The sequence below is a fragment of the Stegodyphus dumicola genome, chromosome X1 (assembly GCF_044657685.1).
Source record: "Stegodyphus dumicola isolate Sdum_Otavi_A_Nest chromosome X1, ASM4465768v1".
Classification (NCBI taxonomy): Eukaryota; Metazoa; Arthropoda; class Arachnida; order Araneae; family Eresidae; genus Stegodyphus; species Stegodyphus dumicola.
The window spans coordinates 198340265-198412353 of NC_140780.1; the positions used below are offsets into that span (position 1 = coordinate 198340265).

General features: G+C 32.4%; 1 protein-coding gene across 1 annotated transcript; it reads right to left on the bottom strand.

Moving 5' to 3' along the window:
- Positions 1-22235: 22235 nt before the first annotated feature.
- LOC118191840 (homeobox protein Hox-B9a-like) lies at positions 22236-48403 on the bottom strand. Its single transcript, XM_035362693.2, has 3 exons — positions 47950-48403; positions 46747-47519; positions 22236-25877 (listed from the first exon to the last, which is right to left on the bottom strand). The coding sequence occupies exons 1-3, from the start codon at positions 47961-47963 to the stop codon at positions 25549-25551; spliced, it is 1116 nt and encodes a 371-aa protein (XP_035218584.1). The 5' UTR covers positions 47964-48403; the 3' UTR covers positions 22236-25548.
- Positions 48404-72089: the final 23686 nt, after the last annotated feature.

The following is a 72089-nucleotide window of genomic DNA, read 5'->3' on the forward strand; positions in this document are numbered from 1 at the left end:
TTTCAAAAATTGTTCTAATATTTTTCTTAAAGTAAGTATTGTTTGTTTGCAGTTTCATTGTAAGAGATGTTACCTAAATCACATTTGTTTAAATTTTCATTCTTCTCGCTTAAAAAAGCCCCTACATCTTTACAGCAAGATGATACGGAAACAAAAAATTAACTCTTATTGAAGTAAAAAATATACTCTTATATTCTAGTGCCTCTGTACTAGAGTTTTGAAGTAAAGATTGGAAGAATTCCATTAATTCATTATGGAGTGAAGCATAAAAATAAAAGACAGTAGATCTCCATAGAGAAATATAAAAAGATAGTATATATACGAAAGATTCTTAACTTGCTTCTTTAAAAGCTATATATAATTTTGAAAGTAAATTAGCAAATCGCTTATCGTAAATTTATGCTTGAATCTCTAGCTTTTGAAGCCTCTTTTTTTAAATTGTGTGTAACATTTTCATAAAATTTCTAAAAAAATTACCTTAAAAAGGATTTTTTGCTGAAGAATTGCCACAGATATTCTTGTACCGCAAAATATTTCCATTTTCCCTCTTAATATAAATTGCTTGAAAGAAACATTTTTCACTGAGGAATTCGCTTTAAAATATACTCTTACGCCATACGATTTAAGTATAAATACTGTTCAGTATCTACTAAGGGTGAGATAGCAGGACTTTCTTGAAGTAAAAACAGAACTTTTGTTTGTTTGTTTTTTTCGATTACAATCCACTTTAGGATTAAGGTATATTGGAATCTACAGTTAATTGATACAATATATTTGAGAAAAGAAAACCCACCAGAGTTCTCCAACGTAAGTAAACCTGATTTCTTCTTTATTTACTAACTCAAAGGTGAATAGGCTTTAACTGTGTCGTTGCTGTTTGCTGTAGCAGCAGCAAAAACCAAATTTTGTATGGGAATAAAACAGTTTTTAAAAAAAGAATCTATTGGACATAGCTTTATGTGTGCAAATTTTTAAACGAAGTAAAATTTTGTCATTCCTCTTTTTGGGTTTTACTAGCTTAGGGAAAGGAGAACATAAGCTCTAAAATCTGTCATTTTCAATTTTCCCTGGCAATTTATTGCTATGCTTTGCCTTCCGCAACAACGGAATAAGTACTATTTTAATATTAATTAATTATATTTCTTAAATAAATTTTCAGTAAACTGAACGAACATTGTAATATTTCCTAAGCGCTACCATGTTCGTTCATACTTTTCCATTTTCTGTCTGCTTTATCTCTGTATCATTAAAGGCAGCAAATCCAATAGATATTTTCAATGGGTGAGATCCCTAAATGAAGGCTTTTTGCGAGAAACTGGGTCATATTTTAATTGCGCATGGATAAAGCCATGAAAACATCCTCGAAACTATCTTATTCCACTACTATTTAAAACCAAACTAAACACAACCGTTTTCAGGGATCTTATCAACTCGGGTAATGGGGGCCAGACAAACACTTTGGTGGAATAAAGAAATAGTAGTATTCGTTTTTAGAGTAGGGCGTGTAATTCAGAGCCCTAAGAAGTATACAGAAAATCTATGAATACTAACCTGCTGCATAAATTTAATGGCAAGGTAAATGAAACAGCATCATACTTTACATGTATAATAATTCTTTCTCTAGCACTCTTTTACAAAATTTTAAAAAGTTAAACTTGGTAAAATTAAAAAATTTTCTTATGTAAAGACGTTCCGGAATTTGTTTTGCTCTGTGAAGTTTTTCCCAAGGAATAAATGTTTTTTAATTTGATATCTGAAAAAGCCATTTTCCTTTTAGTATAGCATATATCAATCTTGAATATTTTACTTAAAAAATTAAGGAAGAATTGTACTTATTAATTTCTTAAGAACTGAAAATTAATTTACTTTAATGACCTAACTTCATCGAAAGTAAGCACATAATATATATTTGAAACTGTTCCATCACTTTGAGAGTAATAAAATTGTAGTGTTACTTTTGCAACTGAAAACTAATGTTAGTCCTGTAAATCCTACTAGATAAGACAGCGAATTATCGCTACGGCTTAAACAGTCTCAAATTACTGAAGAAGGTTCAAAATAGCTTTTTTATTTTAATATAATTTGACCCTAAAAGGCACAACTTGTGCAACAGACACAACCACCAGTCGTGATTATTTAAATTAAGCAATAACAAGCAATCAAATTCATACACTAATAACCTAGTCTAAGACTACATATGCAGTAGAATAGGAAATAACCTGGCTCAAAGTACGTTATCTGCGCACAAGTTTAAAACATCGACTAGCGAGAATGCCGGAATGCTACATTTAAACAGGGTTGACGTAAATTACTAACAGCAGAAGCCGTTGCCAGAAATTCTCTCTCAAAAAGATTCAAAATTCTCAGCTTAAATACACACAAAGCTACTTTGCATTTTGATGAGGAATACGGAAAGAAGTTACAGCAAAGATAAAAATCATAATAACTAATTAATTAACATAAGATCTGCTACGAAGTTTTTTTTTTTTTTTTTTGTTCTAAATCTTTTGCATGGGGGCCTAAAGTCCAAAAAAAATTATAATTTTCCCAGTATATTTCAAATGAAATTCATACAAGACATGTTCATCGTACCGTATATACCCGCGTATAAGTCGAGATATTTTGGACAAAAAAAAGACTTCAAAGTGGGGGGGGGGGTCGACTTATACGCGGGGCCATAAAAAATTAAAAGAATCGAAAGTTCAAAAATCTCTTTATATAATACAGTTGTTTTCTTCCCGCACTCAAATTGGACGACTTATCAAATAAGTCACTTACTTGATGTAATTTCATGACTTAAATTATGTGACGAACTAATCACAGAGTTTCATACTTTAACTAGAGTAAGTTTAAAATCATTTAAAAATGTTGTATTAGCAACGAACTAGACGGCACGGAAGATGATGCTGTTTTTGAAAGTGAAAATGACGACGATTATTGTAACAATACAGAGTTCAAGACTGAAAATATGTATGATGACGAGCCAATGACGACAGAAGAGTTCTATGAAATGTTTGGCGAATCTGACCATGCATCGGACGTTGAAGGATTTTGATTTTGTTTATTTACCAAGGTATTTTTTATCGTACATTTACTTTTTTTTCAGATGATTTTGAATAAATGTAGTACTCAAAAAAAAATTTCGAAGTTTCTCGATCGATTTTGGAAGTGGGCGGTCGACTTATACGCGGGTTTCTTATTTTCTACGAATTTTTTATATCGAAGTGGAGGGGTCGACTTATACGCGGTATCGACTTATTACGCGGGTATATACGGTAGTTTATTTTTATTAGAAAACCTTACTATAATATTTTGCAGCTACTAGTGCAGAATGCAGTGTGCAAATTTTTTCTGCGTTCTGTCACAGAAGTTATGCATACTCATACTTTATTTTAAAGGTACAAAACTATAAAAAATTCGTATTTCTAATCTTTAGTTTAGTAATTAAAATCGAAAAAAAATAGCAGCCATGAACCGTAACCAGAGGAGGCGTAAATTGCTGCAGTCATACATAGCACAACCGGTTTCGGATTGTTGAGCCATACCCTGGACTTGAAAATTTATGATTTCCTTTTGAGATATTCCTGAAGTACGTGTGACTGCTCCAATTTATGAGTCTTCTGTCTACAGTTTGTAGTCTTCAGTGCAACATCTTGTTAACCAGCTTCAATACTAGTACGTTTTAGATGTCTGAGAACAGGTAACGCAATGACCTATTCACAATGAATATAAAAAAGGAAATTATTGTTGAGATACTGTGCTATCTTTTATATAGTAAAGTCCAAACTCTAATTTCCTACACCACATCGCAGTTAAACTCATCTCATTTAAAAACCAAACATGAATGTAAAATTTTCAATTAGAGCATCTATAACTTGCGACTTGAGTCAATCTAAGTATTCGAATAGATGAAACATCAGACTTCGCTGAAATAGGATTTAGACCCAAGTAATAGATTGGTTGCTTAATCAGTTGCGTACCGTAAGGCATACGAGGACTACCTAACGAGGAATATCTTCGAAGAAGTGTATTACATGCTAATTTTTTGTGATATTTACATTTAACAGTAAGTGACTACAGTCTCAGTTATTAATTAGATACGATTTAGAACTTAGATCATTATTTTTTATTAAAAAAATTATTCTTTCGATGCATTTTTATCACTGGCTTGTTTACTCGAAACTGTTTCATAAGGAATCCCTAAATAAAATAAAGAATGTAAGTGGCATTTAGAGAGAAAACCCAGAAAATCCAATGTAGAGAATCCACAGGCCGGAAAAAAAACCGAGACCAGTTGCTAGAGTTCTGTTTTCGATGCCATAGTTCTCTGTTTTCGAACAGGTTACACGTTTTTATTTGGAATGTCGAAGGACTTGTGTAATATTCCCAAGAGCCATGATTTTCACACTGTAGCTAGTTTCTTGAATGCCTGCTTAGTGTAATAATCAGGATGTACACACAGTTTACTCACAGTAGATGTTTTAGGTCATAATTAAATACTAAAACGTTTATATTAGCTCTAAAAACTGTTGTTCAGTTATAAAATGTATGAACACTGGTAGTTCGGTCCGCGGCTCGAATCCCAGCAAACTGGCCAGCTGCATGGGCACTTTCATGTTTTTTCCCATATGTAACGTTTCCCTTAGAAAGCCCTCCACGGAGTTATGCCTGCCCTTAGGGAGATAGCCCTCGAGTGCTTGACCGTAATCAAATAAATCAAACGGATCCTAGATGAAATGTTACGAAAAGATATCAACGAAAGTTACGGAGGGATGAGAAATTGGATGACAAACAATTAAGACAGAGGAAAAAATAATATTCTTTTAAGCTGAAACGCATAATTTATTTGGGTAATTGTTAAAACTACATTCCAATTTTTATCAAATGTTAGGAACCTGGGGATTCTTTGAGTGCTTGCTTTTGCATCACTCTGATCATAGGGCTTTTGCATCACTCTGATCTTCGAAATATTTCATGGCCAATTTTTTCTTCCCCTCCACATTCGTTAGACCTTCATCTGACCTCTGTAATTACATGCAAGAGAGAAAAATATTTAGTTTTCCAAAGTTTGTGAACATCGTAAGAAATTCAGCCAAAGCAATCAAAAATTGCAAAATCAGCAGAAATCAAAGCTCCTGAAGTCTATTAAAATCGTGTAGGAAAAGTGTATACTGTAAACATACGACAATATAGAAAATATGACGTTCCTAAAATTGTGCGAAGTTGTTTAACTTGTACTGTGTCATGTTAATGAAATTTATAGTGTTGTATAATAGTAGCAGCAATTTAATTTGAGGTAAATTAGTAAAAAAGCGTATCTGCAATTTTCCTGGTGTTGTGAATCCTTATACGAGACAAATAGAGCAAATCATTAAAGTATCAGTAATGCAGAGATGGAATATATTTAAAAGCATCAAGCATTTCCCTTTCCTTCAAAACTTACCTTTTACACAGCATGTAATGTTTTTGTTCTGCTAGACTTTAAAGAAACCTGTATCGTTTGAGTTTAAGAAGTTTATCTAATGAAATTACTCAAGTTGAAAGCTGGTAATGCTAGTAGTAGTAGTAGTGCGCTATGAAGACAGCTCCTGACCATGGGTACGAACCAAATAGGGTTTTTAGAAATCTCTACAGAATATATCTACTAGCTCTCCAACCCTGAGTAGGGGTGGATCGGCAGTTCAGACCATATTTATACAAAAGCATATTATTGCAATTCCTGGAAATGCAAGAGAATTTCTAATGAAAAAAATTAAATTACTGCATTAACACAATACAATTAACAGTACATATATATATATATATATATGTCCATAAACAAGAATATTTAACTATGTGCTTGAATCGTATCCATTTGCAAATGAATTTGATTTTTTGCTCAAGAGAGCTAGTTATCTTTAATTTTGAAAATGTACAATAAAGTCTATGGAATAACAATGACCGGAAAACTGAGAGTTGCACTTGTTACTTTCAACCGCTATGGAACACTTTTCACCGACTTCATTAAATTGTTTACAGCGCATTAATTAAATGTTATTGAAGTGTCCTGAGTTCAGATTGCTTGAAATTATAGAAGTGCAACTAAGAAAAATGCCCTGAACTTGTGACTTAGTCTTCATAGTTATTTCATTATTGGTGCTCTTAAGATCTGTTCTGAGCTCATACAGCAACTTTCTGAATCTTGTCTAGCACTTTCCAGTTACCAATCCTATTCGATGCCCATACTGGCCAGGCACAGCGCGCTAACATTTTTAAGTGCCAGGCTTTTGTTTTAGAGCATTCAGTAAAGTAGTGGGCAATATTTTCTTCTCTACCACATTCACATATTTCTGTCTTTGTGAATCCAGACCTTCACAAGCACGTTTCAAAGATCCATGAGCATTGAAAAACTGTATTGTACTAGTTTTTTGGGACTTCAGTCCAGCATCTATTTTTAGAAACATATTATATGACCTACGTCCAACCTGAGCTGTAGACGAACGTTCCTGCCACTATTAGATTAGTTCCTTATACGTACGATACTTTATGTGTGACACGGGAAGCTGTGTGGGTTGTATTATTTGTGATGCATCATTTGCTGCCTGCTTTACTACTGTGTCTGTCATGTCATTGCCGAGTATACCTATAATGTGCTTGGACCCATCGAAAACAAGGTCTACTAGCTAAGTGTATTCAAGAGAATCTTTTGAATCTGGTGTACTAATGGGCTGTGACTGTGCTGCGCTGCAATGGCTGCTAAGCTGCATACTAAGCTGACTATAATAGTGAGCAACGGTGAGAAACGTCTGACGTATTTTAATGCTTCTTAATTGCTATCAGCTTCCCTGGAAAACGGAAAAACGGAGTTTTATAAATTCTACCTTCTTTTCCATGTGTGAGTCAATTGTTGTTTTTGTAGATGTCAGAAGCTTCCTGACCCCACTTCAGTCTTTAAGCCATCTGGATAAATGTACATTTTGCCTTTTTGATGTGTCTTCGCAGTTATTTTAATGCTGTTAATTAAGTTGAAGGTGTACAAATTGTAGAATTTATCAGATATAACAGATTCATAATAAGACTGATGACCCACAGATTGGTTGACTGTTTCAATCTGGTAACTTTTGCTATCGCATCCTCTCTTTCTACTACGAGGTCTAGAGGAAGAATTCCAGAGCGCCGCTGTCAGGGTTGTGCATCAGGCACGACAAAACAATAAATGTTACAGTCTTTGAATAGATAGAAGATTTGTTTCCTCATATTTCCTAATATTTCATTTCCCCAGTTCGCCGAGCTGTTGAGTATTATTCTCACCGTGATTGTACGGTATTACTGTTTAAGCAGATGTGATGGCGTTCCCCCTCTGAAGGATACTGTGCGTTTTATTATATTTGTAAGATAACTTTATGCGGTACCTAAGGCCTTTAACTTGAGGTATCCATGAACAGGCGTTTGTCAAGGATTATGCCAAGATATTTAAATTGTTGAGCTCATTTTACTGATGTTCCAAGGAGCTTTATACTGGCGTTACAACGTAATTCCCTAATTCGACTCTTCAACAAAGCTTGCGTCTTTGTGCTGATATTTATAACTTGTCTTATCTTGCCCGCTCCGAAAAGATGCCCAGACAGTACTGTGCTTTTCTTTTGAAGGTCATTCCTATCCTCCACCATCAGCTCAAAATCGTCAGTATATGAGATTAGTTCTGCATAAGGCACATTATTAAAGTATTAAAACGCAGACTTTGCAACTATGTTCCACAGGGTTGGACCAAGGTACCATCCCTGTAGACAGCCTCTTGTAATTCTTTTGACTGCAATGTCTCCATCTGTTGCTATCTGCACATTTATGTCGGATGGGCGGTAGGAACGAATGACAGTAGTGAAAGTTGTTGGGTATTTCGTTTTAACCATGGTGCTATCATTTGAAAGGCATTTTCTTTGTCGTGCACATTGAATACCTTTCAGGTAACATTATGTATTTTGAGGGGGTGCTATAGATAGTGGTGGACGTGGTGCTATACTAATTAACCGTTTGATAAGGGAATAGTGCCCACGTCCTCCGTTCTCTCTCTCTCTCCTTATGGTCTGACTTCGTGGTGCAATTGGAAGCACGTCCTGGTCATAATAAGGAGGTATGGTAAAACAGATTCAGCACTAAGTTCAGGATGATTCTATGAGTACAATATCTATCATTTTGTATGATTGTTATCAAGCTTAGCTTCTGATGCTTTATTAAGTTACATAAAACAGATTCTTGCATTTACCTTCATTGGCGGAGATATTAATAAATATTGCAAGGAGATATTATTAAGCATTAAGTTTTATTTATTTATTAGCTATAAATTTAATAGTAAATGCTGTTTTTCTCAGTAGAGGACCCTTAATTAAAGAAACAAGAAAATTTTCTTTTCTAATTTCTGTCTAAATTTTGTGAAAGTTTCGTCAAAGGGTTTAATAATAGGCGCTGAAAACTGAAAATCAGTAAGCTCAGTCTCGAATAACTCTGTAAATTTTGAATAACTCTGTAAATTTAAAATAAGTGAAGCGTGTAATTTGTTGTGCTTAATTTATCAAATCAGAATGAACATTTTATAAATTGGACTTAAAATCTGTTAGAATACAAGGAACGTTAGATAATATTAACCAAATATTTCCAATTGCAGCATGAAATCGTTTTTATAAAATTTTCTCCCATATGTGATGTAATTTGAAATTACCCTGTAATCACCTCTTTTAAACGTCCTATATATTAAATTCTGGACTTGCAGTCTAGTCCTATTTTTCATAGAGAGATGGACTTTCTAGCGTGAAAAGCATTTCTGTCTCTGCTGCAGTCTGTGCAATAACCTTAATCTTGTTTTCCGTTTGCTAACAGGATTTTAATCTCAGAGTTTTTGAAGGACAAGTAATACATCGAAGCAGCAAGGAAAAAAAACTTCTCTCTTATTTTGTTAGCTCAGATGTTTTACAACATATTCATTTTATTGAGACTACGTATATTATCTTTAGTTTTATCTCTCTTGTTCTTTTATTACCTGCCATGGGTTTTTTGCATGATGCACATGACTTAAATGTATTAGCGCATTTTTGTTTTCGCATTTTTAAAGTTTTTTTGAAGACTATTATATGGATTATTTGATGCTTAAAATATTGTAAATATAATATATATTGTAATATTTTTAAATACTGTGGTTGAAACAAAACTCTCAATAACATTAAATACTTAAATTTTTTAATTTTTCTTTCATTAGATGCTGATGAGTGCCCTTTGCCCTAGTCGCATATGTAAATTACTTTTATATTTTTAAAATTTCAGCCAGTAATGTGTATAAATTTATGCTCTTATTTAGCATACACTGATTCTTAGAAAGAGGGTTTCTTGTTGTATTAAAACACATTCTACTTTAGATATTTAAATGATCATAGTTTTAAGTAATTGGTTTCGTTAATTTTAGATGACTTTCTTTTAACAAGCTATGAAGCAATCATTTGAAGGCAGCTTTATGAATATTTTCCATAGTAGAAAGACAGTGACTTATTGCTCCTGAAATCCATGAGAAGATGCTGCTTGTCAGTTATTCTCAGATTTCTTAACTTAAATTTTAAGACCTTTCCAAGAAACATTAAATTCTGGCAAGATAATTCGTCTCCTCCTAAATTTCTTTCTTTGTTAAATTAGAAGGATCAGAATCAGCTTAGATAAAATTTTTCTGTCCAATCAAAAGCCTCAATTTAATATTTTTGATTTGTTATCGTACACTTATGGTGAAATAAATTATTCAGAATTTTGTAACATATTAATTTCTAATTTAGATAATTTATAAGTTCAGTGACAAACAAAACTCTTCGAAATTTAGCTTACATCTTATGCAATTGATACTATAAGGCATATAATATAAAATCAGTTATTTAACTTTGTAACGAATTATCACATTTCGTCGAGTATGCTCTCGTGATGTAACTGGGAACATATCCGGTTAGCAATTGGAAGCTCTGTGTTTCGGATTCCTGCTATAGTATAAAGGATTTCTCAAGTCTTCCAACGTTGAAAAAATAACATTTCTACACTGACCCCTGAATAAAATGTTGTAGGAGATTTTTGATGACCACCTGAATTTGGCCGACTGCATTTCATTCCTCGTTCACCAGTCACCTTTTGATGTAAAATATAACGAATTATCGCCTTGCTATGTGTGTGTTCTCATGGTGTAACTGGTTGCTTGCACGGAGGAAATCGATAATTCCTCATAATTTCAAGCGTTATTCTAACATTCAAAAATTATCTGATTCTCAAAAAACCATAAACTTCCTAAGGACGCTTTATTTTTAGAACAAATCTGCTATGTCAATAACTATCAAAGATTTCTCGTTCAGTGGAACGAATATTATAAAGCACGAACTCTCTGTGAACATTTATTTGTTCATTGAAACTACTGGGAAAACTCCACACTCTGTATTACTGTCAAATCGTAGTACCACTGTTACTACGGTTGCTGTTATTACTGATAAATCACTATCATAGTTTCTATAATCACTGCTAACTATAATGCAATTCTAAAACTGCACTACTACTGCTAATATGCCACAAAAAAATGGCTCAAATTCTCTATGTCAAGCAGTCATCTCCCTATCAAATTATAAATCAATGTTAAAACTCCTGAAACATGTCTCAGGAGGGATGTATTTATTAATGTAACTTACTGAAATTCAAATAATGCCTGATGAAGGATATCTCGGCCACCGAAGGAGTAGTTAGTATGCCAAGGTTACATCAAATTCGTCTGCGAAGTTGTGTTGGTGCCCTACATACTTGTTTCTGTCCTGTCTTATTCTCAAGTAAATATGCATTTTGAAACAGTATAAATTTGTCGTTAAATCAACTGAAATGTCTTTCATTAAAACCTGGAAATAAATGTACTTCAGAACAACGTATCAAACCGATATTACGTCATGTTTTGGAATTATTAATTAGTTATTCCTTTTTGTGTTAAATAATATCTTCAGTACATACGTTTTTATGCAAATGCTTGCAGTACACTTTTTATAAAAATTATAATGTACTTATATTAAGTATAATATTTTCCTTTAAAAAGTCTAAATAATGTGTGTACTTGCAAAATTTCCCGTTAAAGCGTTTTATAATTATAACAATTTCTTATGGTTAGATTGTGCTAAACATTTGACATTACTGAAGTTACAATGCTTAATGAAATCAACTTAGTAATGTTTCTAATATCGCGGAACATTTGTATTTTCAGAAAATACGATTAAACGAAAGCGCTCTGAGAATTATAATGTATGTCTTTGAAACATCCGAAACAGTAGCATAGATTCCTGAAGAAAGTGCATATGAACATTTAGCGAATAAATGATACATTTTACACTATCAGCAATTCAACTAATCTGAAGCTGTCTGACATGTTCTGAGTTCTCTTGCTAATGAGCCGATTTAGGTATCGCAAATTTCTAATAGAATTTAGTTATCAGAAGCCACAGAGAACCACAAAATGTAGCGGAAACTCAGACCAGCTGGTTACGTTTTATCTATTGTATACCAGTCTCTCCCTACCCTGCTTACCTGTCTCAGTATGAGAATTTCACTCGTAAATTTCGCTGCCGAATGGAGCGACCCTGCTAGGCTGACAGTACTAATAGCCTGTATCGCAGTGGGGCTACATCTGCCCCAGACTTATCTCAAACAACACTTTCTAGGTATATCTTTCTCAGCAGAGGTCACTACTTATTTATAAGTATTTGAGGGTTTTGGTCTCTATTTTTCTTGCTACTGTTCTCAGCTAAAGTGCAGCATTTTCTTGCTGAGGAAGCCTACCTGTTGTGCTCCCTTTTCTAATGTAGATTTTATCCGGCCCTTAGAAATGGTAAAGATTTCATCAATAAAAACATCCTATTTTTAAAATTTTTACGGTTGTTTTAAATAATTTGCTGAGACCTCTGCATTTAACAATTAACTTTTTAATTTTTTAAAAATAAATATTAAGGATAATTGCAAAATTTTAGTTCATGTATGAGAGAATTTGAAGAGCTTTTTTTTTTTCAATTAGAACTGCTGCGAAAATCCTATTTTGAATAAAGAAAACCGAAATTATAAAGACTCAAGTATGTTACTTTTGAAAATAGCTTTTATCTGAAAAATTCTGCAAGAATGCTTTTGAAAATCCATAAATGTTTAATGAATGTTGATTATTCAATATGTGAAAACTTTTTTTTTTCCTTTTTTTTTCAAATCTCTGAGTCACAGAAAAAGATTTAAAAATTTATTTTTGAACTTTATATTCAGTGTAACATATCTCGTCCTCTAACAATCCTTATCCTTAAATTTATTGTAATGTATCCTTTTAATGTCTCATGTTCATATTATATGTAATTATTATAAGAGGCTGATTATAAGAGATGAAAAAAATGTCTTCAGGATTCACAACATTTTCTATGATTTATGAATTTTGTATACCAACAATTAGCTTGTGAAATGTGAAATGTTTGGAAAATCATTAAGAAGTTAAATCTTTGAATTTAACCTCTGTTTAACAGTTTTTATATTTAATTGTTTATTAATGGTGTATTGATTCTTTACACATTTTGTGTGCACTTCGGTGAGTTATTTAAAATTTTGTTATTTCACCTGCATCCAAACCTAGGAGGATGCTGTTTGAAATAAGTCTGTAGCTCTGTCTGCAAAGTATATTTTCAGTAATGTCACATTCATAAAAGTTAAGCATGTCAACAAAGGCCTAATATAATCTCCCCAGTTGATTCCAAATAAATTTTCTCGATTTTACACTTCAGCTCATTTAATATGAAAGTTGTACTGTGCATCGTCTCGAAACTGATAAAATGAGACAGGTATGATTGTTCTGATATTATTGTGCGGACAGGCATCGTACCGATTAGCTTTCTCAAGCTACACTTGCAACGAACGAGGATTATGACTAGTGAACGATTTTGCAGCAAAATTCTTCAGCATTCGATTTTTCCTTCTGGAGCAGGAGAAGAATTAGTTTTCGTTGAAGATAATTCAACACGTATTGCAAATACTTCTGGATACTATTTACTAGGTGTCGACATATCAGCCAGTTAGCAGACTATCCAATCCTCATCTGAGACGAAGGCTTATGGAGTGGAGTGAAAAGACCCATACATACTCGAAATCTTTTTTCAAAAAAACTGACAGGACGTTCTCTACACTTTCGAGTAAGAGTGACTAGCTTACTTTAACTCAGGAACTCGTGGATTGTTTACTGCTAAGCTTGCTAAGAAGCAAGAGCAGCATCGTATATAGAAGTAGATATAATTTTATGCTGACATATTTCTTCTCCTGATTTTTTTATATAAGAACGTACATCCATCCTCCAATTATGACCTTTCAAAACTTGTACCTTTTACAAGAAGATTTATCAAAAATTTATTTCTACACAATCTAGTGCATTCAATAACCTCTTGATATGGCTAGTGTTATAGAAAGCTTTTTATATACAGATAAAAATGTACATCTTTAAGTTTCGGAGATAATCACATTGTATTTAATATCTTTAATTAAATAGTCACATTACCCTTTAAGTCTTTCTTTTTGCTTGCGTGTAAGGCCAACCTGTGGTCTACTAAAATTGTCAAATACTTGTCGTTCTGCCGACGATTGAACAGATTTGGTGCAAGAGATTTCCATCCTAAAGACCAGATTCTCTCAGAAAGTCCTACTCAAAGACCTTATATCCCTTTGTCTAAAGAAATAATAATAAAGCTACGAGAAATTTTTTAATGAAAACGTGAGCACAAATAAAACATTATCTATAAATAAATGTAAATTTGAGGAAATCTCGCCTTATAAAGTTTCCTCGAGATTTGGCATTTTGTCTTGATGACAGTAAGTGAAAATAGTCCACTAACTTAGCATGAATAGAAAGAAAGGCTCTTGAAATTAAGCTTCTGGGCCAAACTTGACAATCTTCCTGGACCAGATCAATGTGTCTTTGCGCACCACTCGTTATACTGTATGTTGTTCTAATTAAGAATCTGAAATGAGGAGCATGCGTCTAGACTTAGATAATATTCTGTTTCGCTCCTTTCATGCATATAGATTTCTTGCTCCGTCTCGATAAAAGGTAATGTAAGGCATGCTCTATTATTTTTATTGTTTTGTACGAAAGCAAGGAGTGAGGGATAAACGAAGGCTGAGTAATCTTTTCTAATAAAAGACATTTTGTTATCAGTTTTTCCCACTCGGTTTACACTGCTATTATATCTTCAGATATATTTATTATTAACAAAATATTATTAAATAAGATTTAAGTATTATTATATCTAAAAAATTAGATTGAAAATTTCCTAATAAATAAAGTAACCTTTCATGAAAAGTTGTTTCAAATCATACTTCGGCTGAAAAGAAAATTCGGAAATAAAAATTATAGTTATTTAATTCGAGTAATTTGCCTCATTGTAGTGTGAATTTTTCCAAGCTTGCCAAAGTTTTAAATTATTTTGATGCATGTGAAATAAATAAGTTATCTACAATTACAAGTAACACCTTTGCCAAGAATTTAATTTGAATTAGTTTAATTCAGTTTGGTCAGCTCAGTTTTCTAAGGGGAAAAAATAATTATAATTTGAAGAAATTTCTGATACTTACCAAAGTTAGCCAGAAGTCATAAAAACTTTATGAGTTTCTAAAGCTTCAACCCAGAAACAACTAACGTTAGACTGCGATTTGCAGAAAGAGTTTCAAATTAGTTAGTTAAATGGCAGCTGGTCGAATATAAATGTTTAACTAATTTTGTCTAAGTGGCGGAATTTAAACAGAGGATTTTCTGGTCTATTGGTATCAAGGAAAGCAGATTTCATTAAGAAATTGAAAGTTCTCTCTGGAGAAAAGTATGCTTTGCGAGCAAGTGAAAGAAGAGTTGAGTTCTCTAAAGTTAACATTAAAGTATTCAACTTAATTTCTAGAGTCATGTCTGATATACAGTAGAAACGCGGGACGTGACTAATTTTTAGAGGCATCTAATTTGCTTACATATTTAAAAGTATTAATCTTGTCACCATTATTTCTTGTGTAATACTTCTAAAGTATATAGGTAACAAAACTGAACATGACAGTATCCATTAAAATATCTTGATTCATTTTTCCGTTATATTAATAAACTAATACTAAAATTTGTCGTTCTGCAACCTGTGTGATATCGTTAGAAACATGATCCTTCCAACATAAGAAAATTATGGAATAATTCAATTTTAACTAACATTAATTTCATATTTGTAAACAAATAATTTCTTTTTGCACATATTTTTCTCATAAGAAATTTATTCTTATATTTATCTTCAGTTGGCTGTTTCTTTCTATTTAATTAATTTTATTTCATCTCTGCTTAAGAATATTTTATTAGCTTTCTTAATCTTCATTTTTTTTTTTTTTTTTTTTTTTTTGAAACGCGTTTTATTGATCAGAAACATTTATCGAGTACAACTTATATAGAATTTAGTTATTACTTTCTCCTATCTTGAATTAAGCCGCATTTTGGGGGACAGGGCTTAGGTTAAGTTTTCTGTTTTCTTTAATGTTCATTTCATTATTCATTTAGATATATGTGTTATAAAAATATCCTTCAAACATATAGTACACATTTCTGAGTTAAAATAGCAAATGCATTCCTTTATTTAGGAAATCCCCTTCTATTATAAAAGCTATCCGGCTTTTAAATATTAAAAGCTTTTAATATTTATTTTGAAGGACACGTTTCTTCACTTATTTTTCTATGCATTATAGATTTTTGCGGCAGAAGTTTTGAATAAATATAAATTCCATTTCCGAATATAAAATACTGGCGAAAACCTTACAATTATAGGATAAAAATCCAAGTGAGAGATTCGTAAGCAATTGCATTATGTAATATGCTCTTGTTTCTACTAGTGATTTATCTCATAATTCAACTCAATTTCGCTTTTAAAATAAGGAACCTTCACTTCAGTGTTCAGGCAAAAATTAAATAAATGAAAAGAAAAGAGAACAATAGAACTAAAAACTCGTATCTCTTTTTCTAAGATGGATGTCTGTAGAAGAGGTTATGAGAAACAGCAAAATGCTTTTTAGTTGCCGGAGATGTAACTAAGTATTTCTGTTGTCTTTGATTGTCATTTAATGTTATTTATCTAGTTGCTGATCTTAAGAAAATATACAGAAATCTTTCTTAGTCACTTCAAATATGACCATAATATTTCATATATAAATTTCTACTGCAGTTTCAAATGATTATTGATACTCTTATTGGTACACTTCAGCAGCAGCGAATCAGCCTATCTAAAAGAATAAGTTAAAAAAAGTGGTTTATAAGTTAACTGTGCAACAAATTTAAGCCAAGACTAAATATTCTCTTTGCGGCTTTCTTTTTTCCCCTTCCTTTACTCTTCTTCACTCTAACATTGAAAGGTATTTCAGAAACAGCCCCAAAAAAGGTATCAGTGCTCTTTAAATTAATTTAAATCATTAATTATTAAATATTTTCAAATTCTTATCATTAGGCTACATCCCCTGAATTGAGTATTAAATCAAATTTCTATGCTTAAAGCCAAAATTAAAATACCACGTTTTCTTAATTTTGCCTCCGATTTGAGAGGTAACAAGAAGGTAATCTTGGTAATAAGAGGGCATTTTTTTTTTTACTTAACGCTGTTCATCTGCATTTCAGAAACACGCGATCATTAAATGCATGTATTAATACCGTCTAAGAGAACAAGAAAAAAAATTCCTGGAAATTAAAATATCAAACTTTCTTGAACTATATCCTCTATAAATAGCGACAAGAACATGAAAACTTTTTATCAGTTTGTAGAGACATTAGCTTATTTTTTAGCAAAAGACATGAAAAGTGTGCAGTGTCCTCGCCGGGACCTCTCGAATGCGTATTACAAACTGCGCGCCTTCTATGCTACCGTTAATCCACGAAGGCATGCAGAAAGGAAGGAGAAAATGCTTTAAGTGCCCCGTTTTTAAGGGCGTCTGAGGATTAGGTGGTCCAGTCGCCAGATCCTGGTGGTGAAGAATCATCATCCACCACCTTTTAGTTCGGGCTCCCCTGTAGAGAAATTAGTTTATTTTTTAAGCAAGAGACTTGAAAATGTGCAATGGCTTCGCCAGGACTCGAACATGGCCCCTTCAAATACTCGCCGAGTGTGCTACCGTTACACCACGAAGGCATGCAGAAAAGAGAGAGAAAATACCTTAGAAGTTATTGCAATCATATAACACTGAATGAAATCTGGCTAAAAAATAAAAAAAGAAAGATGTAGCGATTAAAGCCATTTCTATTTCTTTATTCTAAACCATTTAACTTGAAATCAATAATAATAAAATAATGCAAGCTTAAGGTTGCATGAAAGCATTCTTTTGTTGTAAATGTTACATAGTCGTTAATTCTATAGCGTCGTTCATAAGATTAAATCATAGGAATCAGAAAGAAAGAACTCTCTAGGTTCTTCCTTATCCTTCTGTTTAGGTTTCAGTAAGTTAGTACATAATTCAGTAAGTATCTACATAATGACTATGTGCTATGTTTGCCTTTTCAGTTAGTGCTCAAAACTGCAATTTTGAGCACATTATGTATTAATGTATATGATATTCTTCTTTTAACTTGCTTTAATTTTATTTTTTGACATTAAGACGAAAAAAACGTAATATTTGTAGTTATAACAGTATTTTACTCCATGTTGGTTTTATCGCTTGTTACGCTAATTTTTATTCTTAAAACTTTTGCTTGGCTCTCACGTTTATTACAAGTCAATATGCCATTGGCCTCAGTTCCAGCATACTTTAGAATTTTATATAAGCTAGAAGGAATAGCTGAAGACAAAGCAAAGAAACAATGTTTGATGAGAAGCTAGAAATGTATCAGTTAAAATAAGAGTTCAGACATGAGAAGCAGCTAACGTATTTCATGAAAAGCTATGGACGAAAACTAGTAAATTTTCTTAAGGTGTATTTCACATTAAGATTCAGAGTTAGTTGCAGCTCAGATCTGAGAAATTCAGTATCGCAAAGTTTTCGGCATTTGGCCTTGGGGATATTTCATATAGATCAATAACATAAAGAGAGATTTTTCTGAATATTTTTAAATATTTTGAAAATTGCGGAGAGGAATTCTTATGTTGCAGAGCTGAACTTAAAATTTAAACATGTAGGGGAAAAAATATCATTTCTACTTTCATTAGTGAATATGTAATGTTTAACTTAATCAACACATTATTTCATAAGTTCATTTTTCCCATACTGCAACTATTTCATGTACATTATATTACTATGTAAATGAAGTTAGGTTTAACTAACAGCCATAATCTAATTTTAAGGAAGAGGATCAACAACCTCAGGCCGACGCGGTCTATTACTTTCCGCCTTTACCGCTCTTGTTACAAGCTCGTAAGTGTTTCTTTGGTTTATACTTAAGTTGTAAGCGAGAAGTAGAGAAGACTTAAAATTAGACTTGTAATTATTTCAAATTACTGCTGTCTGTATACCCAGCAAGAAACGGAAAATAATTTTTTTAATTGATTTACTTTTGTAACTTCCAACTTCAAGTTCAAATAAATCCTTTAGCAGTTTTACATTGCTATACTTACTTGGCGTCTAGTATTGAAAGATAAAGATGAGAATTGGTTCGATAATCTAAAATATTAGACTAGCGTTTAGAGTAAGCCGTGTTAATTTTAACCATACAAAATAATATAGATTGCTTAGCAACTGAAAGGAAAATTTAAAAAATAAATCCGTTTTCTGTAGTATTAATTATCAGGCTGTCTCAGTTTCCGAAGGAGACATTGGCAAGCTTTAAAAATTGTATAATTTGTTATAATAATATCTCTGTCGTTATCAGAAATGGGAGTACATGAATGTTAAATTATAGAAATTTTAAAAATTAATAATTTCGTAACTCATTTTTTTATTCGTTTTCTCTTGTGCAACTGTAAAAAAAAAAAACAAACAAACAAACAAAAAAACAAGAATACCCTAATTAAATTAATTAAAATTTTAATTTAAAAGTTGTAGAGTCATTAGGATATTTTTTGGAGGCCGGAGAGATGAAAAATTAACAACTCCTTCGCCGGGAATCGAACCACGGACCTCTGGAATACCGGGCCAGCGTGCAGAACCACTACACCACGAAGGACGCTTGGAAAGCGGGAGAAATACCTTATAAAGTCTCTTGATGTAATTCTGAACGTTTCCAATCAATATCCTGAACTGTAATATAAGCAGGACATAACAATACATGACTGAACCCACGGCACTCCAGTACTTTTCTAATCATCAGGAGATATAATCCTGATGTGCTACCTGTTGAAACCACAGACAGTTATATACGAAATAAGTAAAATCTTCTGGACAATTTAGACACGTCCTATGGCTAATAGGTTGTCAGCTTTTCAAAATGTATGCTTATTGTCCAAATGTCCAAAGGACACCTTCTCTGTTATAGAATCACAGGTCGATAGTTTGTATAAAATCTCCAGAGCATACTGACAGTTTACTAGCCAACTGGGCTAGAAGACCAACACAGATGAAGGACCCTCATGTAATGCATAATTTCAATTAAGGTTCGTGTTTCTTATTTTAAGAGGGAATTTTTGTATTCTCATTGCATTATTCAATACTTACTATGCTACAAGAACTATTGAATCTCACTACTTCATTATAGTATCCTGATTCTTTTTTGTGTTTTTGATCAAACTGTAGCGTGATTATCTTGTTACGTGTTATGATTGGCTTAAAATCCCTTTCCGTTACAAATGCATTTAACAGCGGTATATCTAGCTGAGTTTATCAGCAAGCTTATTTTAAGGCCAGACTTTCTAATCATCCCACGCTGGCTTGAACCGGAACCGAAAGAAAAAGAGATATGCATATGTCTTCCAATTATGTATGCAATAATTGTATGATTCACTTTCGATGTTGAAAAAACGAAATTCACATATTTAAATAATGTTTAAATTTGTTCCAAATATTTATACATATTATCTTCATCGACCTTTTGAATATCATATATAAGAATATAAGTAAATTTATGTTATTATTTAATGCAATCTTTGAAATATAAGAGTATCTCTAATTAAAAGCATAGTGTTTCCTTATCTGAATTCAGCAGGCTTCTAACATATAAGGATTCTTTTAATGTATATACGTGCATTTATTTAATTGGTTGCACTTTAACCAGTTTACTTCCGGCCTTATCCAGCCACCTATGTTGGAAGGAATGCAAAATTACATAATTTGAGATCAGATCATTAATCTGTACATGACAGCTTATTGGTAACGAACTCAACTTTTCTAATCACGTGAAAAGAAGTAAAAATCTGTGTCATTTTTCGTCATATTGGTCTTGAGGGATGTTCAGTATAAAACCTTATCCAGAAACTAAAAAACTATTAATACTTTTTAGCACTAGCTCATGCTTGCATAGGTAATCTGCTGGAATGTACAATTATGCAGATAATCTGTTGATATTTCATTTGTTCTTTAAATAGAAATTTTCACGAAAGGTTTGTTAAATGTGTTATGCTTAGCATCTGAAGTACATTTAGATTATTTACAAAATTCAGAAAGTTAAATCTAGATTATTAACGAAATAGTGTTGCACGGGAATGAAATAGACTGAAGTTAAGTTTAGATCCACGTATGAATTTTTTTAAAAATGTTTTTCAGAGTAATACGTAAGATTAGTAATATTTACACTAGTACATAAAAAGATATTTGAGCATTTGATATTGCCGCCTAAATATCTAAATAGTAGTGAGGTCCATATTTAGTCTCATTTTTCAAAGAAGTTTCAGATTTGGAAACTGTTTAAAACACTTTTTAAATACCCCATTTTGCTCGAAATAATGTCACTGGAAAGTAATAGGAAAGTATACATAGTAAGTGGTAGTTATAACTTTTTGAATTCTCTCCTAGACTGACTCAACTCATTTTTAGACATAATTACTCAACCACATATTTTCAGAAATAATTTTCTACTCACTTCCATCTACAGCATCTATAATTACTTTATGCTTCTTTCAGTAATTTGAAATATTATCTTAACATAAACGTAAAGAAAAAAAAAATCCTCCGAAACTTTAAAACAAACCTGCATTTAAGAAATATATTAAATAGAAGATCCCTGAGTTTCACACCTAGAAAGAAATAACTAAAAATAAAGAAGTAAAAACATTATATTCGTCCTTTGTTCTGTTCCTTGAGTTTAACCGCTTAAGGATTCTCTTACTTAAATTGAAGATTTAAGAGTTAGTTTCATTGGTGCTGTCCGTGTGAAACGTTAATCTTGCGGTATATAGTAGTAAATAAGTTATCCTCATACAGCAAAAATAATTTTTTAAAAAGAGAAGAAGAAACAGATACGTACAAAAGAAGAAAGAAAAAAATTGGGGTTATAAGAAAAGTGATTGTTTTGTTTCCTTCATTTTTCTTCCATTGCGTTAAAAAGCCAGCATGAGGAAAATATTACTGACCATGCATTTTAATTAATTTACTTTGTTTTATCACCTAAACTTTGGATTTTGACTAGAAATCATGAACTATTATGCATTAAATACATTTTACTGAAATGTCTACCTTTTCTGTATATACTCAATCAAATTACAATAGTTTGTTGCCAATAAAATCATCTCTGTAACTCTAATGGTTTTTATCACTGTATAATTTGCAAGTGGAGTCAGAGTTAAGGACAGCATCCACCAACAATGAGTGTTCAAATACAAAATTATAAAAATGAAGGTATTCAGTGGACCCTTCATTTAAATCTCATTTAAAAAGCGCCTTTAACATAATATTCTTTTTTTTTTAATTCTTCAATAAAACTGGTAGACAATTGAATATTCTTCTAAAAGTAAATATCTTCCTTTTATAACCGAAAAATGTTCTTTATGAAGTGCTTCCTTTATGAAGAAAATGCTACATCATTCAAAGTATTGAAACTTGTATTTGTTTTCCCTATTTGGTAGATTCAGTTGTATAAATAAAGATGAAAGCCGAATATGTTATTTTAACTAATTATAAAAATGATTCTTTCATCTGAGATAATGAAATAATTTTTTATTAAAGCATTATCTCGAAAAATTAATGCAGTGAAACTAATATGATATAAGAGAGTTTTTACTAAAAACATCAAATTCCAAGGCATTATGAACAGTCTGTAAATTTTAATTTACTTTCTTATTTGTAAACTAATGTGTAGATGTATATAAAGGTAACAAATATCACGCTTTATTCACAGATCAACTTTTATTTCCTTACTTCACAACACAGAAATATCACATTTAATTCGTGATATAAGTATTTACATTTATATGGATGTTTATACAAAAAATGAAAATTTCAGCTTTTAATGTAACCAACTCAGCTTAAAATATTTTATCATTTGCTGAAAACTCCTTCACAGCTTCTAAAAATGTCTGTTATATGTACTAAACAAGATAATTTTCATTGCACGATATATCAAAGAATATAGCAATTTTTGAAGCACTCGATAACAACAGTAGAAATATTTTTACATAATAATTAAAAATTGAAAGTATAAATCTCATTATAGGATTATGTAAAATAATTTTTATCAAAAAGGCATTCCGTTTACTTCTCACATAAACCATAGATTGCACAATAGACTGCAAGCAGTTCTGAATGATAAGAAAGCTTTTTGAGAAAATATGAAAATTATTTAAAGTCAGGTTCTCTTTGTAGAATACACAGAATTCTAAATGCTTCTTTCCAACATGCCAATATTAAACTATTGTTTGATTTTCTAAATACCCTTATATAGCTATATAACACAAAATTGTACGTTTCAGGTAGTTATTACCCGTTTATGGCCTAAAACATAAATCAAGGAATTAAATTAATTACATTTCTTTGTAATGAAGGTAAAATTTACCAAGTGTACACAAGTTCTCAGTCAAAAAATAAAAGTTAGCCTATAGCCTATATGCAGCACTAAAATGCACAAGAATGCGTAATCATTAGAGAAATATTGAAACCGAAAAAAAAAATTCTAATGTTTTCCATATTATTATCATTCAAAACTGTTGCAGAAAACAAAGTACGATTGCCAGCAGCCCAGAGTGTAAATTTTATACACTTATACATATAAACAAAACAAAGCGTATAGTTATATACACATACATACATAACGTATATATATGTGCGTATAATAATATATACATAAATATGTACAACATATGTTTATGTATATGCACATATAATATGTTATATATGTGTGTGTATATATATATAGCAAAATAATGAGAAATATTTCTTATTTCTCTGGAGTTATAACATTTGTTTAGTCATAATTTTTTGCAGCTAATTACAATTTTTCAGAACTTTCAATTCAATTAAATTTCCTTAATCTATCTGTAATTTTACAAATGCATTTTAACAAATAATTTTTTATCATTCTTATAATTTTAAAAATACTATGGAAAATCTTTACCCATAAAATCAAATTTTCTAATTAATGACGTAATTAAATAATAACACATTTATTCTGCATTGTACGTTAGCTAAAACATTGCTTCAAAATTCCTAATTAAATATATTATGGATATTGAAATTCCACCTTAAAAGCGTATTATTATAATTGCAATGAAACTTTTCACAGCGACCGCTTCCCATAGAGTACCTCTCAGAAAGTGATAAATGCTTCCGAGACCGTAAATTAGCATCAGTAGTGAACATCGCCGATAGACATGATCTCCAAGGCAATCACCTCCCCAGAGGATTAAAATCATCAGAAACCAGATATTCTTAGGGAAGTTTCACTGCATTTGAAAGCTCTCACCAAGAATTTTAACTGTTCTTTTTCACACAAAATTTTCTTATTGCATGTATTTGCAAAGGTATAGAAAGAGTTCCTGTCCCGAAAATAATTTAGTATTCAGTTAGTGATTTAATAATCTATTTTTTAAACAGGGAAGAAAGCTTCTCTTTTCTTACATTCCTTACTTTATACTCTAATTTATAATAGTTTATGATTTATACCTGAACTATGTAAAAAACGAAATAACAAATAACTGTATTTTTGTGCTTTACTTTAAAATGGTGCTTTTCAAACTAAGACGACGATGGAAATAGCCTTATTCCTTTATAATGACAATTTTAAGTTATTAGATTATGACGAATTTACACTGAATTAAGTACTAAAAATGGGCTCTTACTTTATGATAAGCCAGCAGACATGATTTACTTTTGTACCTTGAATTATTACTAATAATTCATACTGTTTAAGAACGGAATATGAAATACCATTTTGCAACTTAAATTTAAAAAATTTCACTTTTTCAGTATTAGCTGCATTACTTCATTAATCTTCTCTTAAACTTCTTCTCACAGCTAAAGAAACTTTAATAATCAATATAATCTTATTAATTATATCATATTTATCAAATGTGTTTTATATTTTATTTATACTTTATCCAAATTTTTATTTTCCTCTACCTAAATGTAGATTAATAAAGACAGTCTTCTTAAGTGTACATTACCTCATTCATTCTTTGCGTTTAGTATTTTATGTAGAACCTATAAATTTGGTGATTCTTAAAGCAAAGCAAGTACAAATTCTATTCAAGGCTTACAGATTTTAAAATCTAAATGGCACTAGAAAAATAGGATATTCAATATTTCTCACATTTGCGAATGCTTCGTGTAACATAAAACTAATTCCTACTTACAGCAGCTGTCTTAAGCAAAAATCATGCTTCTGTGATAAAAAGTATGCTGTAAGTAAGAGCATTATTCTTTTGAGGCGCTTTGACAACTCAGCATTTACCATGAAAACTTAATTTTGAACTTCATGGCCAAAACTGAAACTTTTGTAACTTCACAGATAAAAGTAAAAAAAAAAAAAAAAAAGTCGTAATTTAATGCAACACGAAGGCTTGAAAACAAATAAATAATATTATCGTCCATTCGAATTGACGAGTCGAAAATAGCGATTATTTTCAACACATATTTTTTATACAATTAATGTTATTTCATTTATACACCAAAGATGAAAATTCTAAATGTTCTCTTCCATCACTTCTCTATTCCCTGAAGAAATGTAAATTCTGAAACTATAAATTTCATTCCCAGAGTTTATTTCATGGACATGTATGGCATTCAATAGTAACACATTTATTCACAATATCCTCAATTTCAAATTGTAAACGCTAATCACCTCCGTTTCGTCTTTTAGTATTAATCATAAAATGATTATGATGGCAGTTCCGAATGATAATTGGAAAGATTGCGATCCCATTAGTGTCTACCTGGACAAAGTAACTTCTAGAGTATTATTTTCCTGAATTAGTCCTAACTTAACAATAATTTTAAGTATAATAAATAAGATGGTTGAAGAAATAAAATGCAAAATAGGCGATGTATGAAATAAAATATTTAACTTAATAAATTAAATTAATTTTTTTACCAGTTTCTTAAGGAAAGAGGTTCCTTTGCCCAGAAGTTCATAGGAAAGCAATTTCCTCTGTACTATTTAATTGCACCGCAGAAGTTTTTTTATTACATACTGCTTTCAGGTGCGCATTAAGCGCTAAGTTTGGCTGCAGCATTATGCTGTTGACTATTACTGCTGCTGTTGGCTGTATTTGTGTTATTTTGGTTATTTTCTGCATTCCGCTGACTTGTCTTTTTACTTTTCATTCTCCTATTCTGGAACCAAATTTTGACTTGGCGTTCAGTGAGGTTCAAATTTCGAGCCAACTCCCACCTTTTTTGCTTCGAAACGTAGGCGTTGAAGAGGAACTCTTTTTCTAATTCAAGTGTCTGAAACTTTGAATATGGCTTCCGTTTCTTTCGCACAGTTACGGTTCCTGTCCATTCCAAAGGATTAGTTGTGGTCATCGGCTCACCTCCTAAGAAAGAAGAAAAAGAATATTTATAAATCTTCTTTTATATTTTGTAGTCTGTTTAAGCAAATTAATTTAGACAGTTTTTAAATGTGAATGAAATGCATTTAAAATGTATGAGTACACATACTCTGATTTATAATCCTATGAAAATTTACAACAAAAATCGTATAAATTACTGCACTGATCGTAATACGACATGACTTCACATATGAGACAGTAATGAAATTTGAAGGAATTTTATATCGAAACAAATCTTGCATATAAAATCACCTTACAGATCATGCATGAGATAAAGATATGTTCTTGTTGAAGGATGAGTAATAAATTATTTAAACATATATCATCATATTTTTGTTGTTCATATAACAAAGAGAAATTGCATAAGAAAAAACTGTAGGTAAACTTTAGATAGCTTTCATTTCATTTCATTTATTAGTCCCTATGTGCTCATAAATTTCATCTATAAAGTCACTTAAAATCAGGTAAATCGTTTTGAATCACCCTGTATATTTTAAATATTAGTTTTGCATAACAGACGCATACTTTTATTAGAAAGTAATCATAAAGGAAGAAATGTCGTCTTATATTCGACCTAATATAGTAATTTAATTTACAATTTGCAGACTCTTCAGACTCCGTACCATTAAATTTGGGTGTTAATTTGAAAGCGATAAACAGAAGAATGGCTAACCTTGCAACCCTGAGAACAGCCGTCGCTGTCACTTTTGTTTGATTCGGGCAAACAATTTTAAAACCCCACACCCCAGTTTTTTATTTTATTTATTATTATTTTTTTACATTTGCATAATTTGAAAGCAGTTAATTTACCAATGCCGTAATTGTAATTCGAGCTTCCCTTGAAATTTTTTTATCTAATGGAGCTTTCTAAATGATATGTTGCTGCAAGATAAAATACTGTAAAAGTGTTCGAACAAACGATTACCTTAATATTGCTTTCACGATAATTTCATAAACAGCCTGGACAGTTTAACAACAGCCTGGACAACCTTGTTTTTTATTGTGAAATTTAATTATTTCGAGAGTTTTCTTTTCATTAAGATCTACTAAAACATGCAAATTTAGGGTCATGATAACATTAATGTCTTTCTCCTTCTTAAATGATACACTACTAATGTAAGTACTGGCAGTTTCTTTCTTATACACATCTTCGATGTCAATAATGTCCTATCAGATTTTCAAATTCTCCGGAATTTTTCTTTAAACGGTATTCACATTTTCTGCTAGATTTGCTTTATACAATTTAGCAATTCTTTTGTATTTACGCTTTGAAAAAATTTATCATCCATCATATCATGTCCTAGATCTAGGTTATTCTGTAAATCCTACTCTATGTGTTCCTTTTATTTTCGTTCTCTATGTTTAGGGTTACTTTCTTCAAAGATAGCAAAAGCAATTTTAATATATGCATTTTATTCCTTAATCAGCGCTGATTCGAAATTTTTAATTGAATTTTTATTCCTAATTTGAAATGATAAAAATAGTCATTGGATATTACGTTCTACGAAGAAATAATGGCATAGCTCGACAAGTTTCGTAATAGTACATTGCAAACACAACACTCAACAAAATATCAGCAGAATTGAACCATTTACAGTAAAAATGACGGAAAAGTAATTTAGACTAATATCCTCAAAAAGAGTTTCAAATAAAAAAAGAGTAAAATGAAATAAAAAGATGAATTCAGCGTTACGTTTGAGATACGCAGCCATTAAAAAATATCGCCAGCTTTTGGAATTGGGCATGATATCGAAATCACCCCACTATATGATCTAGTTAAAATTGACTATAGAATTCTTTCACATTAATACAGAATATAACAAGTTTGACTGTGCACGTTTGGTATAAATTGATTGAAAAGTCACTTAAAATTGTTGAAATCCAAAAAAAAAAAAAAAAGAAATTCGAAAGACACAAAGGCAAAAATGTGCTTCGATAGCAAAATGACATCAGTACATTCTAGTCTTAAGCGACTGAGTTTAGAAAACGTGAATTAAAACGTATTTCACGGCTGCAAGCATGACAAAAAGAAAACGTGGGCACTTCTAAGAATGCTCAGTAGAAGTAAATGAACAAGCTGTGCTTGAGAATGTAGCAAGAGTACAATCAGAGGGAAACATTCTTTTTTCTTTAAACTGAGCAAATAAAAATATTTAAGACCTAACAAGTAGGCCCCCGATTCTCTAACGAATCGAATAAGCGAACTTGTGAAATTAGCTACGGTATGAATTGCATGTGAATGAGAATGAAGGAGTTAAAAAGTAGCGAATAAATCCAACTTTAAACGTGTATTTACATTTTGAGACTTGGAGATAAGTAAACGAAAATTAAACGATAGTGATAAATTATTTAATCGTTTTTTTACAGCCTAATTCAAACTTTGCGCAACAAAGAGCTGTAAAGCTAATTAATTAACCGCCTAAACGGGAAAGTGGTTAGTGACTCTGGCTACCGTACTGAAGGGCTCGGGTTCGAATCCCGAAGAAGGCATGTATGTAATTTTTCCGTCTCTTCACTGACAGGCAATAGTGGCCCTTCTAATAGGTGCCTCTCATAATGAAGAGACCACTGCTTCCGGCCTTAGTAGCATAGGCCGATTCCTATGAGATGCCTTAGAGTTCAACATTAGAAGAAAAATTTAACAAAACAATTCAATTCATGAAATTAATCAAAACTCTGTATACTATGTTTTGTGTAAAAGCATTGCTAAACATTAATAAACTTTGATCAACTGAGAGCGCCTACGAAACATACATTTTTTTTTCCTCTTCGAATTTTTGAATGTAAGATATGGGAAATAGGTTTATGTAGATTTCGATTGAAAAAATATTTGATAACAGAAATGGATCTTAATCAATTAGCATACATTTAGAGTAAAATGCTAGCCAGATATTCCTTAACTGTTAGATAGATATAATATTGTTTAATAATCAATAATAATGCATTGAAATAAAAATTACCTAATGAACTTAAATTTGGATAATTGTTTTAAAATCAGTGTCGAGAGGATAAAATAAACGTCATTTATGAAACCAATGTTCAATTTGTTTCTTAATTTCGATCTGGAAACCGATCTATGAAAAATAATGAATCTATACCGAATTTTTATATTTTTATATAAATTTTGGTGCAACAAAGCTCTCAAATGCCTTTGCTTCTAATTACTCTCATATGTGCTTAAATCCAATTTTCATGAGACGAAAAGAATTTAATCTATTATTGGACGTTTTCTGTAATTATTCTCCTCCGTACTTCCTTCAGAATTAGGAATGTGATGAAGCACTCGAGAACTATTTTCCTATGGGGGGAGATGCCCTCTTGCAAAATTTTCATTTTCCCATTTCTGTAACAATTTATCTTTTTTGCAACAATGGCACTCGCCTAAGCAGTATGAAGCCTCTTAAATAGTGTGAAATAACATGTCTTTAAAAAGTTTATTTTCAAGCAAAATAATTTAATTTCTTCTGCTTAAACAAAATGTCTTAACGGATGAAAAATGACAGTGTGATTTAAATAACAGGGTATTTTGTTAAAGAAATCTTAACGAATGATTAATTTAAACTAAATAAATTAATTTTATTTTTCATATTAGCCATGCATGGAAAAGAAAAAAATAAAACTTATTAATTCATGTAAAAGAAGTGAGAGTAGAGCTTCTGCTGAGTGAAGAGTAAGTTACCAATATATTTGGAAAATAATTGAAATTCTGCCCTTAACTCATAAAACAGGATAATTCTATTTCCGTGATATTTGAAGATTAATAATACCTACACACTATAACGTTTTACTGATTTCAGTTGTGTAATTTATATTTATTTTTAGATCATAAGACAATTTTAAAGAATCCATCTTTCTTTCACTTGCTACTTGTCAGCAACAACACAATGTTCTCTGTGACAGAATATGCTTCAAAAAATTAATAATAATTTCTAATCGATCCTTTGGGAAGTGATGTGTAACTAGAATACTCAAGTTTAATTTACAGACAGCCCCTCAGAAAGCAATCCACTGCCGTAATGGGCAGTGAGGAGCTCTCTTTTGCCACTTCCTGCAATCCAGAAGAAACTGTTTATGATTTAAGACCGAAGGGGCTTTTGGAAATCGCCTCCAAATTGAAATCAGAAGTCACTAATAGCAGCAGTACATAATGTTGATCGCTACAGCTAACGCGATTAGTCTAATTACTGAACCTATGAACGGGCATGAATCGTTATTAGATACTTTCCACAAATGTGAGACCGAGGCTGAAGCCATAAGAAGAGGGAAATCGTGCCTTTTTAGTTAATAATTTCCTACTTTAACAAATTTGCGTGTTGTTACACGCGCTGGCAATAAAGATTTGTAACAATTTTCTCTCTAAATGAAAAAATGTTTCAAAAATGAAACTTCCAATAATTTTTTTTTTCTTTTATTGAGCAAACAATCATGAAATAATCTTATAATCGAGCACACAATTTTAAATTTGCATATTGTAACAGGGCACTCTTTCTTTCGAATTAACTTAAAACCAAAAATATACATGATTTAGACATCTTTATATTGTAATAAACTCGTAAAAGTCGCGATATTTAAAAATTGTAATAAAGCATAAAATGGAAAGAAAAACAATCTGTGATAACTGTAATTTTATGGATTTATATATAAATAACTGCTTAAGAAAAACGAAAAAATTCTGGGTCATATTTTTCTTTTAAATGAAATGAAATTATTGATCATTCCTATCAGTTTATTATTTATCGATATAACTGGAGTTAAGCTAATCAATCCTAAATTAACAGCCAAAAAGCAACGTTGAAATATAATCTTCAAGTTCGATGATATTAAAAAGCTTCAGACGGATTAAATAATTGCAACAGGAAAGTTTAGCTTGTTTTTTTTGGGGGGGGGGAGGAACTCCATACTTCTAAATAGCTGATGTGGATGGCAATAAATACTTTCCAAGAAATAATAAATTAAATTACTTTTCTTTGTCGTATTGTTGGATTACTCGAGTACAATTGGTCAAATTCTGTCAAATGAATAATATACAATCTTTAAAAAGTTAAAGTTACTCCGTGTTTATGTATGTGTGCATTACACACCTTATTTATCCTATTTTACAGCAAAACTTACTTTCTGGGAGCAAAATGGGCTTTTTCTCGAAAGTCTTAACTTACGAATAGTTCATAGTTATTGTTAGCTTTCTACTCAAATAAGTCACAGGCACACACACACACACACACAAAAAAAAAAAAAAAAAAAAAAAAAAAAGACAAGATGTGAGCCAAAAATTAAACTGAATTGCTAATGTACTCCTTCTAATTTGTTCAGGAAATGAAATTTCTGAAGTAATTTCTAATATATTTCTTGAAAAATTAAAAATATAACAAAAAGATTCTTAAGATGTTTGAAACTTCCCGTTATTATTTTCTATTGGACTTTCCAGAAAACTTGGAGCCATATATAATTTTTAGATATTAAAGTATTCTATATTAAAGTTTTATACTTTCGTCACTGCCTGAGCTCATCATAGTTGTTTAAAAAATAGATTCCCATATTTTCTTCTTACTTTTCAATAATTTAAAAAAATTCTGGATCAGAAGTTTTTCTGGATAACAACTATAATTCAGAGACCTAGAAAATCTTTTAAAAGATTTTTGCTTTATAAATTAAACATATTACTGTTAGAGTCCCCAGAACATATGATTAATTTTACATTCAAAGCTGTAAATATGCTTTTTACTCCATGTCCAATTTATTTTCTAGTCTATCTTAATCATTTTAAATAATTATTTAGATATATTGATATTTGTCATCAAGACAAATAGCTCAGCAAATTTTTTAAAGGAAACTAAAATGAAATCTTTAAATATAAAATAATCTTAAACTAATTAACAAGAAGTTTTGTTATTATTAAAAAATTCAAAATTTCTGGTGACCAAGTTTTGAATATTATGCAAAATGTCTTGATTTTGAATACATATGCAAAATGTCTGTCAAAGCTTTGAATATAAATGCAAATGAGTCTTAAAAAAAAAGATTTCTAAGTGCGTGCTGCATGTTCTCACGTGCATCAGTTTAACTTAGTTTGTGTAAAACTAACTATAAGAGTACACATCTTTGCAAATTTATAATAAAATTCAGCAGTGGTTCTAAATAGAATCATAAAATTTAGGGTAATATAACTATACCATACAAATTATACGAATTTAACAACAAGCTTTTAAATTTGTAGCTATTATTTGGGAGAATTCATAATATGTACTTTATTAAACGTGTATCAAACGTTATATATTAAGATTTAATGACAGATTTTCCCTAATGAATTTGAATAGGTACTTATCTTTTTACGTCTAGAAATGCATAAATCATTGTTATTTAAGACATGCTTTTATCAGCGTAATAAATACGAAAATGCCTATTTAGCGCTTCCTACCGAATTTCGTTCAACAAAATGAATGCATTAAATGCAAATTCTCGTCAAGACCAGATACTAACTAAACTGTCTTCAGCCATTTTGTCTTTTAATATTTTGTTCTCCATTTCGCGTTATCTTGGAATTACTAATTTTATGCTTCGGTTTGTGACTGCCTAGTACAGCAAAAATCCTCATTCAAAAAGTATAAAGGAAATAAATAATTACTGTCTTTACATCTACAAAGGAAAATGCTTCGGAGCCTACAATACATTTTTTTCGCACACATTAATTTTAATTTTTATAATGTTATTGAAATAAGATAAGCATTAATATAGATATTCTTTAAAAGCATTGAATTTTTATAATTGTATTGAAATAAAATTACCATTTAATTTAGATCTCTTTTAAAAACACTTTAAAAGCACTGAAGTGCAATGTAGTCTTTTCTTCATTCTTTTCAAGGACACAGATGTGAACATGTAGTTAAGGCATTGACTCTCTGACCGCTAGAGCGTGATTCTGACTCTCAGATACAAGTATAGATGTCTGAAATATGTATTCTGTTTGGAAAACTTGTTTTTTATGGCTGAGCTGATAAATATGTAAACAAACTGAATTTTAACGATTCATGACGCAATATGTAATGTAGTTTTGAAAGTCAACTTTCTAGATTAATGCAACTATAGATTGCATTATTTTAAATGAAAATTTACTGTCCATCACTTAGCTCTAAACAGTTAATCTAAACAATTAATTACCTTGGAATGAAAAAATAATAATTATCTTAATATTCCAAATGATAAATAACCAACTATACGGAAATAATATGATTTTTGCAAAGCGCCTTTGAGTCGGAAAATTTATTGAAAGGAAAAAAACAAATCGTTATACTTATGCATAAAACGCTTTGCAGAAAAGTAGCACTATCTCGTTTCTATACAGGTTTAATACATAGAGGTAAACTACGAATATTTCTATTTTTTTTATTTCATCATTTTTATCTGCGAATATAGTTCAGCACTTGGATTTTCAGATGAATCAAGATTTCTTTGCGACAAAAAAATAAAAGAGCACATTTGACTTTTTCTAATGACTAATTCTGCTTTTTATTGTTCTTGTTAAACCCTTATTTCGCAATGATTAATATAGAAATAATTCTTCAGTCTCCTGCTGTAGGACTATCCTACTCTTAACAGTTGAACAAGTTCCCTAGCATCTATTATTCTGTAATTTTCTTCTACCTTCGTAAAACTTGAGCTTTAGCAAAATGGGTCCTTAAGAATTGCTTGAAGAGAATTTTAATCAAATAGAAATGGGATTACTAGGTCTTTGAAATATTTAAAACGACTCGAGCAGTTTTACATTTGTAACAGGGCTTTGTTGATTATTGCGTTACAAATGCCGAAAGAAACCCTTTCCATTCTAATAACTACTTAAATTTTCTGGTCACGATGCGTTTTTATGATACTAATTATTCGATTGTCAATCTGTAATACTAAAGTAGTAGGTAGCATTTTTCTACATTTCTCAGCACTTCGCCAAGCAAAATATCCAAAGCCTAAAATATTTATACAGACGCAGGTTATTCACTATTTTTCAAAAGTAAGTCGTTTAATACAAAATGACAGAAAATAAACAGAAAAACCGTTCAACCAGACATAACGGCTGTGCAATGTTCTAAATAATCATCATTTATTTCTTTTTCTCCCTAGATTAAACTATCTTTTAGTCATGAAATCCTATTAGTTTTCCACCTAAAATTTGAGGTGAGTTAAGTAAAAATGAATACTTTTACATAATTAAGTGTTTCAGAGATTTAGGGTAATTTATTCATTGCTACTAGTAAATAAAGAAGATGTGTTAAAGGAGTAGAACGTTTTACTATTTATCAAAGATTTTTTTTTTTTTTTTTTTTTTTTTTTTTTTTTTTTTTCCCCACAGAATTTTTACTTAGAATCAAACAAAATATCTTTGTGCTTTTGTGAACATAAGAACAACTATGATCACAATCCACAAATATAATCAGGAAACAGAAGCGTACAAACTCAATATTATCGAATTCGATGCAGGGAAACAAATAAACAAAGAAAGGAAAGGTTAGTAAATTTAATAAATTTTATTTAAAATTGAATGCTTATAAAAGAATTTCCTCGCAAAAGTTTCATGTGTAATACGTTAAGCAAACAGAAGTAACGTCAACAAACAAAAATAATTCTAAGGAATATGTTTCACAAATTTTCAAGGAGACGCGTCAAATGAACATTAATACTACATTCCCAGACAAATAAATTTGTAAATTATTAAATAAAACTTAATGATCAAACAACAGAAGTTGCCTCTTCCTCAATTTTATTTTAGACCAGACGGGTTGAAGTATAAATGAAATTATTACATATAATCCAGCTTAGTTTACGACGTTCAAAAACTTTTTTTTTCCAACGATTTATTGTTAGGCATATATTTTTTAATTCCATTTGACAGAAATCATTCCTCATGCATGTCCACAACACAAACCGCAATCAGACTGATAGTGAATATATTTACAAGTCTTCAAAATCATCAAGGATTTAAGGACAATCTTTAGTCTTATGTACGAAACGTTTCAAATGCCAGAAATCGTGAAAAAAAATAATTATTTACAATTCGCATATTAACTAATACCGCACAAATGCAAAATGAATAATTAACAACTCATATACTTCGTGTAATAGAGAAAGCGATGAAGTTAAAACCGAAAACAAAGTAATAATTTTATGATCCAGTATAATCGAAAATTTTTAATGCATTTTTCATTACTATCAAACTCATTTCATTTTGTTTTAATTGCTAAATCTATACAAACCATTTGAGCAATAAATAACCACTTGAGTTATTGCAATTAAATAACCATTTGATAGTTATTCAATCTCAGTAACCATAATATTATCATAATGGTTATTGCGTACCATAATGTTTAACAACACTTCCATAGTGGTTATTACCATTAAACAACCATTTAAGTTATTTAATTATTCGGATTCAATATTTAGAAAACAATTACTTTTTTCGGGGGGCGGGGAAATTTGGAGTGCTATAAAATGTTTTTCAACTACTGGCTCAAAGTACTGAATATGCATTTAATTAATGTTTTGACACTGTTGTAACAGTTTGTCATTCTTAAACAATGCGTTGTTACTCAATTTATTTAAGCAAAATTCAGTTTAGATTAGTGTTAAAGTAAAAAGCTATGAAATTTCAGAAAGGCAGGTACAAAGTACCTCTCTTTGAGAAGCAAAAAAATTCATTCCTCAAAGTATAAAAACATTAACATAGTATATTTTCTCTTTGGAAAAAAAATGGACATGTGTTCACAGAAACACGCAGAACTTGTCTTTAAAAAATAAAAGTGATATTTAATCTTAAACTGAATATTGCCTATTTTAAGATTGCTCCTTTTCAACGTTATTACTTATTTTGATATCTGTCGTTGTAAAAGTGCAGACTTCATAGCTCGATGAATTTTATTCTTCACCCAATTTCTTTGCAGTAGCTTGTATGCTTTGGCACAATCAACTAAGCCAAAATAAAAAGTAACAAACTTTACGACAGACTTATTATTAAATACTTGAAATCTGGGGATCCGTGTCTCGTGCTTGAAATCACTGAATGAATCCAATACACATTCGTATAAATTACAGTTTTATAAACAATTTTTCCTATTGAAAAGTTAGAGAATGACTGAAAATATTTATGAAAATAATTGGTGTTAGAAATTCTAAAGCTTTATTCTGACTGCTAAAATGTATGCAGTTTACTGTAAGCTAATAGCAATCACAGATCATTACTGGAATTTAACTGACGATTATACAAAATTTACTCTTTTCTCAAATTTTAATATATACCCATACATATATGTAGGTATATACATATAGAGAGAGATTCATGCATAACCACGTTATTTGTACAACACAACTCTAAATAAGATCCGCTACTAACATGTACGCGCGGAATTAGCCGTCATTCAGTTTTGCAGTGGCTAAAATTTAAATGCCTTTAAACTTGGTAAAAAAATATCAAAGCTTAAATATGCTCATTTCCCCTAAAAAAAGACTCCAAAGGAGACTTAATTTTATAATTATTATTAAAACTTAAGCAGCCTTAAGCTGAAATGTGATCCTGAGTAAGGTTGTCTCTTCGTCAAACACGAGCAAAGCTGTTACATATATATAATATATAATATATAATATATATATATATATCTTTCACTCATAACTATCATTCGAGCACTTAAGAACACCCACGTATAAAACTCTAAGTTCACTTTGGAGAAGTTAATCGACAAAAATTTTCCATACTGCCTCTGCAATTGTAAAGTCGAATTAGTTTATGATAGCTAAACACTTTTGATTTATAAGAAAAGAAACAATCATCGACGGGAAACTGTAAGGCACTGCAACTAAGCGGGCACGAATTTAATGCAATAACAGCCCTCCTGTAACAAAAAGAATAGCATTCAGTCGTTATTCTTTCGAAACTTGACGACACTATAGCAAACTGCCTCAAGAATGGAAAAGAAAAAAATTAGAGACAACAATTAATTCAAGGGCAAGACAGAATTGTCCAAATAACAGTGGACAGAGGAAAAGAAAAAACACCTGGAAAGATTCTTTTGCCCTTGGCTAGTCTCGGACTAACCCCGCACCATAGCCTAAGGTTTAAGCAATAAGTCTAAAGTTGAATTTCTTCTCAATTGCTTTGCCAATCGAGCAATGCATCGAGAAAAAGAACAGTTAAAGAGGGAATTTCTTTTCACTTGTCGAGCCTTGCGCGGAGCGGATGACATCAATTTCTCGTAAAGACGGGGGGGGGGGGGGGGATTCTCCTGTACGCCTACAGTCTTACTTCAAGCCATGATAGTTTTCTTTCGAATATTGTTCTCTCCTGATAAGTTACATTTAGTTCATGCGCCTTTTGGGTACTTAGCTGCTCCTTCCAGCAAAACATTTTCGAAACTGCTCTTGCCAGATTACTTCGATTCATATGACGGAGAAATTTATTCCTTAATGCTCACACATGGCATTGATATAAGACGACAGACATTAATATACAAAATATTCATGTTAAGCCGAACGACATACATCGCACCTATAAACAAACTAAGAGGAAGCAACGGTTACTAGATTTTTTGCATAATTTCCAGAGATACAAGTTAGTAGAAAAGGAAAAAATTAAACAGAAACCTGTTCATAAGCACAAAATTAACAAATATCAAATTGAAATTGCACTAGAGAAAAGTATAAACAACTAAACAATATCCCAAATGCCATTAAGGCAACAAAATTTACAGATGAAAATCTAAATGAGTGCTAAAAACAAATACAAAATAAATATCAAAAGGAAATGCAAATTAATTTTAAACACTGACTCTTCCACTGTACTTAGATTTTTTTTTAATATATAATTTCAGTTCTTATGATAAAATGGCGTAATTCGTCAATTTGCGGCCTTCGTTCGATTTCCATTATGACATTTCCCGATTCATTTTGATATTTGCTTTGTTCTGTCTCTATTTTTATGCTGTTTTTAATTTCTAATTGTAACCTTACTTGTTAGCTAAGACTTTTTTTTTTTAGTTTGCCATATTTTTGCTTTATTATTTGTTTATTTTATATCTTTGAAACTCTATTTTGGTGCATTTCTTGTTCATTTTTTTTTCAACTGTATGTATATATATATATAATTTCATAGTGATGTCTGAACGTAAATTAAGTATAAATTTAGCTTTTTCAAAAGCTTTTTGTAAAACAGCTTATGTGCTGTATTAGCGTCAACTCTTTAATAGTTGGAGCAAAATAGTCAGGGAAAGATGTGAATAGTTTATAAGATTTTCTGGGTATATATACATATATATATACATAGCACATAAGCACATAAGCTGTTTTACAAAAAGCTTTTGATTAAATTTCTTATTTGTTAAGCATATTTGTATAAACTTAAATACTAGAATAGAGAAATATTGTCTTTATATAACAGAGAAAGAAAAACCAATAGCTAATACAACAGAGATAGAATTAATTGGAAGTAATCAAGATAAATGAAACAGCTGATTATTTATATAACTATATAAGTCAATACTAATTATTTATATAATTATATAACGTTTGGCTATCCCAATATTAACACAACTGAAAAAATTATCACAGTTCAATTGAAAGCTTTTCTGCTAACATTATTATTATTATAGCACATTTGTATTTCAGAGATTAAGCACTGGCAAATGTAAATTATAAATATTGGTTTCCTTATTATTTCTAAGAAAGAGTAAGGCAATTGTCTGCTGAATATTTTTTCCCTAAGAAAAATAACTTTTAGATATTGGTTTTAGGATATAAAATTTAGCTGTGCAGAAATGTCGAACCAAAATATTGGAACATATTTCTAATAATAACAATAACTTAATTATTATGATATGATGGAAAAGTAAACTCTAGGGTAACAACTGCATTTTCATTTCTGCTGTAATTTTATATGACATACGTAATACCAATATTACTAATAACAACCGTATAAATATAAATTCATCACGGCAGACTCGATATAACTTAGATTCCCGAAATTCAGCAAATGCCTGACTACACTACAATGCCTTAATGCTCTAAATGTAAAAGTAATTACGAAAATAATTTTTTTAGCTTTAATTGTAATGATCTAAATCTCTAAAACTATTGCTCCTGAGTGAATCACAATTTCTCATCGTGTTTAATCTTCAATAATTTTTAATAGTACATTCTGGCTTGCTGCATAAAAATTCATTACTGATGTTCAGAAATGTATTACTGAATTATTTATCACTGGTATTTAAATATGCATTATAGCACTTTTCTTCATACTAATCCTATACTATTTAGTGAAATGTCATAACATGAACTTGATGTTTTGGGGTTTAACTGCCAATGGAAGTCTTCTATGTGTTTTTGAATTGTCTCCAAGTAAATAAATATTGGTAGCGTAGATACACGAAGGTGGTATATGTAGATTTTCAATAGTGCCACTGTTATAGCACTTTTCCTTACATGGTTTATGCATTTGTACAGACATAATGAAATAAAAATCTGGAATGCTTTCACAAGAAATATTGGGCCCCATGAAATAAAAATTCGCATAATTTAACAAATGGAATTCAATGTTTAATACATTCATTTGTTGAGCAGGATGAGTAGTTTACATTATGACCCTTAATCTAATCCAAATGTACAGATGTTTAAAATCTGGTTCAAGGTACCAGTTTCTTTTCAAATTTATGGCTTCAACCAGTAGAATTTCAATAAGAGCTTCTAAACTGGTCAAATAAATTACCAAAAAGAAGAAAAAAGACTCTTCAGATGAATTAGCAGAAACTGAAGTAAACACGACCTTTCTATTATAACACCATCCTCTGGACCAGAGTTTAACGTAAGAAAACAAAGAAATTTCTATTCCCTTCATAATGTTAGCGAAAGTATAATAAATAGTTCATCTTTCAGGCAGCTCTCCTCATTTTTTGCCCTGAGGTTATACGCAAACCTTGAATAACCACAAACTTATACATCAAAGGAAAAAAAAATTACACGCACGTATATATATCCTGACTTCGTGAACCTATGATCCGATCAGTGTTTGGGAAAAAATATTATTATTTTTTATTTCTATATTAAATTTTTATGGATAGATTTATTGCACTATATGGAAATGTAGGAACATAAGGAACTGCACAGCTTAAATAAAAGGAGATTTTTGGCTGTTGTTTTTGTGCGTGTGTGTTTAACCGCGTATCTTGTTTGATATTTTATCAGTAGCACAATTTTTACTGCTAACAGATTTAACACTTCTTATTATTTAATAAATTTAATGCATGAATTTTTCCATGTACTTAAAGGGGATTTTTACAATATGTTATGTTGTTTAATTCCTAATATTCAGCTCTGATATCACGACATTTAAATTCAAAACTTATGAATTAGTTGGGCACACATTACTCGCATTTCACAATCAAATATTCTGAAGCTTCAAATTAATTCCAACTGTAACTGTTAATTCTGTTGTTTATATTTCGTGTAAAATAACATGCAGTTGTTAGCAAAGCCACTGAAATGAATTTTAAATGATATGTAAAATTAAGTAAGGAAAAATAGCGTACATTTTCTCTGTATTGTTTAGAACCTGATGATTAAAATGAGAATATTCTCTCCAAATTTTCAGATCTTAATATACTCTAAAGTTAATTCGTAACTCTAGTTGGCTCTGAAAAAATTAATGCAGTTCTCTAATTTAAAATTATATCTACTTAAAATCCCCCCCCCCAAAAAAAAAGACATTTCGTAACCTACTTCACAGTAAGAAAGTAACCAATGAACTTTCTTCAATTTAGCTTAAATATGCAAATTGTATGGGAGAACGTAAAATAGGGTGAATATGGAAACGATTACTTTCAAAACGGCTTTAAATATTTAAATTAAAATTGTTTTACATTTATTATTGGCTGCTTCTATATTTTTATAACTTTTATTTTAATATTGAACATAACTTTGTATCTAATTTATCTCTCGGATTCCTTATTTTATTCGTATTTTCAAGCCAAAATTGCAGTCGACGAAATAAGTGAGTAATAATTTTCCTTACCTTACAAAATAATTTATGTATTCAGTGTCTTAAAAATACCAGATCTACCCATATCTAGAATATATGTAAGCATACAACTGTGCATAACTAGAACTGAAATCTTAAAATTTTTAGCTTAAGTTTCCTCAGTTTGTTTCGTTTATTTTTTCTTCAGTTTGCTTGGTTATGCTGTCAGGTTAGTTCGAGGGTCGAATTAAAATACGGTTTTTTCACACAATGTGGCCGACGTAATGTATGTGACTTGAATTTTTATGCATGATTTTAACGGTTGGTTTAATAGTATTTGTATCAGGAGTTATAAAAAAGTTATTGTAAAAATATACTATGTATCTTGTTCGAGATTTAATATCCGAGTAAACCAGCACAGACTAAGAGAGTTAAAACTCTAAATATTGTTAGTTCCTCAGCAAGAGTTCCTTCTTCTTTGGGAAAGCTCTATTAAACAAGTAAAATCAATTAGCATCCTGAGATTTCATTCAAGTACTGTTATTATTATTCCTCCATAAATTGCTATATTTTCCTTATAATTAGACTGTCTGAAACATTTCCAAGAAAACTTTCCTTCTGAGATAGACCTAAACCTTAAGTACTTGGCTGTAGTCTAAATGATTACTATTAATCAATCAATTAATAATCCATTTCAAAAGACCCCTTTTAGTGCCACGAGAGGAAAAAAAAGTGAAATCTCATAGATTTCTCTTTACATTTGAACTCTGTGATCAAAGGAACTTATAAGCAGAGTTTGCAGAGTTTATCTTTATAAGATCTTATAATCTTTATAAGATTTTCTGATATATATCTTTAGAAGATATATATATATAGTATTTGCAGAGTTTTTTTCCATGAGTTCAGTTAATTTAAAGTTCCATAAATTGCAAATAAATTGGAAGACCTTTTGCATAATAAATGTGATATAGTATACATGAAGCAAAGCAAAAGAGCTTTATGAGTGTTGTCTAGTAACAAGGGATATAAACGCTGATTTATGAATAATGCCTTATAATATGTAAAATAAAGCCCGAAGTTCAGTGTGTTTAGGAGTTATTCTTTGAATATAGCATGATAACTAAAAGTTTTGGAGTGTCATTTGTGAAAATTCCACTTATGATTCTCTTTCAAACGACTGCCAAGTAGAAGCTTTAGCGTAAAAATTATGAAAAGATATGAATATAATTTTTATTTAAATAAAAACACACTATAAAAACATTAATATGAAAAATAGTTTTAAAATACGCTGAATATCAAGTGCCTTCTTCGAAATTTTCTGCATATAACTATGCTGGATTATAGATAAGTCTTAATTTTGGCATTCGAATAGTAATTTAACAGATATTGTCACTCTCCTTCATATTTTGTTTTCCTAAAGTGTTCTTTCTCCGTAATTAATCTGTATGGAATTCACTTTCTTAAAGCCCTTTTTCTTTTTGTATTCATTAAAGTTTCTATTTCTTAGGTATTATATTTAAACCAATTTAAAGATGAAAGGTAGGTAAGCTGCCTCAAATATTAATATGCCAGCCTACAGACTATTTAATCAGAGCACATATAACTAGACACTGCTTTTAACTTTCTAAATATTCTGATAAATTTAAAATAAAGCCTCAATGTACCCTGTAATTAAATTACTGTGATCTTTTCTTCCTTTATTGATTTACTTAACTTTTCCCTTTCTGTTTAATCCTTTCCTATAATAAACATTATGCTTGAAAATATGCAATGACTCTTTTTTTTAATACCTCATAAGATTTGGTAACAAAGTTATGAAAACAGTATATTTTTCATTTACCGTGAAGAAAAAAAAAAAAAAATCATTGCCAAATTAAGATGCAACTTTTTGTTTTGGGGCTTTTATTCGGGACCAACTTCCGTAATAAAAACTCCATATTTTGAACTTTTAAATTCTAGTTGCCTTTAAGTCATAAGTGATTTTTGAATTCTTAACCATCCACAGCTTAGTGTATTAGATGGTTATAAAAATTATTTTGTTAAAAAGCTTCATTATCTCTTTTTCTCCCGCAATATTTTGAGTAATTAATCCACCGAAATGCACGTGATTCAGTTTGAAGCAACTGATTCCAACTATTAAAAATTTCTATTAGTTCACGCATTGCTCAAGCAGTAAATGCTATTAGTCCTTAAATGTAAATCTGTTGGTCCTTAAGTTTCCAATGACTGAATAATGCTTGGCATTTTTATCACTAAAATACATATACATAACTTGCAAACTGCATGCGCGCTCACGTAATATAGCAAACGTGTCATCAGCTCAAGCATAAATATTTCTAGCAATTTTTTCTGCTGACATAACAACTTCATTCATAGTGATACATATTTTACACTTAGATTAATTCTACAGTTTATTTTTTCTGCTACTAGAATATTCTCAGCAAGACATAAAACTGACTAAAGTTTTATGTCTTGCTGAAGACTTCCGGTAAAAAATACCTCAAGATTTCAAAAAGAAATCTTCCGGTGAAAAATACCTCATGTCCTTACTAAGAAGGCAGATTCGAAATGTCTTCGAATGTATCTTTGGTAAAAAATTTCCTCTATGCTTTAAAGCTAAAGATACCGGGAGATTCTAGTTTCCTTTCAACTAAAAGAGAAAGAAAGGGAATTTCTACTCAATTGACACGTAACTACCCTTCAAAGGAGGGGCACTCTCCCACCCCTTGCGGCAACTCTTAACAGACGCCTTAGGTTTCGACTTCAGACCACCCTGATAAAAAAATAGAACACAACGTCTCGACGATAAACAGGAGAGATTTTAGTAATAATTTACAATCATACATTCACACAGCCAGTTTCTTCACCAGCCTCTGTTATTACATAATAATGTCAGCGTTAAAAAATTACAATAAAATTATGTGTCCATAATTTTTTCTCTCCTGCCATTTGTATATTTTAAATGATTTTATTCCTATCAGTAACTGATAGCCCATTTTTAAAAATAAGGATCAGTTTATGCTAAAAAAAGTATCCATCGGTAACATTCTTTGAATTATTTGAATAAAATAAACATACGTAAATTTGTATTAATTAAATTTCTTATTAATTGAGGGTAAATTTTAACAGCAAAAATGGTGCATTAAAACAATTTTATTTTTATAATGGTAAATAAATGTCAAAAATTCAAATTTCTCTTGGCAATTTATTACTTTTAAAACGGTCTCTTCTGGTCTTTCAACTCTTTCCTTAAATTTGTAAGCAAAATATAGCAGTTGTATATTTTAAATGCTTTTATCACAGTAAGTCGCTTAAAAAGTGCTAAAACTGATGATTCGTTTATGTCAAAAAAAAAATCAATTCATCGATATTGTGACAGAGAATAAATTTAACCCGATTGTAATGCAATTCAAAAATAGAGCACTATTTTATGTATACACTGGGTGGTTAGTTTTTATCGATGTTTACTGAAATATTGCAATGAATCTATTAAATGCTCGCTCTACATAACAAAAATATAGGAGAGCTCAATGTACAACACATTTTTGGAGAATTCCTTTGCAATTCATGAACATATGAGAATTATTTCTATTACCTCTGTACCATAACATGCATTCGTTACTTAATTAGAAAACTAAATATTCAAGCGAAAAGATGTATGACTATGATATGTTACGCATCAGCACAATACTTATCTTAAAATGCTTAATCTGTAACGTCTAGTGGAGAACAAATGAATCTTAAAACCACAGATGAAATTCGTCAAGTAAGCATTTATTTATTATTAGAGTCGGTAAGACAGATTACAAAATACTTTGGAAGCACACTTCATTTTTCTCATATTCAGATTATGTCCAATAAAATGAATTCATATTAAAATTTTCAATTATAAATAATAATTCACTAAACGAATTTTACAGCGTATACGCTACATAAGCACTTCTTTCATTATATAAGGTATTCAACACATTTTATTGAAGTTATTTAGGAAGTAAAATACATTTTCTCCTTATTTCATTTTTTAGGGTTTTCATTTTATCAATGGAGGGTGCAATCGTATATCTGAGATTTTCCCGATTGATTTATAAATATGGGATGTATTAATTTAAAAAAAAAAAAAAAAAAGCTGTTAAAGTTACAGTTTCCAGGATATGCTCATTTGCTGTGGTTTATCTACGACTATGTAAAAATGTACAAGAGCATAACTCAACTTTTATATGCATAATAGATGCAATACATGTAAAGTTCGATTATAATAATTAAAATTTTAAATTGCTATCTTCGATATAAAAAATTGTTTTATATTGCAATTTGCTAAGTATAAAATCCATCTCCTATTGGCAAAAATGAAGCATCCTGATGTAAACTGTTCCAAATAATGCCACTAAGAATAGTACTTTTCTTTATAATCTCAAAACTAGAAGATTGCATTCTCTTATTATACAATGTACTTCATTTCTTATGCAATATAATTAAGAGAAAATATAAGCAAATATAATATTCACAAACCTGCATCTATAAAAGCTTCTAAAACCATTTTATTATCTTTTATTTCAAAAATTTTCTATTTCATTCGTAAACCAGAAGAAAATAAATAAACAAAGATGCCGGTAACTTTACACAAGACCATTCCTTTAAACCGGCATGCAGTCCGAGTTATGTTCTTCCATTCACGCATTTTACGACAAAAACTCATTATTATTCCCATTTTTATGACTACGGCTTTTCATGCGTTTATGGTTGGTTTTATTAAGCAATAGGTGGCTATTAAGTTTCAAATTATCGTCACTGTCACGTACTAAACGTTATTTGAAGACATTACACTTCCAATACTTCATTATATTAAATCATGCTTTCTGTCGGGTGACAAAGAGTTTAATCGAGCCGTAATAACAACTGTGTTATTGATAGTTTAATATGCTATGCGACTACACTTTTCACATAAAATGTGTCTTTGATTTTTGTATAACTTTAACGCTTGGATGCTTCGGTGAATCAATAAACGTTTTCTTTTCCGGAAACAAACCTTTCGCTTTCTTAACAGTAAAGTACCTAAAATTTTTATTTCTTAAAAATTAGATGCTTCTTCCACGATATTAATTTATGAATTTAAAACATAATTTAGCATACATGTACAGATACTGACAAATGCATATGTTATAAAAGTGATTTCTACCAAGGATATATATATATATATATATATATATATACTAATGTTAAAAATTGCGTAATCGTACAAAATAGTACGATGCTCATTTCTTTGCAATTCATCTAACATATTTAATGAAATACGAAGCAAATTTGGGACAAATTTCAAATAGCTTTGACATCATAATGACATAATTTACAGCTTCAGCATGGCATTATTTAATAGTAATTCTACATAGCAGAATAAAAATAGGCTACTACGAAAGAGTTACACAGAGAAAGTATTTTTCTACTTGAATTTTTAATATGGTAATATAATATTCAGCATGGCAACTTCTACTTGAAACCTCAAGTCCAAAATTCAGCTATTAAGTTCTAGTCATTCTTCACTAAAATAAAGAAGATGAACTTTCGGGAGGCATTTTAATGTCACCTGAAACTAATGTAATTAAAAACCTTCAGTAGCAGTTACATGAACAAACTGATAATTATTTAATGGAGTTTGAAGACTACTTATAATTTCTATGATTTGTATCCTTATCATGCAAAGAAGGATCCAACATTAATCTTTATCTTATTCTTTTTGTTTCAGTCTCTTTTATAAATAGATCATGAAATCTAAGTAGCCAGAATTTTCTTGTGATGCTATTTGCGATTGTAATTGTTATGAGTTTTTATGCAAAAAAAGTAAACAGAATCATAGAAATATATATACAATTGTCTTACCTGAGCTAGATTGGACGTAGGTAGTAGCGCAATGTACATCGGTGGGAAAACTCCGCAAGCCATAAGCATCTGTTTGTGGATAAACACTGTCCATAGAGCCAGGGACCCTGGGTCTGTCCTCGGCTGTGGGAAAATAGGACACAGGCTGTGGTGTATGAGGTTCCATATGTCCCGGATGGACCCTTGTGCCTGAATATGGTGAATAGTTACACCACGTTTGTGGTGCGAATGACTGGCATGTGTCCGTAGGTACTGGAGTGACTGTGCTGGGTCCAGCGTCATATGAGTTAGACCAGAATTTAATGGAAGAAGTCTGAGGTGGCTTTCTGTCAATCGCAGCATTGTAGTAGTAACCAGCCGCGGTAACACTATCGCGTACATTGCACAGGGGTTGATGATTATACTGGGGCACGTGGTGGGCGTCGACGAAAGCTGAATGACCGTCCGTGGAGTAAGTCGCACCCCAGCCGGGCTGTCCGTTGTGGCCTCCATGTCGGATGACCCCGGACGCCGCCGCCGATGGATCTCCACCACCGCAGTCCGTCGGGGCGTATGTGACGGCCAGGTTGCCGCTATTCGGAGTGAGTCGCTTGGCAGGGATGTGCAGAGGCTGCAGAGCCGAACCGTTATTGTTATTGCCGGCTTCTCCGCTGTTTCTACTGGTGTTGGATTCTTCGTACAGGCCGCTGCCACCGTTCATGGTCTCCCCGCCGCTCGGCAGCAGAGACGGCCGCGTTTCAGCCACCGTCTGGTATCCCTCTTCCTCGCTAAACCTAATGCATCATTGAAGAAGGGGAAAGAGAGGAAGAGGAAGGAGAAAAAAATCACGTGATCAGCAAACTGACCGGCAAGCACAAAAACAACACCACTTTTAGTGCATCGAAAAACCGAAATAATCCAGCACACATAAATTAAAGTTCACATGCTTGAACAATTTAAGTAATAATACTAATTTGATAGACTGCTACTCCAAAAATCTGATAATTTTGCATATACCCTTTTATTTTTAATCTATCTATAGATCTTCAAATAAATGCATTAAGTTTACATCATTAATATATTTACTAGCATTTTAATTTAATAATAGTTCAATTAAAGTATTATTTCTTCAAATTAGTATAAATCACTTCATTCAGAAAAGAACAGAAAAAGAAAAGATAAAAGAAAAAGTGCCTAGTCTAAGGGTAAAGACAATTCCCTCACCAATTTATTTTCATCTTCTTCTCTGGCTGAATCTTCTTTTCTCAGTTTAAGTTATAGACGAGTAGATTTCCAAACACTCTTTGCCTGCAGTTTATCCATGACGTCTGTTGCGCCATCAGTAGAAAAGACGAAAAGAGGGTGGAACTTGATCGCTTAAAGTATGATTTTACTAATCAATTTCTCTCTCATGTGTTTCGCAGTGTAACAATTGTTTATTTTTTAAGTTGTAAAAAGCACATTATAACCACTAAATGATATTATGTTCGAGTGCAGTTCTTGCTTCATGAGTTATCCAAAATGTTGCCGATTGCGAAGGCCAAATAGTAAAGAAGTGGCCCCATCCAGAGTTTCTCGCGCGTATTTACGTTGAAAGAGATTCTTGTATGAAAGCATCGCATGTATGGGGTTTCTAAGAGACTCTAGGCCGAGGAGGGGGGGTGCGCTCCAGAAAAAGGGGGAAGAGCTGGACTTTCGTTCGTTCTCGAGTCGCCGCGGCTCACCAAACAGAAGAAACGATAGGAGAAAGCGTTTCCGAGGGTTTTCATTGGCCGACCCATGTCATGTGACACAGCTGGCGTTGCTCGTGCCGGGGGAGGTAAATATTATTTGCTTTTGCGGAGTGTGTTGGGAGTCTGAGGTTTTAAGGCTCCAGATAGAGATTAATAGCGTAGCTACTTAGTAATCTGAAATCTTATGCTTTGAAGTTACTTTAACAGAAATTCAAGAACGGAAAGTTTAGTTCTTGAATATTAAAATTTTGAAAAAGATAAGTAAAAATGAATAATTAGATTTAAACCTTAGAATATATAAAAATATTATTATACTTACAGCCTATGAAATTGGTAAAGTTCTTTATTTCAAGCGTTTAATATCTGACATTCTACAGCAAATTTGAAGTTCTGATTGTTCCGTATACAGTGCTCAAGATTGCCTTCGGAATAACGAAAATAATACTTTTTTAAGTCCAATAATTTTTATGCATTATTTCTATTATTATTCTCTCGAAGAAATAACGTATTTTGAAAATTAATGCAGTTACTTTCCTGGTTATTTTATACGCTGTCATAACTCTGTTAAGAAAAGAATCGCTTTTGAATCGTTTGCAATTTTGGCATAGAAACTGCAACTTTTTTTTCCCTAAATTATCAGGGCACTTTTCGCTGGGGTGTTGCTTTTAAAAAAAGCGATTCATTTATACATGCAATCCTAAAATCAGTTCTTGAATGCAAAAAATGCTGATGGTGCTGCCATCTAGTGACAATATATTTAACTTACAGGAAATATGATGAAACAATATGTGAAAGAGGAAAATGCAGACACAAAAGCTTCCATCTTAATGGAGCACTAGATGATGAAAGAGATGGGATACAAACACGCTCGTTAATTTTTTTTTTTTTTTTTTTTTTTTTTTTTTAAGGAAAAATAGTACAACGTTTTAGATCAGTAAGCAGCCTTGTATTTCTAAACTGGTTATTTGTTTCTTGATGCTTACAATTCATTGAAGCATAAGTTTTGAAAAAATTAATTTTTCAACAGTATAAAAGCAAATGTTGATTAACAAAATTAGCATTTTATAAAACTTTCTTTTAATTCTACTAGTATCAAAAATGGACTTTAACATCTTGAAAATATCTTATAATTGTTTCAACGGGTTTTTTTAAGCCACATATAAAAATTAAAAAGCAGACATTAATTAAAGAATAATAGACTCAGTTTTTCAATTTAAAAACTTTAAATAATTACTTTCGAAAAAATCTTTGATATATATTTATACAATAAAAGGTTAGCACTCTTTTTTGGGGGGAGGGGGGAATACTTTTCACCGTGGTATAATAAATGTTATAAGTATATGAAATTTACGAAGATTTTTAATTAATAATTTTCAAGCAGGATATGAGATTCTGTTCTCGAAATGTTCGTAGCCTGATAAATTTACTTAACTTAATAAATGTTTCTTTGTCTCATTCACAGTTTTTGTTTGGATGGTTATCCGTTGACTAAACACAAAATTAAATACATGAAAATAATATTTATTAAATGTTCTCGAAACATCAATACTCTGTTTATGATTACCTGAATATAACCTAGCAGTATGATTACCTGAATATAACTGATGCTTTGTGAAACAAACATTTAAAATGTTGCTTCTCGTTTATTATTTCTACCTTATTTGCCCCTCCTGTTTTTTTGGTCGAATCTTTTCATACTTACCCTAACCGACGTACATTGGTATAAGTATCTAAAACACTCAAGCCATATTTATATCCTTATTTACCATGCGTTTTTATACAAACTTCTTATCAACAGATCCAAGCAACGTCTACTTAGAAATAAATCAAAGAATTACAAAAATAACCAAAGTTTCTTATTTCCAAGAAAATGGTACCACATATGTTGTCACTTTAATTAGTTTTTAGAAACATTTATGATTAATAAATGATAATTTCTAAAATATATTATGCGCTTTATTAATTGCTAAAATAAAACGCATAATATATCTTCATTTTTACATTTAAGGACGCAATAATATCTTTGATACGAGAAAAAGGACTGTTGAGGTAATTCCTAAATATTATACAATATATATTCTGATATTAAACTGCATAATATGAAACACAAATGTTCATTCTTACTTTAACTTGAAGTTTGGTACTAAAATTTTTAATTCTTGTCTTCTTCTTCACGCTGTGTCTAATTTAAGGATTCCATGAGAGAGGACAGGGAGAAACAAGTGACCTCTTCCTAAGGTGATTCAGCAAACTCTCAAACCTGGGATGTAATTAAATGTTTGAAAGTGCAAGATTTCGTGATTTTAGTGATCTTTCACAATTGCTGCATTTATATATAAATTTTCAGATATATTTTCATATAAAATTTCAGGGAGATAGATTTATTTTTGTATCTAATACTTAAAAATCATAAAGTAATATTCGCCTTTGACTACCAAAATTTAAAGTTTCGTGTAATAGTTTCTGTGTCATTTTTCAGGGTTACTTCTTTAAAAAATACCATTTCATTATTGTTTTGAAATAAATAATTAAAAAATTTCTAATCTTAATACAGTTCTACATTGCATTATGTAGCATTTTCTGTATGGTATCATAGAATGGAAGGAAAGAATTTTATTTGAAGCAAAGGAACTAAGCTTGTTTGATAGCATGAACCAGAGACTAACCTTTTGCGCATTATAAACTAAACACATTTCATTTATGATAAAATTCTGAAAGCAAGTCTGAAGGTTCAGGTGCATGAAAGTATACAAAAGATTTAAGGGTAATTGAAAATCAAGAAATTATTTTCAGGGAACGTGTTTTAAGAATGGGGTTTAGAGAGAGGAAACTTGCAGTAGAGTCTGTGTCAGTATTGAGTTCCCCTCCTGTGTTTCAAGAACAGTTACTCATACTTTTATTTTCAAACCATGTTCAGGTTAATAAATGAGAATTCTGAAGTAACGTTTATTGAAACTATTCGACATTATCTTCAATTCTACTTAAATCTTACTGTGTAACTTTCAAAAAGGATTCAAAAAGTGCCTAAGGCTGATATCGAAACTACAGGGAAAAAAATTATATTACAAAATAATCCCCGTTTTTTTATGAACTTCCATCATAAGCACCATTAAAAATAAATTGTCGGAAAATTTCTCCTTTTATGCGTATAAAAATATTAGTAAGAGTAAAAAATAGCTTACCCTACTTAAAAACCTTATGAGACTAGTTAATTAAAAAATGAAAAGGATCCCAATTTTGTCACACACAAAATAAATAAATAATTTAACAAATATTATGGACAAAGAGCATTTAAACAGCAAGTTTTCGGCAAGAAAAACTTTTAAGATATCCATAAAAAGTTCCTCTTCTAACATAAAGAGGCTTTAAAATTAAATGGTTATGATTAAGTATTTTCCTGAGAATCAGGTATTATTATTAATTATTTATTAATTAAGTATTTTCCTGATAATCAGGTATGATTAAGTATTTTCCTGATTCTCAGGAAAATACTTAATCATTAATGAATTAAAACAAACAAACAAAATGCAACAACTGTGCAGAATTTTGCATGAATTCACGTCCTCTTATAACTTTTAAAAATATATTTTTGCTTGTAAAAAGAAAGAAATATTTTGATTTCTTTCCAGAGTAGATCGACAAGTAAATAGATATCGTTCTATAATATTTAAATTAAATGCATAAAGACCTCAAATTTGTATTTTCACAAATATTGAAATAAACGTGAAACATCTGTATGCTCTTATCGAACTGCTTGCGCTTTTGAAAATCATTGTGATGAAAAAATTACAATACAATCTCTTCACTCCTTGGTTTCAGTAGTCGGTAAAGATCTCTGCAGCTCACCTTCGTATTCAGCTGTCGAAATGTGCTGCCATCTACCGGAGACTTATGATATAAATAAAAGTGTAAAAAAAATTGTGTTTTGATAATAAAAATTACAGTAATTTTGTTAACAAACATGAACAGAAAATAATTTTTTTTTATATTATTAGAACGATTATTATAGCAATTATTATGAGTTCGAATACAATACATTGTTCTGCATTTAAAAACCTTTATTTCTCTCTTCTTACTAACATTTTTCGCCTTTTATACATTTCACACCGCTGAAGTTATATATATATATTTCATTGTCCCTCATCAGTTTTTAAGAAAACAAAGGATGTGAACTCATTTTCCCCAGGAAACTGCTCTTAGAATCCACACCCTTTTTATCTATAGATTTAACAAACAATTCGTGAGTTCCGACTTTAGATAAAGCTAAGGTTGATCTGGACCTTTTTTTCCAAATTAAAACAAACAAATAATAATTTTAAAAAAAACTCTTCCATTTTGGCTCAGCGTGCCATATATATATATATATTTTTCCACTAGACTTGGTGCTCTTGCGAATAGACAAAGTTTAATGATGTGGAAGTTCCTCTTTGCTCAGCTGTTCTTTCTGCATAAAAGGAAAAGAAGAAGAGGTTGGAGAAGTTTTATAGTGAAGCCTGCTTACTACAAAGTTTAAGGAAAGACCTAAAATTACTACGTTTAGATCAAATAGAGATCCCACTAGTCTCTGGAATGTATATTTTGAAGCAAACTCTGTGCAGACAAAATTTTTCAGTAAGCTTTTTCTTTGTTAATGTATTAGCTACAGAAATCGATGGAATTTCATTCACAACAGAAAATAGTCTTTAGGGTGGATAGTGGATGAGGCAACGGAAAGTCTCCAGTCTCCGCAGTTGCATAGCGCATTAGTCATTAGTCTTCTCTATAGTGACATTAGAAAGCTGAGTTTTGTTCTTGGACTTAAGTATTGTGCTTATATATTAGTTGTAATAATAGGTATATAACTGTCGTACGAGGAAAACTTTAAGCATTTCCATCATCTAGAAACGTATCTGCCACAAAATTTTTAAAATTTCTCTCAAACTCATGAAAAATAAAACAAACTCTTCACCCTCTTTTAAAACGAGAACGGTAAAAAAGGTATAAATTGGTCTGTATTTTAAATGTTTAAAAAAAAATATGCTTCACCATGAAACAGAAAGGGAAATTTTAGGTTTTCCTTGAGCAATGCTTGGAGACATACTTTCAGTGTTATGATGTTATTACGTCACACTGTTTTTCTTGCTTCTGTATAAATATCTCTAATATTTAGTTATTTATTAATCTCTTTCCCATTGCTACAAAGAATTACTTGAAATAAATTAAGCTTGTCATAGAAGTATTCCATATATAATATTTCTTTTATCTTCCTTCTTCATAAATATTTCTTGCATATACTATTCATTTCATTGTATCAAACTCAAAAACTACAAAGTTTAAGGATTGGATAGCGTTTAAAATTAATTGCAATTAAATCTACAGCGTCATTTTCGGTTTTCCCCTTTTCTTACATGAGAAGCTATCAAGCTCAAATTTTGTCCACACACTCAATGTAATGCGTGTGGATGATAAAACGTGATGAAACTATTTTTCAAAATCTGATATAGATTTTTTGAGATTTTTTATTGAAAACATTTTTCTCACAAATCTTCGTTTAACGAATGAACCAAAACTCACAGAATTTTACTGTCTGCCGCATTCCAAAGCTCAGAGGAAAAAGTCTTTTAAAAGATGTTTATATGAAATTTTTTATTCAAGTTATAGTTTTTATTCAATTATGTTCTGATTTTTTGGCATATTTTTAAAAATCGCTCTGTTTTTTACTTCATGAAAAGATAGATGTAAAACAAGGATTATTTATTACTGAAAAATGATTTTTCCTTTCTATATGAATGCTTTGATTGATAATGTGTAGTTCAGAGTAAAAAAAGGATTCAGAGACAATAAAAAACAAATTTTTATACAACATACATGTTTTCTTTGAAACTCGTAAAATAATTGAAGAAAGTGAAAAATAATGTATCATATAGCTCAATAGGATCAGATTAAATAATTTCCTCTATAGAATTCTCATACTATTTTATATCATGAATAATAAAAGCGTGGCTGCCTAAATAACGAAATGCAATAATTCAATTGCTTTGTCCGTAACTTTATGAGTATAGAGAGCAAAGCATAAACCATTAACTTTATAAATTTATCATGATTGCCTTGAACTTTTATTATTCGCTTTGTAAACTGTAGATGAATTTTGTAAAAGAATTATATAATCTCTATACTATAATTTAAACTATATCATACTTTTTTCTTTTTAGTTCATTAATTATTTTACGAGTTTTAAATAAACGTTTATGTTATAAAATCTCTTCTTCTTAAAGCCGGTTTCAGAATAAATGGGCAGCATACAAATGAGTTTCGCAGGGAAGATTTTGTTGTAGAACACTGCCATAGTTTAATAAATTTTACAGCGCGGATATTAACCAGAATCAGAATTTTAATTTGGGGATTTATATGGCTTTACAAAAAATGACTCCAATTTTTTAAAAGCCTCCTTTTAAAAAATAGGATTTTATCACTTAATTTGCTAATGAGATAGAACATATACAAGATGTCATTGGAATAGTGAAAAAAACAATAGCTCCTTCCGATTCTTCGCTCTTGGTTCATTCTTTCAGTCTGAGAAACATAATCATGAAAATATCCAGTTCTCATAAAAGGCTTATTTTATCAAAAGATAAAACTGGCATTTCCTTCATTTAAGACTCTAAATATTTAGTTTTAGGAAGATCAATATGAATGTTTGCAGAAAGCGTGTATTTTAAATAAATATTTTCATTAAAAAGCTTCAATTTCAAGAGCGCTGTATCTGAGTATTCGGAGTAGCGTTAAAAAAACCCAAAGAAATTGTAAAATGCAGACAGCATTTCTGTTCTATATTATCTTGAACCATAATTTCGAATACCAACCTTTTATTTAACCCGTTTCGGAACGAAATTAGTTGCTTAATTAATTACAGTAAACCATACCAGTGCTATTGCCTAAAGACCTTTATTTTCATGGAGCCGTTTCTAAGGGAAACTAGTTCATATTTATGTTACATATGTTGAAGATGCAGATACCTGCACAGAAACTGGGTTTCAGTACAAGTAAAGCCATTCTGCTTCGAAATTACTTACTGGATAAATATAACTGGATATCATGTGGAAAGTTAACTAACGAGGCAATATACAGGGTGGTTCAAATCTATATGTCAAAAATGTAAACGCAGGTAGAGGGGACCTAAATAAGCATATTTCGTATAGGAATGTGTGTGCGGTAACGGCGCGTTGAGCCGGCAGGGAGCGCTAGTGAGTGCGCTAGCGCAATTCGCTCACGTGACTTTGGTCACATCCCTTTCTACATCTCAGCTTCCTACACGGCCTTGCTCAAGCATTTCTCTACCTTCAGTGCTCTTAGAAGCATCTAGATCAAGACAGCCGGAACACAGCACGTAATTACTATTTGCTAATCGCGGCTTAGAGAGGAACTTGGATTCTTCATTTCCCGCACGGCTGTCGAGCAAAATGCATCTTTACGCCAATGCGGAGCTTGCCGACATGCATTTCATATATGGAGTTGCACAAGGAAATGGATTAGCTGCTCAAAGGATGTACAGGGAGCGATTCCCGGATAGGAATCAGCCAGATCGTAGAACATTCGAACATCTTCATCGTGAGTTAAGCACAAGTGGATCGTTTTATGCGTCCAGGAACGTCAGAAATCACTTGGACGCTGTCTACGGCCAGCATTGGATGGGACGGGGAGGACCCGCTCCATGGCCTCCGCATTCTCCTGATTTAACCTGCTTGAATTTCTTCTTTCGAGGTCATACTAAAAGCCTCGTATACGGAAGTCCCTTCGCATCTGCAGAAGTTCTTGTTGCCTACTTGTCTGTTGCTGCTGGACATGTGCTCTACATGCCCGACATCTTTTCTAATGTACACCGATCCATGCGCCGCCACTGGGAATTTTGTATCGCTGTTGGTGGCAGCTCTTTAGGGCAACTATTGTAAACTTTTAATTTTTTCCCCCTCTTATCTTTACTTATGTTTTCAGTTTCTTATGATTCATATTGATTTACGTGCTAGCGGCATTACCGAACACACATTCCTATACGAAATCTGCTTATTCAAGTCCTCTCTACCTGTTTTTATATTTGTGACACATAGTTTTGAACCACCCTGTATGTTTACATTCCGATTAATTGAAACCACAAAATTTGTCCTATATGAGTCGCGGTCCCAGCTATCCAGCTTTTAATTTTAAAATTTAAGGAAGTGTGAAAAGTCAATATTTTGCAGAATTGCTAGTGGTTTATTTAAATGCATGTAGCAAAAAAACTAGTTGCATGTAATAAGGACAAAGTCATTAGATGTTTAGTAATAGCAGTTTTCAAAGCAAAATAATTTAGCTGTCTTTTACCTTCGATACAAATGTAAAATCTTTCGAATGTGTTTGCTAACTAAAAAGTACTTGAGACACGGAAAGAAAGTTTCTCAAAATAGTTGTTGCTTGAACTTTTACCAGTTAAACTTCCTACTGTTTCTGTCAATGTTATTTGTAGGATGTTTTGTACTTTCATATAAGTTTGTGATTGTTTGCGAGAAAATAAAATTAGCACAGAGATCTAATGAAAAGACTGCAGAAGCTTCGTTGCTTTTTTGCAAGAAGTACAATTGTAACTGATCAATACATTTCCTAATGAAGTCAAATATGTTATTAGTTGTATCGCCGCACTGCTGATTTCTTACCAACTACTAATTGCAGTGAATTGCAAGGCTCAAAAAAGATTCACTTTCCAAATTACTGTATTGTCTACGGAAAAGAATTACATAATGCTTCATTCAAATGCGTCTAAAGCCCACTCAACGGCTTTCTTTAGTCTCACAGAACACTTCTAAATACTCAGGATTTCTTAGTTAATTGGTTAATTGTCAAGAACTTTATTAAGTTTATTTAAACCTTGTAATCTGCCTAATGAACCGAGCTGCTTCGGAGATTATAAGCATCTTTCTCATTAAAAAAGTGTTAAAAATTCGGTATCTACTTTTGGATTTCCATTAACATAGTACTCGGCTAAAGATTGCCACAATGCCTTAACTCTAGAAAGCATCGAAACTTAGCATAGATAAAGAACAGGTTTGTGGTGCAATAGAAGAAATTCTGATAAATCTTCGAAAGTGAACTTCATGTTTTTAATGATTCACCAAACCGTTTCTTGAAGAGTTGAATTCAGTTTTTTTCCTATTCAGATGCACCATATAACACCGTCTAATAGACCTTCTTTATCGAAATATCATTAATAAAGAGCTGCACGACAAGTGACGGCACAACTACGTTAAGATGCTCTTGAAGCTACAGCGTCACTTTATTTGCCAATGGACCTTCACCAAGCCTTAGCCAAGGTGATATACACTGCTCGAAGTTGAGAATGCAACACCAAGAAGGAGTGGTCAGAAAGTGGTGAAATTTGGAAAAAAGACAGAGAGAGCAAGTAGCAATAAATGATCTTTATTTCAAAATGATACTCAGAATACAGAGCGAGAACTTCGTTGGCTCAGTGGGATGTAGGACCACCGCGGACAGCAATGCACGAAGAAACACGTCTAGGCATAGAGTCACTAAGAATGCGAATGGTGTCCTGAGGGATGGCTCTCCATTCTCTTTCAACCATTTGCCACAGTTCGACTTCTGAACGAGGCAGGGGCAGAGTCTGCAAACGGCGTTCAATCACATCCCACACATTTTCGATTGGTGACAGGTCAGGGGAGTACGGTGGCCAGGGAAGCATCTGTATACCTTGCAGAGCATGCTGGCAGATGCGAGCACTGTCTGGTCGGGCGTTATCCTGCTAAAAATTGCATTAGGCAGCCCCTGGAGGTAGGGGAATGCCACCGGCCGCAAAAAATAATCCAAGTATCGTTGGGCCGTCATAGTGCCCTGAATACAAACTAGAGGTGACCTGGAATCGTAGAGCAATAGCGCCCCAAACCATTATGCCTCGCTGTCGCGCGGTGGGGCGTTCCCCAGTTACTGCCGGATTAGATCTGTCGTCACGTTGATGCCATACACGTATGCGGCGACTGTCACTGGATAAACAAAAGCGTGACTCATCTGAGAACACGACGTTTCGCCATTCTGTCATCCACATCGCTCCAGTTCGGCACCATTCTAAACGTTGGCGTCTATGCCGTGGGGTCAATGGCAGTCTTCTTAACGGACGCCGTGCGTGCAAGCCAAGTTCAACCAATCGACGGGAAATGGTTCTGGTCGACACGGGAACATCCAGGGTATCTTGTACATGCTGCAGAATCGCGGTACAAGTGTCTTGCGGGACCGCCACAGCTTGTCGGCGGATGCGTCGATCCACACGTGCTGACGTCACTTTGGCTGCACCTGCACCCCTCCTTCTTCCCACATTTCCTTATTCCAACCATGTTCGCCATAGCCGATGCACCGTCCTCGCATCCATGTGGGTATCAGCTGCGATTTGACCTAAGGACCAATCCGCCCTTCTCAGTCCGATCACCATACCCCTCGTAAAATCGTCTATCTGGGCTGGAAGTGCCTTCGTTGACGGCGGCCTGGCATTCTCTCCCATTACACGTATCCTCCGGGACAAAAACCAACTTTCTTCGATAATTCGTCTGGCAGAAATAACGACACGAATAATGCCATTCTGCACTTTCTTTCCCTTATATTTTACTTCACGTACCTCGGAGAGCTGCGCATTTCACACCATTCGCATAACTCAGTGACGTGCGTCTACTCTAAAATGTGCATGAATTTCTGACCACTCCTTCTTGGTGTTGCATTTTCAATGTCGAGCAGTGTAGCTTGGAACTGGTAACGTGATAAGTAGATTTATATTGCCTCTAGTGAAGGCCATCAGAACCAGTCAAAAAAATGCGGTTATTGTGGAGAATATTTTTAAAAATGGATCTCTTCCGAGAACAGAAGTTCCTGTTTTCTAACATGAATCAGCTTTAAAACACAGTTTATGCAAGCTCAAATCCTTGAAGTAATTACCTTTGTGATATTAACTAGTAAAGTTGAAAGAGCTAAACGTAAAAAAAAAAAAAAAAAAAAAAAAAAAAAAAAAAAAAAATGGCGCACATAAAGCAGATCGCTAAAACATGTTCAATTGAAATTCAGGCTAGATTTAGCAAAGCGTTTCTGTTATTGTGAATACAGCAGAAGTTGAAGTGCTTCACAGTGAAATTGGAGTGCTTGATCGAAAGAAGAGAGGTGAAGCTTGGAAATGGTTTCCCGCACCTCGACAGAAATGAAATAGGCGATGCAGTATTCTCAAAACCGCTACATAGAAAATTTCCGGAAACTTCTTTAAAAACTTTAAAATACTTAGAAATCCAATCTTAGGATATATTATGGCCACATATGATGGCATACAATCTTGCATCCAAGTGACACTCTGCAAAACCTTACATGTCTTCAGCTGTGGAACCGTTGAGCTGAACAATATTAGTTTATGATACTACGTATGTGTATCATAATTTGTGGGGGAGTTATTTTCGGGAACCTGTGAATCAACAAGGAAATCAAGCATGTAACAGCATCACCCTGGCATCGTATAACAGCATTTGCATCAAGTCAGGGTGATGGATGTGATTCAATAAATACAGTTCTTCTTTAGGTACCCAGTCAAAGGTGAAATGTGCTTCATCGTTCGAGAGAATCATCTTCCGTGAAACGGCTCTGCAAACCTTGGGGAAACGGCTGTCACAACGGTGCATTCGCATATCAATTGCCCATAAAGTCGCATAAGGTTTGAAGTAGTTGGATGTCGGATGAAACTAAACAGCGAGCCTGAGGCTGCTCCAAGGGAACTGCAAGGTGAAAGTTTTGTTGAAAAATTAGAATTGACTGTATGCTCTTTCTCCTAACGAATACCAGAGTAATACATTGGAGTTGTTTCATTTAAACATAAAAGGATATTAACATAAAATTAGACAAAGTTACATAACACAAACTGTTGAGTGTACTCATTACAATATGAGATTACGTAAAATACCTTAGCGTTGATACTATGGATATCCTTGCACTGGTATTTTTACCTATTTATGCAAGTAGATAAAAATATGAGGTTTGATTTTACTAATCCATTGGAAAGTGTGGTTCTTCTTATGTGAGGATATTTGTTACATGTAAGGCTGTCCTGAACTCAGATCTTTCAATCTATGATCCAAAGTTCATAAACGAAGTTCACGGGCTGAGCTCAGTAAGTCGTGGCGTTTTGAAGAAATAAGGAAATTGTTGAAGTTGCTCGAAATCAGCTATTCGGGTGTAGCCCAGTCATTGCTATTTTCGCTTTTTCGTCTTCGATCTTCTAAGGTGTGATTTGGCATAGCTATAGTCGCTCACATATAAACATTTTGTACCGCTCTACGTGCATAGGGGAAAATCCGTACTTGTTATTGGACATACTTTCCAATGACATAATTTTTTCTTGGCGTAATGACTTTTAGGCGGGATTCTTACAGTTTTGTTTTCGTTCAATGACGCATGAGTGATACGTAAGCGTGAAAATTATTTGTATTCTTTGAATAATAATGTCAGACAAAAAAATTGACATGCAGCCTTCTGCAGATGGCATCCTGTTTATGGAATAATAAAATTTAAAATCCTCCAAGGATGCTGTTAATATCAGAAGCAATCTTAAATGCTTAGATTATATATATATGACTGAGTTCATAAGTTTAGTGTAAAAAACAAAACACATTAGATTATACTACGATCTCGACTCAAATGTAAAGGCATATGTGCTAATAAGTATATTATTATTGAAATTTTGTTGCATTCTGTTCTTTCATATTGCACAAAATATTTCCTTTGCAACTGTATATGTTATTTCCATGTTAATATTCACGTCTTTCGCGCTTCTAATACTCTGTTGTCTTAAACGAAAGAAAAAAGTACATCAGTATATTCACTGAATACACGTGTATAAGAAATTAAACTTTCTTCTCGGATAAACACTATTTTTATACAAAGGCACAAAAGATTTTACAGATTAAAAAAATGGGCACTTTTCATAAAGTATACATTTAGGAGAAATATTCAATTTATACATACTTACCTCTATTTCTGTGTACCAAATCTATAGTCGTGTAACTTCAAAAATAAATTTTACTTTTTCAGACCGACTTCAAATATCGTGAATTTACTGTGAATTATGTTAGCTCCCAACGTTTTTGCAGTTTGTGAAAACTGACTTGTCTCATGCTACATTGCATCTACAAAGAATCTACATTTAATGAACATGAAACAAGGAATTAATAATCACAAAACCTTTAATATGAAGGCTTTTGAATTAAGAATACATTTATTAAAACCTCTGCACCTAATATTAATACACATTTACGGAGCTAGCGCACTACAAGAAATAGTGATTTTCCACGCTATGAAAAAATCACTATATTTTTATATTAATTCGCCATACTACAGTGCCGTAATAAATGTAATCAGCAACAAAAATACAACGCACGTCATTAACGGTAATAATCTTTTCGTCACTGCTATCAAAATGTAAACAAACGGCATGGAGGTGTACTTTCGAGCCCAAGCAAAGTCAAGGCGTTTCTAAGCGTAGAAGCCGTATCCAATCATGAGGATAGATTTTGCCCTATGGGGGGGCGCGTGGCGCCAGGATGTACAGGATGCTTATATGCTTCCCGCCCCCCGGGGGGGGAGGTCGACTGCCGGGCAACTCTTGGCGTTTTGGCCAGGACTTGTACCTAGAACTCGACTTCGCGCTTAACATTAACATGGAAATAACATATACAGTTGCAAAGGAAATATTTTGTGCAATATGAAAGAACAGAATGCAACAAAATTTCAATAATAATATATGGTAAATAATCATTCTTCACATTCTAGAACCATCGTTTTTTCGGTGATAAGTTCAGACTCTGCAGGGACCGTACTGGTACTGTCCTATCTGGCCTTGGTTGTGGGAACGTTACATGGTTTAATTTTGGAGTTTGTCCTTGAAGGTTTGGCTTCCCTTGGTCAACACTTAGGGACGGACTGCAATGTACTTTGTTCTTCTCTTTGTTGGTGGATGCTTGCCTTCCACCGCTGATTTAGTACTTTTTCCCAGACTGTCTGTATCATACTTGTTCCCTGGGTTGGCCGGGGGGGTTATGCCTCATGGATCGCATCTAAGGCTTGGGGCATTATAACCGTGTAAAGCATTTAATAAGCCAGCTATGGAAGTCTCTTCTCCCTTTTACACTGTGCATAGTCCTAGAGCCCTGAGCTTTTGGTGTATTTTCATATTTTTTTTTATATATTTGAATTTTTGAATATAGGTGGCGTTGAGATATCACCAATCTCTTGAAATTAAGATTTAGACTGGTGTGTTTCCGGATGTGCAGGTCACTTGTAGAAAGACAGATGAATAGGTAATGGTCTTCATTTCATTTTACTCTGCATTTTACTCATTTCATTTTACTTTCATTTACTCTTACTTGTCGCTATTATGGATTATTGAGAAAATAATCTGGGAACGGGTATGACCGGCTAGGTTATATCCTAGGAAAAACTTGGAGCTTTTGATATGTGTTGACTTTTTGGGAAGAACTGGTGAGCGCGCCTGCTTATTGTGGCGTTGTTCCACTCTTCTTCTCACTTGCGGCTTAGGTGTTTTTGAGGATTTGTCATAGCTGCGCTTCTGGAAGCTTGATGTTGAAGAACTCGCCTGCTTGAGAAAGAGCTGCTTCTTTTGCAAGATCGTCAACAGTGTCGTTGCCTATGTTGCCGCTGTGCATTAGGATCAAATTTATTATTATTTCAATATTGAGATCTCTAGAGATTTGAATAATTTCATGGTCCAGGTGAGAACGGGGCTGTGGATGAGATGGAGAGTTTAACTGCTTGGCTATCTGAGTTAATGGATGCCTTTTGGATAAATTGTTTATTGATGAAATGCTAATGAACAGCTTTTATGGCTGAGAATACGGCTTGATATATGCTATTAAAGTTATTTAAGAACACTTTCCATTTTCTTTGTTGGATTGGAAAGAATGCTGGACATCCGACTTTTCCTTCTGTTTTTGATCCGTCAGTGTGGGCTTCATTTGCTTTGTTACTTGGATCTATGTTTTTTTGGATTTTAATTTTGGTATAGGGATTGGCCAGAGGTCGTTTTTATGGATGAGTGTGTTGTTCGTAATCATCTGCAGAATAGACGTAATCCTTGAAGTTGACGCTTTTTCTGATTTGAAGAACTGAAGTATAGTTTCATCGATTGCTTGTTGATGATGCTTTTTCCCGGTTTGTTGATATCGAAGGTAACATATTTATGATCGAATTTGGTGGGATAATTTCGAATTTGTCTGTTGTGGATTTTATTTGCTAGATGTGGTGAGGTGATGAAGAGATCTTCCCAGCCTTGGCTTTGTATGTTTGTAGAGACATTAGGTTTTTTCCGAAGCAGGAGTCATGAAAAATGAGCAATGCCTTTCCCGGGACTCGGACCTCTCGAATAAGCGCCGAGCGTGCTAACCACTCTCGAAGGCATGCTATGAAGGGAATGAATCACGAAGGCATGCTATGAAGGCGGGAGAAATACCTTATATACTCCCCCTTTTAAAAGGCGACTGGGAATTAGGAGACCCAGTCGCCAAATCCTGGTGGTGGAGAATCATCGTCCACCACCTTTTTCAGTTCGGGCGCCACTGTAGAGTCACTAGGCTTTTTTTAAAGCAGGAGGGATGAAAAATAAGCACAGCCCTCGTCGGGACTCGAACCACGGACCTCTCGAATACGCGCCCAGTGTGCTGACCACTACACCACGAAGACATGCTGAGAATGAGGGAGAAATACCTTATATACGTCCCCAGACAAAGGGCGACTGGGAATTAGGGGACCCAACTGACCAATCAAACTGGGTAATGTCCCGTCGCGACGGGCTCGCCCGAGCGACTGGCAGGAGCAATTGACGACCGGTGCTGCCTGGTGACGTATCCAGGTGGTGCGCGGCTCTGCTAGAGGGTAATAGTGGAGGTTGAACCTCCACGACGTGCCCGAAGGCAGAGTCGACCTGTAGTGAGCTAGTTCTCGGAACGGGGAAGCCCAAAACCTGTGAAATGAAATTTAACATGCGGCTAAATTAGCTTTGGCTCGGATCCTAAGCATTCGAGAAGTAAATGTCGCTTGCTAATCTATAGCTGATAAAATGAATTCAGGTAGCAAGGAGGCTTAAATAGAATAGCGGGTTAAGAAAGATGGCAAAAGCTTTCTCACTAACTTCAGATCTCTGTTATTATATACTTTAAATAGTTTGCATTCTAGTAGGAGCTGACAAAAGTAGATGCGACTGTACAGCCAAAATAATAAGATAACTGTGTTAATTATGAGAAATTCCTCTGTATTTTCGATGGTTAAATAGAACCTTCCTCTTCAGATGAGGGAGGGAATATGAGGGAGGGACATAGAAACAAGTGCTTCTGTGAGAATAACCAACACCTTTTGATAAACTGATATAAAACACATGCCACAGGCAAAAATTTCGAGAAATCGCTAGCTAAATTATAGAAAAAAGCTACAAAAGTTATCTATTTACCGAAACATAAAGGAAAAGAAACTAACAACTAGGAAATAAATTCTATGTAGAAGTTCTAATTCTAAATCAATAACATCTTTTTTAGATAATTTTGGCTGCAGAGAAAATGAAAATATGATTTTTTGACTAGCAGAGATAGGCAATAGAGAATTCATGATCTTATGTTTTTCAAACGTTAGTCTCACGCTGTTTAGTGTAAAATTTCAATACCCTAAATACCATGAGATGGCAGTTAAAAGAGTTCATCTCGACACAGCAAGATAACTTTTTTTCGTTTTATGACGCATTATAGACATTTAATAGTTATTCCTTTCTCTTCATCCATTAATTATAAAATTGGACGTATTTTACATAAGTTTCATTTTCCAAGCGTTTTTTTCTGCTACCAATAAAATTCGCAGTTCCGTATTCAGTTACTCAAACCTGGATAAGAAAACCTGGATAAGAAATGCGGGGCTGTCTTCAGCAGTCCTTGCCAGTGTTGCTTGCATTAATCAAACGTACATTGATACACAATGATCAAACAAGAATGACTCCCACCTATTAGATGTCTTCATAATAAAGAGACCAACACATCTGGCCTTGTAAAATAGATTAATGGACTGTGTTACACTGTAACTGTTCACAATCTGCATTGCGGAAAAAAAAAGAATGACTTGAAATTTTGCAATAAAGAACATGAGACATTTGCAGTGTAGCTTGTTTTCGTTATTGAATTAGTTTTTTGTCGTTTACATGGAAGGGTCGAATGATTAAGTTCGCTGAATACGAGAGTTCGACCCGGGCTGAATCTTCGGCGAACGGGTCAGCTACATGATTGATTTTTCTGGAATTCTCCATGTGTAGCGTTAATAAGAGACAATTCCCCTTTGAAAGGGCCTCCATTAAGGCAACCATCCCATTAGGCAGACGTCGTCTGTTTTGCTGTATTCAAGTAAGCTTGAAACATTTAGATAGAAATTTGACGAATTTTTTGTCTGTTATTCTAACCTAAGCATATGCTTTACTATTGTCGGTCACACTTCCGCAGCTGAAACCAAGGTTCTGTTGAAATTTTTATCACGTTCCACAGATTAAACTTTATTCACGTTACACAGGTACTTGTTATTGATTGTTATTTTAGCTTTTTTTTCGCTTTCATGTTTTCTGCCTGCTCATGAAGAACTGTATGAATTTCATGATATTCGTGTTCTTTCCTTGCATTTAATTTATTTATTTAGCTGCTCAAAAATGATTACCAAATACGCGAAGCACATCATTCATTCCTCATCTTTATTTCATTAAGAAGCAAAATGTCACCTTGTACTTTACCTTGTAGCGTTGCGCGCCTCCAACTTGCACGCAACCAAGAGGTGACTGTGAAAACTGGATAAAAGACAGAGTCTTGTTAAGGGTTTAAGTCCCTTTTTATTCAACGTAATAAATTACAAGTGCGTGCTCTTGACGCTCACAAACTGCGCCAACTCGGAGGTCAAATAAAAATAATAACCTGAAAAGAAACTAAAGACAAGACTCTAACTACGAGGCTCTCTAAAAGTAACTAACTCACCGCGTTTTACAATACCGCTGCTAATTCAGCAAACTTGAAGATCACTTGAACGATTAACACTACTTCCAGGCAAGCACACCATGGAGGTAGGAAGTAAGAAGGAGTCGCCCTAAACAAGTTTCTCCGTAACCTGCTCTGAAGCACCGACGATCCCTACGTGGTGACCAAAACATTGGGTCATTTACCATTGAGTTCTATGGGATTTGACGCGTTCGGGTGTAAATATTTTGTAATTACGTCGCAAATATACATATAAATGTATATATTTTCTTTTTCTACAACACTTCAGAGTCCTAAGTATGTGAAAACAACATATTTTTAAACAACATTTCATTCTGAACGGAATTAAATGCTATACTTTTCTCAGAATGGTTTAATTTGAATGAAATATTTTCACAAGTTTTCGTTAATTACATTAGAAAAAAAAATTAAGGTAATTCGATTTTATTCGGTTAAGGTACAAAAATTAAGATCAAAGTTTATTGTATTATTAATATTAAAATTATGCATTATTTCTTTTCTATTTATAGAGCTTCTTCCTAAAATACTTAATACTCCTTAAATATGACATGATTTTTTGGCTTCTTTTAAATCGAAAAATGTAAGTCAATTTATAATTAATGCTCTATTCGGTTCATTTTAAATTAGAGAATTATTAGGAAAATAGTATTTGACTTTCTCTGAACATTTCTGAAAGGGAATAAAATAAGTTTTTTTTTTTTTTTTTTTTTTTTTTTTTTTAAGTATTATTTAAAACTTGTAACTGAGTTATTATAAAATGTAAAGGGAATAATTCTTTTAATTATACTTATCAGATTTTTTTCTTTTTACCCTTCATTTCAACAATACATATTCCAAAACACTTTATTACGTTCTTAAGTGCGCATCTCATAGCATTTGCTTTACAATACCTTTTAACAGATTGCTTTCCAATACGAACAATTCTTGCTTAAATAGTTTTATAACTTATTTGTCAACAGGATTTCAATTTATGTTTACAATTCAATATTAAGGTTATTATATATTTAGATAACATTTATAATCATTATAAATTAGATACATTTAATCATTAGATTTCTTCACAGTACTATCACAGTTGTTTATAAGTGAATAAATTCTTCATTTCAAATACATTTATAAATAATTTAATGAATATTTAAGTATTTTGTCAAAGGCAGATACATGCTTTTTGCAAGCACATGCATAAATACCCATACCTATTTCCTATTTATCATTTCCGGCATGTGCAAATCTTTAATTTCTGTGCATTCACTATATTTTTCGTGTAAAGTAATTTACACTAATTTAGCATACACCCGAAAGTTTTACATAAAAAATATATATGAATATAATTTGAATGAAAATTATAAGTATTATTTTTAATACCCACTCAAAGGTCAGTTTTTCTTCAAAATTCCCCCACGATGGCATCTCTCTCTTTAGGCAGATAGCCTTTGCATGCGTTACTCTATTTAATAAAAACTTAATCTGACCTATGTGCCTAATTACAAATATTTTAACATACATAATTTTATATTTACATTTAGCCATCAAGTTTCAAACTTTTCAAATCTTCTAGAAAATAAATTTTGGCAGATCTCTTTTAGCAATTTTCTTAAAATCTATATTTTTGTAGTGCAACAGCTTAGAATTTTATAAAACAAATTCATAATCAAAATCGCTGTTGTTAGTTATCGAAAAATAACCAAGATGTGATTTTTGCGTAAATGTCAGTAAACTATACAAATTGCTATTATCCATCACACTATGAATGTTTCTTTCATGCGAGAGTGTCCCTTTTTCGATTTCTATGGAACTGTCGTGTGTCGAAATACTATCAGAATTTTGTCAAGCGAGCTTCTGAATGTAAACAAAAAACACCCCGTCTGGTGACCCAAGCTTCAAAGCAGTGCTTCACTTCTAGCGCGGAATGGCCCCTCCTCCCTTTCCTACCTCCATGAAGCACACAGGCCGAAACGCGGGGTTCTTCAATTTCTGGCCAACTACCTCCGCGCTCGTGAAGTAAGAATATCACCCCTCGAACTCGTTTCCTTTCTAAATAAATCAGAATACTTCCGCTGATAATTTGAATCCTTGCGCGTTCTACTAAAATTTACATACTCTGGCATTGGCAGTTCCAGGGGAAAGTAAGGCTTGACAGGAAAGATAGTTTAAACTTAAAATAAATGTTAGTTAAAATAAATATAAACCCTACATTTGCCGCTGCCAGAATTTGGAAAACTTGGAAGCAGGTCCTACAAACGACCTGTTGTAAGTTTCTCTAATTCTGAACTAACTGTCGAGAACCTCGTTTACACAAAAAAATCTTATGTAACAAATTGTATACTAAAATTCTGTGTATACTTATAACTTTCTCTTCTTACAGCAACTTTTCCTGGACTTCATTAATCAATCTTGGTCTTTCCTTCCAGCATCTGGAAGGAATAAGTATCAGTATCTTTCTAAATACATTATAATTTACACTTTCTTGACACAATAAATTTTTGTTTTTACACGATTCGTTTTTCTTAGTTATTGCTTACTTCACATTCATTCAATTTTTTTCAAGCATTAATTTAACTTTACCCTGGCTCTCCACCGTGTGTGGTGTCAAACGGGAATATTCGTGTTTTAGTCTTACAACACTTCCCCTAACCACCATGATTTGTTAGAATTCAACGACCAAATAGACACACCTTACTCGACATTCTACAACTCAATGAGCTACTTTAACATTCTTAAAAATTCAAGTGTAGGTGGAGAACCCTACAAAACACATTCATTCTAACTTCCCCCTCATTCATCCTTTAAGATGCAGGCTTTCGCTCTAAAGCATGACTTTATCTACAGTTTAATACTTAAATTCGAATTCATTGCTTTTAAGCATTCACTTTTAGCATCTAAAATTTTATGCTTCTAGACTAAATTCTACTTTTACATAACATTCAAGTATTTACGTACATTTACAAAATTTTAATACATATGATTTTTACAATTTACCATACAATGAATAAGAGAAAATAAATTTTTACTTTACTCATTCCTCGCCAAGCTGGCGGCACTGAAACTAAAATTCTTATTAATACAAGAATACGAAGTTATTTTTATCTTCGGCCAAATTTTGGCTTTAACATAACAGAATTAGTCTTTCGACCAACAGAAAATGCTTGTTTTTAGCTTTTATACTTAAAAGAAAATAATACTTTTCCCTTAGCTAAATAAAGTAAAACAAAACTAAGTCTCGACCGAGACATATTGACTTTCGTCAAAACATAGAACTTCGTACTTATACATAACATTTCGGAACAAAAGAGAAAAAAAAAATTTTATAGAAGGTTTTTAACTTATCTTTGAGTTTTCGATGCTTGAAACTCCGTCATTCTTTTTTGGCAATATTGGTCCCAAGTTAGAGGTTTCATGGACGTCAATCTTCTCCTTACTGACCTCCGAGTGTCGTCCACATTAGTTTTTCGTTTGCGTCCTCTACATGCTGGCCTCTTGGCGGAGTAATCGTCTGGTTGTTGGCATTTCCGTTTTTCCCTGGGACGGCTGGTCTTGACGTCCTCCGGTCTGGAGTCCTTCTTGAATTTCTTCTGTTCCTGATATTTTTGTTCCTCCTGTTGCCGTTTCAGTTTCCGGAACGGCGGCCTTGCTGGCACCTGACTCTGTGGCCGTGTGCGCGTTCTCCTTGATGTATAATTTCTCCTGCGATCCGTTGTAGGTGGTGTTTTGCTTTTTACCACGGTTTCTTTACGCGGTGCATCTGTATTCTTGTTTTTCTTAAACGCTGGAGTTTGAAAGTTATTTTTTCTTTTTGATACCGACGTCCGGGTTGTAGAAGGGCTAGGTCTCTCTTCAGTTCTCTGCTTCTTGGGTGGTGGAATAGTTGTTGTTGTTATTTCTGGACCTTCTACTTCGTTTAGACTTGAGTCCTGCAAGAAACTTTTAAGGATTTCAAAATCATTTGGATTATAGTATTTTTTCACCTGCTCGGGACTTGCTTTACAGACCTCCCCTCTCTCGTTCTTAAGATATAATACTACTCCTTTGATTTCCTGAATTACATAGGGACCTTCAAATTTTGGAGCTAGCTTTGCCGTAAAATTGTCTGGGGCACTTGATAAAGAAAATTTCCGCTTCAATACTTTATCCCCAACTTTAAAATCTGCTTCACGGCGTTTTCTATCATAATATACTTTCTGCCTATTTCTTGCCGTATCCGAGCTTTTAAGCGCCTGATCAATCAGCTTTTGCACATCTTTTTGTTTAAACTCCTGCTCTCTTTGTTGCACAAAGAATAATTTATCTAAAGGCGTAATTAATTTTCGGCCTAAAAATAATTCTGCTGGGGTTTTTCCCGTAGTATCATGACTTGCCGTTCTTAAAGCATAAGCTAATTCATTTATGTAGCCATCCCAGCGCTTGTGATGTGTGCTCACGTAACTGCGAATTATTTTTACTATGTTTTTATTCACTCTTTCTGCTATGTTTGCCTGTGGTCTGTACGGAACCATTTTGATATGGCGTATGCCAAGTCCATTGCATATGTTTTCAAATATTTGACTAATGAATTGTTTTCCGTTATCGCTAATGACTTTTATCGGTGCACCGTATTTTAAAATCTGTGTAAGAATCTATCTGTGTAATATCTGTGTGTAAGAATCTATCTGTGTAATCTGTGTAATAATGTATCTGTGTAATAGAATTATCTGTGTAAGAATGCATCTGCGACTGTTTTGGCTGACGCGCGTTTAAGTGGAACAATTTCTGTCCATTTTGAAAAATGATCTACTATTACTAAAAGAAAACGATTTTTATTTAACTCGCTCTGGGGGAAGGGACCAAGAAGATCTATGCCTAAAATTTCATTCGGAAATGTAGCGCGAATGCTATTTAAGTACCCGGCCGGGCTGTAATTAATATCATTTATTAACTGACATTGATTGCAGGACCTGACATACGCAGTTACTATTTTGTATAATTGCGGGAAATATACCGCCTCGCGTACCCTTTTTAAAGTCTTTCTGACCCCTAAATGGCCCGCTGTTTTCGCGTCGTGTAATTCCTTCAAAATGCTTAATCGAAGCGAGGCTGGGATGACTGGTTTATACTCAAGATTTTCGTTTGTTGTTTTCGTATAAAATAATAAATTATCTATTATTTCATAGTTTTCTGCTCTATTTCTTATCGCATCGATATCTGTGTGCTCAAAGCTTTCGGGGTCTTTCAAATATGCATAGATATTTCCAAATTCAGGATCAGCTTTCAGTTCAGTAATAATCCTATCTCTAGAATCTAAAAATTTTGAAGTCAACACAGCGCATTTAAGTTCATTTCCTTCATCGTCCAGTTTTATACGAGAAAGTGCGTCAGCTACATTGTTTTCCTTACCCGGTTTATATTTTATTTTGATATTATATTCTTGGAGTTTTAAAGCCCATCTTATTAACCTGGGCGTTAGGTTTTTCCCCGAGTAAAGTCTACCAACAGCCGCATGATCCGAAAAGACTGTTACTGGCGCTTTGCCGAAATAAACTCGAAATTTGTGTACAGCCATTAATACGGCTAATGTTTCTCTTTC

Coding starts and splice junctions, on each gene's coding strand:
- LOC118191840 (XM_035362693.2), bottom strand. Junction 25,878..46,746: donor CTACGTCCAATCTAGCTCAG/GTAAGACAATTG, acceptor CTTCTTTCTTAG/GAGGTGAGCCGATGACCACA.